This window comes from Papaver somniferum, chromosome 5 (genome assembly GCF_003573695.1).
Source record: "Papaver somniferum cultivar HN1 chromosome 5, ASM357369v1, whole genome shotgun sequence".
Lineage (NCBI taxonomy): Eukaryota > Viridiplantae > Streptophyta > Magnoliopsida > Ranunculales > Papaveraceae > Papaver > Papaver somniferum.
The window spans coordinates 124,548,713-124,620,801 of NC_039362.1; the positions used below are offsets into that span (position 1 = coordinate 124,548,713).

General features: G+C 35.5%; 1 protein-coding gene, 1 long non-coding RNA gene and 1 other non-coding gene across 7 annotated transcripts; 1 reads left to right on the plus strand and 2 right to left on the minus strand.

Moving 5' to 3' along the window:
• Positions 1–14,893: 14,893 nt before the first annotated feature.
• LOC113282599 lies at positions 14,894–19,034 on the plus strand. Of its 2 annotated transcripts, XR_003327041.1 has the most exons (4): positions 14,894–15,048; positions 15,533–15,616; positions 16,725–18,069; positions 18,137–19,034. It is a non-coding gene; the product is annotated as an uncharacterized LOC113282599 (long non-coding RNA). The 2 variants fall into 2 exon arrangements; XR_003327040.1 differs by lacking the exons at positions 15,533–15,616; positions 18,137–19,034 and having other exon boundaries at positions 16,725–17,097.
• Positions 19,035–27,135: 8,101 nt separating this feature from the next.
• On the minus strand, positions 27,136–27,208 carry TRNAA-UGC. The gene has a single exon. It is a non-coding gene; the product is annotated as a tRNA-Ala (tRNA).
• Positions 27,209–28,871: 1,663 nt separating this feature from the next.
• LOC113282601 (ENHANCER OF AG-4 protein 2-like) lies at positions 28,872–36,112 on the minus strand. Of its 4 annotated transcripts, none has more exons than XM_026531644.1 (12): positions 35,705–36,107; positions 35,290–35,366; positions 33,454–35,098; positions 33,127–33,235; positions 32,836–32,948; positions 32,568–32,755; positions 31,476–32,376; positions 30,927–31,395; positions 30,565–30,660; positions 30,388–30,473; positions 29,915–30,081; positions 28,872–29,096 (listed from the first exon to the last, which is right to left on the minus strand). In XM_026531644.1, the coding sequence occupies exons 1-10, from the start codon at positions 35,825–35,827 to the stop codon at positions 30,427–30,429; spliced, it is 3,768 nt and encodes a 1,255-aa protein (XP_026387429.1). In that variant the 5' UTR covers positions 35,828–36,107; the 3' UTR covers positions 28,872–29,096; positions 29,915–30,081; positions 30,388–30,426. The 4 variants fall into 4 exon arrangements, with proteins under 4 accessions (XP_026387429.1, XP_026387428.1, XP_026387430.1 ...); XM_026531643.1 differs by having other exon boundaries at positions 28,872–29,142; XM_026531645.1 differs by lacking the exon at positions 35,290–35,366 and having other exon boundaries at positions 28,872–29,142; positions 35,705–36,106.
• Positions 36,113–72,089: the final 35,977 nt, after the last annotated feature.

Sequence of the window (72,089 nt, forward strand, 5' to 3'; positions counted from 1 at the left end):
TTTTGATATGCCATGCTTAAGAAATACAAGTAATATTTTATAAAATCTACTTTGGCAAAGAATAGAGTTAATATTCATTTTGTTTTGAATTATAATTGCCTAGAATTAATTTCTGAACCATTTAAGAAATGAATTTGGCCGAATCCTAAGCCCCAGTTTCTCGCACCAGTTTTAATATTTTTTGTATATATTTTTATTTTTTAAATCTTTACAAGTCCGAGCAACGAACTTTTACTACCACTTTCAAAACTACAACACTATGTTTAAAGAGAGATTTATAGTTGTAGTTAAATATGTTGAATTATGCAGGCGTTTGAATCGTAAATCTAGTGATGCTAGAGTTTTTGCGCTTTGGAAATGGATCGAAATACATAAGTTAAGTGAGAAATCAAAATTTGCATATAACTTAAGAATGATCAAGTGCCCAGGTGAAATACATGTGTAATTGTCAGCTAGCTATTATTCAAGTGTAAGAATACCAATTTTATTTCTTTCCAATAGGCGGCCAAAAAATAAAATAAATTAGTGACCTAGTTACATTGAATATGTATTTAACAATCTTTAAAACTAGTTACCTGTAGATGAAAACACCATGTGAGACCTATTTGATTATGGTTATCTGATGTAACAAATTTTCTTGGAAACTATATGTAAGGTTCATCATGTGTAAGAATTAGGACATATTTTTTTATTTAATGCATTTGAAAATGATCTTCGGGTTTTTTAATTTAGTAAAATGGAAATGCAAAACAAATTTTGAGTCGTTATTTGTAAATAATGGATATTTATCATTCATAAGACTATATGCCCAACTGCAATGAACTGGATAAATGAGTAACACGAAAATAAAAATGTGCATGAAATGTAAATGATAAATTATCAAAAAATATGAGGATTGTGAACTTAAACTATAATATCTTCACCCTAATACACTCTCTAGTCAAGGTCAGAGTTTTCCCCTCTGGATTATCCCAAATATTGAACAGAAACTCTCTTATTCTTTTAGCAGCCTATCGAAAAAACACACCCACACACTCAGGAATCAATCACCCATTATAGATACTCACCAAACAAACGTTCCCAAATATCAAAATCATGAAATTATACCTATCCAAAAAAGTACTACCATTAGAGTGGAAAAGGAAACAAACCTCTTCAGCAAAATCGATTTATTGTTGGGTGTTTGACCGAAACTACTATTGATTTCAATAACTGGGTGAAAACTAGGTGTGGTTGGCGAAGTTGACCAAAAGTAAAATGTATTTTTGTATTTGGTCTTTTCTTCCCTTATCTTTGTATTTTATGACCTGTTTTGTCCTGTCCATACGGGACATTTGATTTTTTTTTATTATATATTTTTTTTTACAGTTACCAGTTATTATTTAACTGTGTCCTACGTGGATATTGGGATATAAGTATAATAGATTTCTTTCGTGTGTAGATATCCATTTATACACGATTTTTTGATGTCCCGACTTTGCGTAATTATACGTGATTATACAAATATTATACGTGATTATTAAAAAATTATACGACGATTAGTGAAATATTTATTACTAATCTCCTCGATGTCCAGATGATTTTCATTTTCTTGTAATAAAATAGAAGATTTCATCTTAATTTTTCTTTTACTTCCACAGAGCACACCACATCTTAATTTCATCTTAAAAAATAAGAAAAAAAATTCTATTCATGTTCGTCTTCTCGTTCTTCTTATTTCTCTCGTTTGTTTCCTTATTTTCTATTCCTCAAGAGAGGTACCGAGGGAGCTTTATTTTCAGGAGTGAAACAAGAGAGAAGCTCTTGCATTTTTTTTCTCTTTTTGTTGTTGTGTTAGCGGGGAAAGAAACATTGAAATCATCGTAGATCCAGGTTATTCAATTTTGTCCATGGTTTTTATTTCTCTGTCTTATTATCCAGGGTTTTGATTCTCTTACCCTATGGAATATAATCTATTTCCTTAAAATATTTTCTTCTTTTTTTTGTTTAAATATTCAATATGGTTGAGGTAACCAAATGTTGTTGAATCTATAAAACAAATATTGAGTAATTTGTTAAGGGATTGAAAACAAAAATTGAACTTAGGGGTTGAGTTTAATTGAGGATTTATTGTTGAAAAATTGGGTTTTATTTCTAAGGAGGTTGGTTTTAAATCTTAATGATACATTATTCAAATATACATAAAAATTCAAAACCAACTATTTGCTATGAACACAAAATTCATTCACCATCCTAAAAACTCAACTATTACCAATTTATCTAAATAAAAAATATGGTAAAGCTATCTTGGTAGAGCTTTAGATTACATAAACAAATTTTTTGATTCTATGTCCTTAACATTTTTTCCCTAAATAGGTTACATAAACAAAGTTTTTGATTCTATGGATTTAACATTTTTTTCCCTAAATTTTGAGGTGTCTGAAGGTCTTAATCTGACAAAACTTTGCCAATCAAGCTGTCAATTTATAACATTTCTGTTGTTAAGATATATCAAATCCCCACCTGCATAATTTAATATTACATAATAAGATTCATGTTCAGCCATGACATCAAATAAGAAAAACATTACATTTGAGGCAGAGTAATTGAGAATTCAAAAGCAGTGTGGAAATAGATAAATATATATATATATATATATATATATATATATATATGTATATGAAATAATAAAATAAAAAATATTATGGACTAAAAATATACAATATATGAATTTCATGATTATCTTCTACAAATGAGATCAAGCTGATATTTGTTAGATTCAACATTGTATCATGTTTGACCCAACATTTACATTGTATCCTATAAAAAGATACGGTCGATTAAATCAAAGAATCAAATCTAAAATATTTTTTAGATTAAACACAAAGCTGAATGAATACAATCAAAATTTTATATCTCTACAACATGAATGGTACAAATATCTGCCATAAATGGTACAAATATCTCCAAGAAATGTAGAGGCACTTTTTTGTGTATTTCTAAGTTTTTGAGTTATTGACGAGTAACACAATTTGACAGAATGTTCCAACACCGCTCTAAGTAGCATTCCTTGATTTTTTTTTCAATCAACACTTTCTTTTAAAAACAAAATCATTAGGTATACTATTTAAGATCACAATCAATCATAATTGTGCTGACTATGCTTACACTTGCGATCAAGATGTGTTATCTTGCGATATAGAATATCGCTCCATAAAATAAGCCTTTTGTAAAATGAGCAACAAAGTTAAGAAAATCAAAGAGAAATTATTTCAAGAGAATGTAAAAAGATGATATGAAACTCAAAAACACACCCATATTTCCATTTTGTTAAAAGTACATACATTGACCCGGTAACTTCTAACTTAGAGATACAAGATGGAAGAGTTGGAGATTCATGTTATTCTAAATACTTGATTAATAAAATTAAATGGATTAGACCAAAATAGGTCGAACCAAGTTAAGCCGAGTATCGTCTCAACCTGATTCGACCATCCCAAGTTGATGCGGCAACAGTCATTTTGCAACAGCCAAATAACGACCATATTTTCCTTTCCTATATAAATTCAACACTAATTCAATATTCTATACTCACAAAAACTTCATCCTTCGTTACATATTTTCAACACAAATTCAATCTTCTATACATATTTTCAACCCAAATTCAGTCTTCTCGACATATTTTAAACCTAATGCAACTCTCAATTACAATGTTTCAATCTCAAGATATTAGTCGAAAAATATATATAAAATCACCTAGAAGTAAACATAGTCAAACTCTACTGAGGAGTCGAGAAGATTTGGACGAAGAGAATAATTCCACTCTACTTTTCAATCGAGAATTAACATTAACTCAAGGTCATTTTCCTACAAAAATAGAGCAGGATATTTCTCATCAAAAATAAAAAGGTGGTGGGTACGAAGTGAGCAAAGTTTATGCAAAACTTCCTTGTGGTGCTAAAACTATTGTCTATTGATTTCCTTGGATTAGATTGTAATACATACGAGAACATATAAATTCTCCCAAATTGGAGGGTATATTAATGGAACGTTGGTGGTATAATACACACACGTTTCATTTCTAGGACTCTGAAATGGATATGTCATATATTCGGATTTATCACTTTTTATGTAATCAATACGAGCATTTACAAATTAAATTAACAATTTTAGTTTTTTACAGGTATAACACCATTATATTTTTATTTCCTACTTGGGATACCTTCTGGGGTGGGAGATGATGTTCTATTTAACGAAGAAGGTTGGTTGGAAGGTGGAATTGCTAATTCCAGTATAAAGATATTTATATTCAACGAATTGCATGATGGTATAATGATTCTGATTCGGCAATGTATGACCCTGCTAAAGATACAAGAATTTATTTTACGGATACTTGGTTCACGTTTTTCCCCAATTCAAGCGCAAGTACTCAAGTGGGATGTCTAGAGGTATTACAATATATGGAAAAGACTGTCGATTATGATTGAGGGTTCGCTATATTAGCCTAATTTTACATTTGTATCGACATGGGTCCGCTATGGGGCCTCGTTGAGGTAAATACGATAGTTTGTTGTTTTTTTGATGCAAAGAATTGATTTTATTTAAGAACTAAAACTTGTCACAGCCATTGTGTCAGTATATAATGCCTCAACAATGAAGTTTGGAGGATAGTTTATCCAAGACCTACTAGCTTGAAATACGAGAGTGTTTTGCTAGCTTATCTGCTGGTTTATTCAACTTTCTACTAATGAAAATGCAAGTCCAGGTTGGATGCTTGCTTAAAATTTCAATAATATCTAATATCAGGGCTTGAGATTCTCATCTGACTCTTTGATAATCGCCATTTGTTGTTGCTGCCACATTCTGTGCGTCAAGCTCGAATCTTACATGCTGTAAGTTAAGTTCTTCTGCGCGTTTTATGGCCTGCAAAAAACTTTATATCTCTGTCTTCTCCACGTCTAAAAGTGCACGCTCATAGATGCAGCTTCCTCGTTCAAATTCACCTGCAGAATTTCGGAGTATTAGTTCGGTACCACTATGAGTTTCAGATCTAATTTTTTTTTTAAATGAAGCATCACAGCAGATAGATTAAAAAGGTGCACTAGGAGGTAACCAAGTGACAGGTAAAGTGGTATTTAAACTATTGTTGTTGTTCAGGCCATTGTGTTTGGTTGTCCCCTTCCCTGTCATGTTGTTAAGGTGTTGTATTGTATGTATAACTTCTACCGGATTGGGTTTTTTTCCATCAAACACAACTCTACATCTTTCCTTATCCAATCACTGTCCAGTTTTGTGAAATCATTAGTGAACCAGCTTCTTATCCATTGAGCCACAGATTGATTTGCATCTGACATACTTCTTCTTGCACCTGGAACTGATGTCCAAACATCTTGAGAAAAAGTACACTCCCAGAGAATGTGTTTAGTTGTTTCCGTGCTTTGTTGACAGATGCTGCAAGTTTCTCCACTGTAATGCGCTACTCTTCCCATTATTTCACTTGAAGGAATAATGTCTTGTATGCACTTCCATAAGAAGGTTTTAATCCTTGGAAGTATATCTAATCTCCATAGTTTTTCCAGAAAAGTGTCATTTCAACATCACCATTTGCAGCTGCATTTGTTTTTATCTCCACCAGCTTTCTATATGCAGACTTGACTGTAAACTGTCCATTGCGAGTAAGTGTCCAGATTATTTTATCCTGAGAGTGAATAGGGATCTTCATGCGCAGAATTTTGAGTACATCTGCAGGTGAGAAGAGTTTATGTAGAACCATAGCTTTCCAAGTATTGGTTTCTGCATCAATAAGATCATTTACTGTGTTGTAGTTTACTGCTAAGTCGAAATATGCAATTGTGGTAGGTGGCATTTGTTCCCCTGGTATCCAATTATCCTTCCAAGTAGGGATCTCTTTTACATCTCCTAGCAACCAAAAATTTTATTTATGAACAAAGGTTGATTCTCCCTGAATGCTTTGCCATGTTCAGGTTGTGTTCTTCTTCTTAGAGTGTAAAACTGATGTGTGTGGAATTTTTTTCTCTTTTAACGCCTTTGCCCAGAGTTGGTGAGAACTATGACATAATCTCCATACAGACTTTGCTAACAGAGCTTTATTGAAGCATTCCAAGTTGCGAAAACCTAATCCACCATTTCCTTTGTTGGTATTAACTTTGTCCCATGATATAAAGTAGATCCCTTTTCTTTCTTGCTTCTTCCACCAGAATTTCTGTTGTACAACATCAATTTCCTTTATTGTCTTCTTTCAGATTTTAAAGATACCCATTTGATGAGATGGCATCGCATTAAGAACATGCTTTACCATTACCGATCTTCCTGATTGAGTCAAGAACTTGCCATTCCATCTCAATATTCTTGTCTTCATTCCTTCCACCAGTGACGAGAAAGATGTTGTTCTTCTTCTGTTAATAAATAACGGAATGCCCAAATACTTTTCTTCGAGTGACATTTTCTTCATCTTCAACCTCCTTAGTAAGATTCTGCAATGCCTTGAATGAAGGTGTTTTGAGAAAAACACTACTGATTTTTGAAGATTGATTTGTTGCCCTCAGGCTAAACCAAATTCTTTTATGATTTGAAGCGAGTTATCTGCATTATGAAGATCAGCCTTTACGAATAACTGACAATCTTTGTGATTTTGGTACCTTGTATCTTCTTATCAGCTTCTGTTTTGGCAAAGGATCTTGTGAACATCTCCATGGTAAGTAGAAACAAATACGGTGACAATGGGTCACCTAGCCTGATTCCGCGGCTTGGTTTGAAAGCTTTACATGGAGACCCATTGAGTAAAATTTGTATCTCCGATGTACTAATACATTCTTGTATTAAATTACAAAAATGATCAGCAAACCCAAAGCCTTCCATAATTCTGCACAAGAATGACCATTCTACTCGATCAAAAACTTTGGACATATCCAGTTTTAAAGAGATAAAACCTTTATTCGTCTTCTTCCTTCTCATGCAATGGATTAGTTCATGTGCAAGAGTAATATTATCTCCAATTTTTCTCCCTGGGACGTATGCTTCCTGCATAGGAGATATCAACTTTTCCATTAGAGGTTTTAACCTTGAAGCCATAATTTTTGTAATGAGCTTGTATGTGGTGTTACATAAGGCTATTGGCCTATAATCTCCTGGTGATTGAGGCAGCTTCACTTTTGGTATCAAGAAAAGGTTTGTTCTATTCATTTTCTGGAGCATTCTTCCGCTGACAAAGAAACTTTGAATCATTTGAATTACATCTTCCTTTGTTGTATTCCATTGTGATTGAAAGAATCCTGGTGGGAAGCCATCCGGGTCAGGTGATTTCCAAGGATGCATACTTCTTAAAGCTGCACAAATTTCCTCTTCTTGCGGTATACATGTCAGAGCAACATTTTCTACATCACTGATATATTTCGGTAGGAGGCTGAAGAGATCTTCATTATTTTCTGGATTAGTTGTACTCATAATGTTGGTGAAGTGTGTTGTAAGAATCTCTTTCAAGTTATCCCTTCCAGAGCACCAACTGCCATTTGGTTTCAGCAAGGATTCAATTCTGTTTCTAGCTTTTCTTCTATTTATTTGCTGGTGGAAGTACTTGGTGTTCTGATCTATCTCATGAAACATGAGATCTCTTGAATGTTGCCTATAAAACTCCTCCTCCCGTTCATGCCATTCATTAATGTTGTTTTTTACTTTCCTGATCGGAACATTAATGTCTTCACTTGTCGGTAATTGCTGCAATAAGGTTAATTCTTCTTGAAGAATTTTAATCTTATCATGTATATTACCAAAATTACCTTTATTCCACTGAGACAGATCAATTCTAGTTGTATCTAGTTTCTTATACAATCTAAAAGAAGCTGATCCATTCACAGTGTTAGACCAAGAAGCACTAATTTGGTCTTTACAAGTATTGTCCCTTAATCAACACTCAAAAAACTTCCAGTTTCTACTCTTGACAGTTTCATTAGGGTAGAAATTTAAGAAAATAGGAAAATGATTAGATCCCAGGATAGGTAGATGTTTTAAGACAGTGTCAAGAAAAGTTACTAACAAATCTGAGTTAATAATGGCTCTGTCTAATCTAGACTTAAACTTACCAGTTCCATTTTTACCACTAGTCCATGTGTATGGACTACCATGATAGCCCAAATCAGTTAAGCCAGTATCATGGATCATTTGGACTATTTTGGGTGTTCTCGATGAGGAGCCATAGTTATTAGCTCTTTCCTCAGGGTGCATGGTGATATTTAAATCACCCAGAAGAATCCATGGGGCATCAATATTGTATGTGTCACAAACAATTTTAATAAAACTCCATTCAGTCTTATTTTCTTATGGATATGGAGAACCATACACACAAGAGAGGAGCCACTGAGGCTTAGCAGGATCAGACTTAACAAGACAATGAAACATGTTTTTATCTTCATAAACAAAATATAGTTGGAATCCATCCTTCCACAAGAGGCAAATACCCCTAGCTCTACCTACTGAGGGTACGTAAGTGTAATTTGGAAATCCCAATGGCCTAACATGTCGAAGAATTTTATCGGAATCAATTTTGGTTTCTTGCAGGAAGACAATGTCAGGATGAAGTCTCTTATTTATATCAGCTAGGTAATTTTTGTGTCTTTGGCTGCATAGCCATTGCAATTCCAAGAAATAATACGCATTATGCAAGAGAAGTAACGACAGATTATAAAAACTGGGGAAAAACAAATATTCAAAGTAATATAACCGTAAGGAATAACTTGTTGAAAAAGTTTTGTGTTTACCTGCATGGTCTAATCCTGACTTTGATCTGTGATTTCAGTATTGTTAGTCTTTGGTTCGTTAGCTTCTATCATCGGATTATTGCGGTTTTCCAAAGTAGTGATATTAGCAGCGTCACTGGAATTAGGAGGTTGAACATGAATGTTATGAGGGTTCATGAAGGGTTCATTGTTGAGCTCAAAGTTCCTCATTCTTTTGGTTTGTCTGGAATCATCCTCTTGTGTAGTCTCTTCCATAATGAGTGCCATTTTATCTTTATCCATACTTTCTCCATCGTTTCCTTCATAGACATCAGCTTCGTTCCTTAGATATTCCTGGCATTCTTCATCATTCAAAGTATCCAAATACAGCAGATGAGAGGTGTACATGCATTTTCTATCATCATGATCAATAACAAAACACTTTGGGCATATCTTTTTTGGCTGCAGCTCCCAGTGATAACGAATCCAAACTTTTCCATTTGTGGTTGTGTTCCACCATCCTCCCCTATGTAACGGTTCTTTGAGACTTATTTCAACTCTAGCTTTGATTGTATTTCCATAGCGTGGTCTGCAGTTTGGAGGAGTTGTAGACACTTTCCTTCCCATAAAACTTATAGCTTCATCCACCACCACACTATTAAGATGTTCGAGACGCAACTACTTGAACTAGATAGTAAAAATTTGATGTGTGAATTTATATTTAGAAATCGGAATACCATTGGTGTATTTCTGGACAGAAAACAAAGCTTCTCCAACAATCGATGGTCCATTTATTATAATTTCATCTCTTTCTTCCTTCGAATTCAGTCGAACTAGCATAAGGTTATTTCCCATAACTCGGGTTTGTTTGTTTCTATAGTTCCTCATAGTGACTTGATTTCTTCCCTAATGATCCTCATGTCTATTTTTTCTTTGCACATTAGTTTTCCCAAAACTCCAAAAAGTCATTCTTCTGCAGTAGTATTGACTGTTTGTGAAGCACCAACAGTTCTTCTTGAAAAAGCGGGGATCTAACAACACCACCCGATATTTCGCTTAGCAATTTGTATGAACTAACTCCGAAATACTTTGCTAGAGAATCAACTAGACAGTCAGACTCAATCTAGATAAAAGTATCTCAAGGAGTTAATATCTCTCTCTTGATTTGATTTTTACTCAAGCTAAAAACAATAGCGAGTCTTTATCAAATACAAGGAATAACTTGGACGGTACCAAAGACCAATGTCCAAGTGTTAATCAATTAAATCAACAACCACAAGGTCGGATCTCCAATCGATTAACCTTTAACGCACAACCTGTATTATTTCAATTATAAAGATAAACAATATAATGCGGGAAATGAAATAATACAGACACCAGAAATTTTGTTAACGAGGAAACCGCAAATGCAGAAAAATACCTAGTCCAGATTGAATACACGCTGTATTAAGCCGCTACAGACACTAGCCTACTCCAAGCTAACTTCGGACTGGACTATAGTTGAACCCCAATCAGTCTCCCACTAATTCAAGGTAAAGTTGTACTCCTATGCCTCTGATCCCAGCAGGATACTGCGCACTTGATTCCCTTAGATAATCTCACCCACAACCAAGAGTTACTGCAACCCAAAATCGCAGACTTGATAATAAACAAATCTGTCTCACACAGAAAAGTCTATTAAAGGATAAATCTGTCTCCCACAGAAAAACCCCAGGTTTTTGTTCCGTCTTAAGATATGAAATCAAGGTGAACAGGAACCAATTGATAATCCGGTCTTATATTTCCGAAGAACGGCATAGATTAATCAATCACCTCTCAACAGTCTTACTTGAATACACAATAGGAAGTCGAGGAATCACAAACAGTGAGACGAAGATGTTCGTGACTTCTTTATCTTGCCTATCGGAGAACTCTCACGATCTCAAGCCAATCAATAAGATTGTACTCGTACGATAGAAAATGCAAGATCAGATCACACAACTACGATAAACGTAGTATCGGTCTGGCTTCACAATCCCAATGAAGTCTTTAAGTCGTTAACCTTGTTTTAGAGAAGAAAACCAAAGGTTAGAGGAGAATCAACTCTAGCGAGCGCACTAGTATCACACAGACGTGTGGGGATTAGTTTTTCCCAATGCTAGATGTCTCCTATATATAGTCTTCAAATCAGGGTTTTGCCTTAGTTACAAAGCAATCAATATTCACCGTTAGACGAAAACCTGATTTAGATTCAAACTAATATTTCTAAACCGTTAGATCGAAAACTTAGCTTGTCACACACACTTGAGATATACGTTTACTGGGTTTGTGAAAACCGTGCCCAAACGCGTACGTGTATGTTGGTTCAACATAGTAACCCAAAAGGTCAACCATATGAGCATTTCATATTAACCTTGTTCTTCTTCACCATAACTAGTTCAATTGACTCAAATTAACTAGTTAGAGAGTTGTTCAATTGCTATGAGATCTTATGTAACTACACAAGACACAATTGAAACAAAGGTGATTCGATTCGATTGAATCAGCTCATGAACTTTATAGCCACGGTTTGCATACTGCATTCCTTAGTAATTTAAGTTTCATGTTCAAAGCACATCTTTAGATTATAACCCACTCAAGTACGCAAACAAGTTCGCGGACTTAAGACAACCGACAGAGTTTTCCAAACTCAGCAGAAAATCTAGGAAATGAGACTTCCGCCAGTTTGCGGACTAGGTTCGCGGTCTGAGTTCACGGACTAAACACGCAAACGAGTTTTTGGAAAATCCAGCAGAAATTCTTGGCAAGAGAACTTCCGTCAGTTCGCGGGCTGAGTTCACAAACTGAGTTCGCGAACTTGGCAAAGCCAATTCCTACGGTTTCTCTCAGTCAACAAAGTTTGCAAACTTCGGATTAAGTAATATTACTTATGCACATATGTGTTTCCACACAATGCTTATATCCATCATTGGTTATATAGACCTAAATTCTCATTCCAACCATTGAAACATTCTTAGAGGACGTTATATAGTTGTTACACTATTTCTCGTCAAAGCGATTTTCAAAGTGATTGAAACATTATGACTTTCGTCATTAGGTGAAGATAAACCTGGTCAAAGCGAAACGCTTTACCAACACATGATTTCGAGATATAGATAGGCGAGATATACTCGGCTCGAGATATCAAATGTGTATGATCCAGTCTATATAGCATACGACTTTTGTCTCATAAGAAGTAGGAGATAGAAGAGATAGACTTTTGAGTGATAGATAAGTTCAAGTCTCCACATACCTTTTTGTTGATGAAGTTCCACGGTTCCTTGAGTAGATATTCGTCGTTGTATGATGAATCGTCATGAAGTCCTTGAACTCAACTACACTTTTCTATCCTAGTCCGATACTTAGCTATGTAGACTATAAATCAAGACTCATAGTTTTGATCACTAACATTGACAAACATGCTTGAGATAGCAACGCATGCGAGGCCGACCGAGGTATCCTCTAACAATCTCCCCATTTGTCAATTTTAGTGACAAAACTATTAATACATATGGAACACAAAAAAAATAAAATTTAGTGGCTCCTATACCATAGTCTAATCTTCAACGTTCCGTGAAATCTTCGTCCTTCCAAGTACTCCAATGATCCCAATGGTTGTAAGTTTAGCATCACCGTTGTTGAAGATACGTAGCTATAACAATGAGAGAAATCGAGATTCTCGATCATTATTATACAATGTCATAGTATTATTATGTAATATCAAAGTCCAATTGTATCACGACTTTAACAATAATACTACGGTGATATGTATCATTCCCCCTTAGTCAATACTCCATCTCGATCATGGAAACCACTCCCCCTTACACAATGATCCGAAAACCATATGTATTGTAGTGTGAACTACATTATTTCTCCCCCTTTTTGTCAATAAAATTGGCAAAGGTACAAGAACGGGATCATAATGAAATTTCCACAAGAGACATTTCATAGACTAAAAGAAAAATACATACCAGCTTAATTTAGATGCAATCATAAAGCCGAAGCTAAATGCATTCATCAAGGAGTTTTAAGATACAAGATAACCCCTATAAAATTCCACAGCCACACACCCCGCAAGATATTACCATTAAGCACAAGTTCAAAAGAACTCTCCTCCATTAGATGTCATTCCCGAAAGAACAACAAGAGCGACCTTAATTTCGAAAGAAAAGAAGGATTTTTTAATTGGACACCAAAAATCATAGGAATGATTTTCTATATCCAAAGCTCAACCAAATTAATAACAAGTAAACCCATGATTAATTTAATTGGAATACGAACTAAATCAAACCACAAAAGTGATCAATTTATTTGATTTTGCTCAACATAAGTAAACTTACGGAGCTACGACTAAGATAATCATACGGAGATGACTAACTTAATCGTTCACATACTCAACATAAGGAAAACCTTATGGAATATATGACTACATTAACCAATAGAACATAGTTAGTATAGTCGTTCATATACTCAACACAAGAACTTGTGGAATATATGAAAACTCAACTAGACTAATTACAAGAGAACCTATAATTAATCTAATTGGAATACAAACAACCAAACTAATCACGAAGGTAATCAATTTAATTGTCAAAAGTTTTGCTCGACAAAAGAAGACTTTCGGAGCAAATAACTAAATAACCAACCAAGATGATTAATTTAGTTCATAATGCTCAACATATAGCATCTTATGGAACAACCAACAAAGCCAATAAGAAAAATCGACTTAGTTGTATCGTGCTCAGCATAAGACACACAATGGAGCCTTCACGGTAATACAAAAAGAATGGATCAAATAAGATCAATACCGCGGAATACATACAAGGATTTATTCTATCTTTACATCACTATATGCATAATGACATAATAGACTTTATCCTTGTCACACAAAAGATTTTATCCTATTTTCCATCAAATAAATGACTGTATATGCTTAAGTTTTGTATTTGTCAAAAGTCCATTCATTCCTTTATCAATATAAGAATATCGACTTACGAAATACTTTACTTTTGACAATATATGGGACAATCATAGTTCACGTACGCAAACACCCATATCCCATAAAGCACCACTGGATCCCACAGAGAGTCAGGAGACCTGCAAAATTAGTTTCCCACTAGAAAATTTAAAAATAAAGGCAAATTAAACATGGAAGAGAATGAAAACACTACGAGGTCACTGACACAGATAAGATTAAGGATAGAAAACCATTATAATGGTACCACAACCATTAATGGATATAAAAGCAAGATATCATAAGAAGATATAAACGGGAAGAATGATATACTACCAAGAAACACTAGCACAAATGGATTTTGCAGATTGGAAAACGATTATAATGATACCACAATCATTAATGGATTTTAGAAACAAACATTCATGAGAGCAAAAAGATCAGAGAGACAAAGAATAAGAGAATGGAGAAGATCATCAAAACATGAATCAAAATCACATAAAACTCAAATCAAAAGTTAAGAAAATCGCATGAGAGAGAAACTCTCGTTTTTTGTCTAATCCTGGCTCGTCATATCTGTATTTGATTAAAAAAATATTAAAATAGAAGTAGTAATTATTAAAATAGAAGTAGTAGGAGAGCAGCAAGCTGTCTTGAGGTAAATAGATAGTACGTTCCTTTGGCTTTAAATCAGTTTACAAATATCTAACAAGTTAGACTAAATATTGTTTACTTTACTTTGTATTTTTTTTTACATCAGATTTGGTGGTATATATATTTCAACATTGGTGTACCAAGACTTTATAACCACACGAAGAAATATTTCCCAATCATAGTAAGATATGAAAGAAATAACTGATATCCAAAATAAAACAAAACAAGAATGAGCGAGATAACTTTCATTTGTGGAGATATCAATGGTTTATTAGGAATAAACATAATGTTATTTGGATGACGTATGTGGATTTTGAGGACTTGAACTGTAACAAGACAAACATTTTTCCTTGGGCTTTTAGCCCTAGCCTGACCATATGGGTGTTTTTAGCTAAGTGGTCATCCCTTAGCAGCATTAGTGGACATGATTAGTAAATGCTAGGAAGAAACTAGATATCTTCAGCATGTATTACACGTGCGTGTCATGAGCGGCAAGGAGGGGCAGAATTGCCTACTTATTTCTACCTTACCAACTCGTATTGGAGGGGGTGTTCTTTGCTCTATTAACCCCAGTCTTCTTCCCTCACTCTTCTATCATCATTTCCTCCTCTAAACAATCTCTAGAAATTAAAGGAAAAATTTTAGGACCTCAAATTCAAAAATTGAGTTCAACCCGTCGTCTATTTACGGCTGAATTGCTCTTCTGCAAAGGTAGGGGTTCTTTCTCTCTCAATTTTTGTTTACGCCTATTGCTTTTTGTGTTCACTGTTTCTCTTAATTTGCACATACTGCCATATTTCTAACTGATTCATGTGAATTAGCAAATGGGTATTTGAGATAAATTCCAACTTCATTTCATAAACCTCTCTCAAACTATTTTCAGTTAGAGTTTTGATGATTTTTGCACAATTGAATTTTGGTTTAAACCATATGCCTTTTGATGTTTAATCCTTGCATGTGAATAATGGATAATTATAATGTCATGAATTGTTTAATAACATTTTGAAGTCCACATAACCATTCAAGTTTTGATTTCCATCGATAACTAAGCTTCATACTGAATTTCCAAACTAGCCAGTCAACTGTTCGTTAAAATGACAAAATGAGATTTTGCATTTGGAACTAGCTGAACGTTTAACAAACACCTCATTCCTTAAACAGTAACTATGGTCTTAACTTCCTTTTATTTTGCTAGGCTAAAGCCGGACCCAGGCCCCTACCTAAATCCAGCCAGTTGGATCGAACCCCTGACTTCCTCCTTACTTTCTATTAAATTTTGGTAATACAAATCTTAATCTACTTTACTATATTAGGCTTGGAGAGTTCTTTCATATATTTCTCTCTATAATGGAAATGTAGTCTTAACTCTCTTATACTGTAGCTTTGTGTACTTGCTTGCTATCTTGAAATTTTTAGCACATGATTTTGCAAAAAGGAATGAATGGGTATTTCAAAAATTCCTTGATTTACTAATATTAACGTAAAGGTGCTTGCCATGTTAGTTCACGGAATATTTTTCCCCTGATTTGTAATATAGTTTGAAATGCAATTGTTGGCTGGTTTTTGATACAAACTTTATGAAACGGAAAGAATGGACTGCCAACTTTGAAGTCTCACTAGTCATGCTAACTGTTGTCCCATTGATTTGACCCTTTAATTTTATTACCTTTGCGAGAATGTTTGAATTTCTTCCACTCACCTTGGTAACCCATTTTGAAATGTGAACATCCATAAGAGTGAAATCATCTTCTTAAAGGGTTTGTCAATGATTTTAGTAATCATCTGCTTCTTACTAAGTGAAATGTTTCATTGAATTTCATGACAGTATTCACTTGTCTATAGCCACTTGAATGATTGTCTTTTATTGTGAAATGCACACTGGACTTCGGTGATCTTTGTGGATATTTTCCTTCAACTCAGTACCTGCTTTATTTCACTGTGGATGTTTTCCTTGGCAACTGACCATATGGAAATTATTAGAGTTTGGCAATTGGCCATGAAAGTTATTACAGTTTGGCAATTGGCCATGAAAACCTAGAAGTGTTTGGCAATTGGCCATTAAAACTAAAAGAGTTTGGCAATTGGCCATTAAACTACAAGTGTTTGGCAATTGGCCATCAAAAGTTGAAAGTGTTTGGCAATTGGCGATTAAAACTAGAATGAGATTGGTAATTGGCCAATAATCTTGGAATGGTATGGCAACTGGCCATAATAAACAATGAAAAGGTCTAGTGGAATTTGGCAACCGTCCATGAAAGGTTTACATTTCTCTACAAATGTTTTCGCTACTGCTCTTGTGTTTTATGTATGTTTTCCGCAGGCATTTTTCTTTCACCATTAACTCCTACTGGGCATTGCTCATCCCTTTTCTTTGTTTTCCTCCGCAGAGTACGAGAGGAGCTTGCAGCAGTAAACCGGGCAGAGCTTACGCCAGGCTTTTAGCATTATGAAAGTTAGTATTTTGTTAAGCTTATGATATCGTATATCACGGGGATGGATCTGGGTAGTCTTATGTTGATTAAGAACCATGCTTTTCTTATATTTTGTTGTACATAAAAATGTGGGTATCTTGCTCACTGGATAGTTTTAAATATCGGCGTTTGACTCATGTTTTATCGTATTTTGTTGTATATATATAAATAGAATGCTAAGCCCTGATCTTTTTTGGATTTTGTAGTGGACTACACAGTGTATTGGACTACACAGTGTATTTGGGTCTGAACATATATATTACTGGCTCTATGAACTCCTACTTACATATTCCTATGTGTTCTGTTATTTGGGTGGTAGGAGGTCCTGTTTGCATAATACTTTTTCTTAAGGAGTTAATTAAATTAGTTCCTTCTTAGATTTATCTAAATTATGTTGTCATCCACATTAACTTCAAAACTGTTCATGTACTTAAGTGTAGTGTATACACGCAGCTTTTTGTTTCATTTTGGAACTTGTCTAATTTAAGTTCAGATTTTTTTTAAAATCAACTGCTATGTGCACTAAATGATGTGCATAGTTGTTTTCTTACGAAATTCCTATTTGTATAATGTCTGTTATTTTTCTACTTTCATATTGCTCTTTAATTTACTTGCCTTTGTAGGTGTACCTATTTGAATACTTAGTGTTGTTTGTTAATGAATATCGGATCCAGGTCTTTCATTTATGCAGCCAATTTAATTTCCTGTCACTTGATATTTAAACTTGACAAGTCCTCTCAATGTTTTAATGAACTTCTGTTTATAAGTCTGCCTTATGTATCACCTTGGGCCACATTTAAACTAAGCTTTAGGTGTTCTTAAATTTCGCAATTCTTGCTTTTGTATGAGTTACTTGACCCTGCCAGTAACAAAAATAAGTGATTTTTCGTTATCTATTTTTATTTTGTTTCCAGCCTTGAACCATGGTAGCTGATTTTCATTTAAGTGAATGTATAGTTTTATTTTATTTTCCTTTCGAGTGGCGTACCGGGGTTTAGCCCTGTTGGATGGGTTGAAATCCGACCCATTCAAAGGGAGAATTCACTAGTCCGTTACATGAACCCGGATAGAGCCCAAAGGATCAAAGAATTTTCACTCTGGCGCATGGTGTTTTATAGTCCTGTCAGTGCGGTGTTTATTTTATGGGGGAAAGATATGCTATACAGTTAGTTGGTCGAGTTGGAGAGCCACATAAACCTCCACGTTTAGCTACCGTGGATGGCTCGAAATACGTATCACAGAAGAGAAAAAGATGGATAAGGTATGAGGCTAAATTCACCCCTTATGACGAAGACCCCATTATGACCAATGGTATGATAATGTTACAGAGCCAGTAATTGTTAGAGAGTATTAAACATCTACGCGCTGGATGTAAAGCATTACCCAAATTGGAGATTTCAACACAGCCACCACCAATGGTTCCAACTGGTTAAAAAAAAAATTCAACACAGCCACCACCAATGGTTCCAACTTTTACCAGTTATCCTTCGGCGGGAGCTTCTTCTTCATCAACTCCTTCAAGACGACAAACTAGATCTTCTTACTCATTGGCTGGGTCTGATTTATCAGTTTTGAGTTGGAAGCCAGAGACTTATAATCTTGATGAATGGCGTCAGATGGTTCCCACTGTCTCACAAGGTATCTATCGTCCTAATTCTTATACAGGCACATCGGCAAGTCAAGAATAATTAAGAAAACAATTGAATTAAATGGAGTTAAGAGATATTGAAACCAGACGTGTATATACGTCAATAAATACGTGTAATGGGGAAAACTATGAACTTCCGTCCATATTTTTCTCACCATTCAACAACTCCACATTCTCAGGAAATAGTGTATGACTCACAAGTACCTATTAGGCCACAATGTTTCAATTGTCCTAGTGCAACAATCTCCATATCTTCATGCCAGTCAACAACCTCCTCAAGATTATCAAGATTATATGAGATCATTAAACTTTTATGGCTCTCAAACTATAGGACATGTCCATGGATTGGATATCAAAGTGGAGGAATCCCTACTGGTGAAGCGTCTCAAGCTGCAGGATCATTATATCAAGGATTTAGGATTTTGATGCAGGTGGACACGTATGACAAAAGCTGGAATGAGACTGAGTAGTTATAATTATGTATTATTTAATATTTGTAACTGAAACCGAGATTAAGCCTATTTATATACAGTAGAACTAACTAATGAAATAAAAGGAAACTAGTATTAAATTTTAAATTACATTCAATTTAAATTTTAAATTACATTCAATTTAAATTTTAAATTTATATACAGTAGAACTAACTAATGAAATAAAAGGAAACTATTTAAAATTTATAAAAACTTTTTTCTTTAGTAGTGTTTCTTCTTTTTAATATCCCATATGTGTTATTAAAAACTTCTTTAAGATTGCATAATGAGCTTCATAAGGAAAAAATTTTCTTTCCATTTTCGTCATTCCTTTCGAGTTTGGGATACAACATGAGCATTTGTCTCACCTTTAAGTTGATAACGATTAACAAGCCGAACCAAAGCTATCAATTCTCCAACTTCCTCTTTTATATCATAAAATCGACAGAACAACTCAGCTACATTACGGTTATTGGGGCTACCGGATTGCAGAAGATTTCATATATTCTATGGATATAACTCACACGCACTAATCCATTTTGACGTCGTTCAGTACCCCTAGCCGGATAAAAATCCTACGTAGTGTCGACAAAGCGACAAATTTTCATCTATCATAAACTCCGCGGGATTAATATATGATTGAGTCATTACTCATAAAATTTGTGGGAGTAGAAGGTGTAATTTGTGGAGAAGATGTGTGATTTTGGAGTTGAAATCAGTTATATTTATAGGGAGAGGAATTATAACCGTTGGATGAGAGTATCCGTTAGCGGCTCAAACAAGACCGAGCGTCTCAGTGTGAGACGAGGCTCGTCTCATGTTGAGTCATGTCTCACCTCAAACGAGGGCGGTCGTCACAGTTTGATGTGCTCGGATCAGTTTAAGCCGACCGTCTCAAGCTGGATCGTATTTGAGGGTTTGTCCATCCATTTTACTTGTTTTCTAGTCCCACTATGGGTGTAAAATAGGCAAATGCGTGTGTTTTACTGAAAAAGCGGGGGTACAACAACCACACCCAATATTTTGATTAACAATCTGTATGGACTAACTCCAATATACTTTCAAGAGAATCAACTAGACTCAATCTTAATAAAGTATATCAAAGAGTTATAATATCTCGATCTCTCGATTTAATTCTTACTCAAGCAAATAGAAATCTACGAGTCTAATTAAATACAAGAGAGATAACTTGGATGGTACCAAAGACCAATATCCAAGTGTCAATCAATGTAAATCAATAACCAAATGTTGGATATTCTAATTGATTGAACTTAACGCACAACCTGTGATATTTCAATTATATAAAAAAATATAATGCGGAAAAGAAATAACACAGACACCAGAAGTTTTGTTAACGAGGAAACCGCAAATGCAGAAAAACCCCGGGACCTAGTCCAGATTGAACACACACTGTATTAATCCGCTACAGACATTAGCCTACTACAAACTAACTTCGGTCTGGACTGTAGTTGAACCCTAATCAATATCACACTGATCCAAGGTACGGTTATGCTCCTACGTCTCTGATCCCAGCAGGATACTACGCACTTGATTCCCTTAGCTGATTTCACCCACAACTAAGAGTTGCTACGACCCAAAGTCGAAGACTTTAATAAACAAATTTGTATCACACAGAAAAGTCTAAGGTAATAGATAAATCTGTCTCCCACAGAAATGCCTACGAGTTTTTTTCTGTCTTTTGATAAATCAAGGTGAACATGAACCAATTGATAACCCGGACTTATATTCCCGAAGAACAGCCTAGTATTATCAATCACCTCACAATAATCTTAATCGATGCGGCGAAACAAGATATTGTGGAATCACAAGCGATGAGACGGAGGTGTTTGTGATTACTTTTATATCTTGCCTATCAGAGATATCAATCTCAATCCAATTGTTATGATTGTACTCAATACGATAGAATCAGCAAGATCAGATCACACAACTACAAGAAAGTAGTATCGGTCTGGCTTCACAATCCCAATGAAGTCTTCAAGTCGTTAACCTACAGGGTCTCGGTAGAAACCTAAGGTTAAAGGAGAACTGACTCTAGTTTATACAACTAGTATCACACAGGAGGTGTGGGGATTAGGTTTCCCAGTTGCTAGAGTTCTCCCTTATATAGTCTTTCAAATCAGGGTTTGAAATCAATGTTAGTTTAGTAGAAAAGCATTCAATATTCACCGATAGATGAAAACCTGATTAGATTCAAGATAATATCTTTCAACCGTTAGATCGAAAACTTAGCTTGTTACACACAAATGAAATGCACGTTTCTGGGTTTGTGTAACCGTACCCAAACAACTACATTTGTTGGTTAAACAATAGTTAACCAAATGGTTAGCCATATGAGTACTTTCATATTAACCATATTCTCCTTCACCATAACTAGTTCAAATGACTCAAATGAACTAGTTAGAGAGTTGTTCAATTGCTTAGATCTTATAAAAGTATACAAGACACAATCGAAGCAAAAACGATTTGATTCACTCGAATCGATTCATGAAATTTATAGCCACGGTTTGCAAACTTGCATTCCTTAGTTAATATAAGTATAAGTATAAGTTCACGAATAATACCTAACTACGCGGACTTGGTACGCGGACTTAAGTACCCGGAATAAGCTTGTAACAAGTTTACAAACTCCAGCAGATTTTCTCGGGAAGAGAACCTCCGACAGTACGCGGACTCTTGTTCTGGTTTTCCTGAGCAGCAAAGTAAGCATAATTTGGTTCAAGGAATAAGGACTTATACATGTATGTGTTTCCACACAATGCTTATATCCAACAATGGTTATATAATCTAAACTCTCATTTCAATCATTGAAACATTCTTAGAGAACGTTATATAGTTGTTATTCACAAACCATTTTTCGTCAAAGCCATTTTCAATTGATTGAAACATAACATGACATTAGGTAAAGATGAACTTGGTCAAAGAGAAAGCTTACCAACACATATTTCGAGAAATAGATAAGCGAGATAGACTCGGCTCGAAATAGCAAATGTGTATAATCAAAGTCTATACAGCAAAACGACTTTTGTTTCAAGATAGGAGATAGAGTAGATAGACTTTTGATTGATAGATAAGTTCAAGTCTCCACATATCTTTTAGTCGATGAAGTTCCACCAGTTCCTTGAGTAGCTCTTCGTCTTGTATGATGATCGCCATGGAATTCTTGAGCTCAACTACACTTTCTATCCTAGTCCGAGACTTAGCTATAATAGACTATAAATCAAGACTTATAGTTTTGATCCCTAACATTGACAAACATGCTTGAGATAGCAACGCATGCGAGTTCGACCGAGCAGTGCTCTAACATTTACCATTCCATTGGAGTTGCTCTAACTGAGAAAAGATAGCATATTGAAGGAGCTGATCCAATCCCCCTCAAGATAATCGCAAACTAAAAGATATCACACATCTCTCATACTCATCAACAAACATCCCTTCCATTTCTTTAACTAGATCGTCTACACCATGCTCAGCTTGAGAGGGTCGTCTAAGACAAAATCCAGTTGTTGTATTGTCCATTGAAACTTGAGAAAATTAGTGTTTGTGTCCTAAGTTTCGGTACCTTTAGTGTTTGGGTCCTGAGTTTGTCCGTTGGTTACTAGTCGCTTGACTGTTATTTCACCAGTCAACTATATATTTATGAGAAATCCATTCCGTCCTTTAAATATAAACACCGTTTAATTGCCTGAAATTGTCTTTCATCATTTTTTTCTGTGCCTGATTTCAGTCCAACAGAAACAAAATTATAATCAAACTCAATATTATTCTTAATCAAAACCTAATATACAAAATCACCCAATAAATCTACTCAAGGTCCTTAAAAACTCTTTTCCTCTCTGTCTCACGTAGGAGTAGAGGTTTAAGATTGGTAATTTAGGTCAGGGGAAACCAAATGAACATATTAAAGTTGTTTTTTGTGAAAGAGATTGAAGTGCATGAATAAGCTGAATCTTGAATTCATTTTTGACTGATGTTCGCTGTTGTTCTAACTCGGTAAAAAATTAGATAAATATGGGATTGATTTTGATATTAAATTTTAATTTTGGGATGATGTTGATAAAAAAAATGTGAGGTTCTACTTTATTCTCGAATTAAAAAAGTTAATGGTGCAGATGATTAATTCCACCTGATCTATTTAAGCATTTTATCTTCTTTTTCAATGGATTTTTGATTTGTTCATCAACTAACGAATGGTTTATTTGATGGCTGATAATTTTGGAAGGGGAAAGTTCAAAGGATTTTTAGATGTTTACATAAGGATGGTGGGTGTTCTGTTGTTCGAACTCTTGATGGCCGCGATGGAGGAGGTGCTTGTGGTGAGAAATGAAGAACAAATGATAAACTGCAAATGTGTACGGTGGTCGCTGGTGGAAGATCTCTTTGAAAGAGACAATTTTTTAAAAAAAAATTAGTATCAAATTAGACTATGTATGTTAAACCTGGCGTTTTTAAGGGCGATCCAAAAAATAATTTGGGGCGACTAATAAAACAAAATAGGGTCACTAAGAAGTAACCGACCCCTTATACACACATTTTTCGTAATGGCTAGTCTACCCTTGATTAATTAGTGTTAATCGGTAGTTATACATTATATAGTCAGTGTTAGGAAACCATTTGAGTTATTGAGTTTAAGGTTTTAGAGAAGAAGAAGAAAAAGAAAAAAGTGGGAGAAAACTAGGTTTACCTAAAACCAATAACAAAAATGGATGAGTATGAAGAAGAAGGTGGGAAACATCATGATGAATATCATGTTGAAGGTTCAATAACGATTAAAAAGACGATTGAATGCATTCAGCGCCATTAATTTCCCAGGATCTGTAGATAATAGAATAATTTAGCTATTGATTGTACTCTTCTGCTCCAATAAAGAAGCACAATCGGTAATTTCGTGATGTTCATTATCTTCTGATTGTACAATTAGTAATTTTGTGATGTTTATTATCTACCGGTTGTGATAGTATCCCAAAATCTAACTTTTTTTTCAAAACTAATAAAACTTTGAACTTCTTTTTTTTTTAGAATTGGTAGCTTCGTGATGTTCATTATCTACCGATTGTGAATATCATGAAAACTTTTATCCAAAGAAAAAAAAATTATGATCATGAAAATAAAGGATATAGGATAGATTTAGTATACATGTGAAGGACAATATTAATAATTTCTACTTTTAAGACACCTCATACTACCTTCACTGGATCGGCATAAAATTAGCCATCCCAAATTCTTTTTCACATAATGGTTTTGTTGTAAATAAATAAATTACCAAACTGTTGACCGGTCAAATAACAGTGACCTAAAACCATTGATGGACAAGCTTAAAAGCCAAACCATAACTTATCCGAAAGAAGAAAAAGAAAAAAAGACTAATTAGATGAAACATCATCCATGTAGCGTCTGACAAGCTGCTCCGGAAGGACTTTCCGCTCAAGCCATACACGCAAAACCTGAGAACACCAAAATTAACACGTCACACCCTCTTTCATGTACTCCCTCCGTTCCTAATTAATAGGCTTGTTTTGTTTTTAGAGAAAATTAAGGAAATTAAGAGAACCAATCATTGAAAGTGGTCCTCGTGACACTTGTCATCAAAAGAAGTGAAGTGAAATGGTCCTCATGACACTTGTCATTAAAAGAAGTAAAATGAAATGGTACACATGATACTTGTTATCAAAAGAAGTTAAGAGAAAAGTGGTCCCAGAAAACTAAAGTAACATTTGACTTTCCCAATTAGGAAACCAGCCTATTTTTTTGAAACATGTATTTATAGAAACCAACCTGTTATTTAGGAACGGAGGGAGTAATACTTTAGGCCTTTATGGAAGTGAAAGTTGCTCGGAGTAGTATCAAAGAAACGGCCAGACTAACTAATAGTTTATAATTTTACATATTTCCCATCCCCACTTTCCTTATTTCCCATCCCAACCGGACAAATAAAAGTTTATAAAACTCCTTTTATATTGGGTAAACAAAACTTACTCTTTTATTTTTTCATGGTTAACCTAATACTCTTACCACTATCGCGACCGCCAAATTAATCAGATGGGATACTATTTGTCAAATCATAATCAAGTTTTAAGATTGATTAACCTAATTGAAATTCTCGGGAAAAGTACACAGTATAAGGTCACGTAATTGGCGTAATTAACCTAATTGGCGTCTCCATTTTAACTCATCTACACAGTATCACATCAATCCAGTGAAGAGAAAAAAAAAAGGTTAATGATTGATCCCGCGGTTAACTAATCATAGTTCTCACCCTTCTCGCTTTAAGTACGGAGGCATTATTAGATTAATAGGTCACGTCTGTTAACAATACAAGATGTGGTAACAGTCATCGTAAAGTATAAGGTCCAAAAGTGGTGCTGTCATATGTTTCACAGGATGGTAGCGGAGATTCAAGAAGGAGAGGGGAAGAACGAAGATGTTGGTGAGGGAGTTTTGTTCACCCAACCTTGAAGAGTTTAAATAAAAAATGATTTTTTAATTCGGATGGGATTTAGGAAAAGTGGGGATTGGAAATAGGTAAAACTTAATTTAGTCGAGCACGTTTATTACCTTTCTGAAAATGTGAACACAGCTGCATAATACAATCCACGAGAAAGAACAAATCACCTCTACGATGAAAACTTGGCGCATTCTCCATCTTTTGGATAAGAAGTTCCACAACCTGCATACAACAGAGAGCTTTAAACATCAGCATCCACAGAGTTAGAAACCATGAAATAAGAAGGGGCAGATATAAAGCTCGATCTTACCTCATTGGCAAGATCATACTTTGCGCAATCTATAGCAAGACGGGCCGCACGCCCAGTACTATCCTTTGTCCTTAAAAGCATCCCAGGCTTCGGACGGCCCCCTGGGTAGAAGATTGCAAGTTGGACGCTCTCCTTTTCGCCTGTGCTGCAGCAATAAGATGCTTCATAGACAAAATAGAATTTGGACCCACAGATTGCTCTATAGCGACGTCGACGGAACCATTCAACTGAGGATTAGGCGGCCTTGAGATATTCTTCAAGTTATCACTTAAATTGGTAGGCCTATTCGTCTCATCTGCCGATTGATTTTGATTCTTCGCTGCTTTGAGCTCTACAGAGAGTGACCCAACTAAATTTTTATCCGCAATCATGGTGTGTTTATTTTCCGATCCCGAGCAAGAGGCTGGTTTTTGAGAAATCAGTGATTCAAATTTTTTACCACCTAAAGAATTACTGGGACCTAAATGGATGGAAAAGTCTAAACATGGGTTGTTTCGATATATATTTTCTTAAAGAAAATCACGAAAATCTCTAAACATTGAATGTTTTTTCCGTAGAGTAATTTTTAGAAAAAGAAAATTCAGACTAATACTCCTGATTTTTCTCGGCCCGGCATCTCTATACCAAAAGCCAAAGCTCTTCACAAAACCCTAGTATAAAATCTTTGTTTTCTGCTTACATGTACTATCATGGTTTCTGAATATCTTTGCAACCTGCATTATTCCAGATCTGCGTTTCATATTGGTGTTTGCTTCGGCTTTTGCGTTTTACTAATGGTTCAAAGATTTGCAGCTTCAAGAACAGCTGAGTAGCTGTTGATTCATAGACAATATAAAGTGTTTATCATTTTTCTGCGTTTTGTTGGTTCTAATACAGATTCTCTATAATGCTCTTTCGGATAGTTTCAGACGTTCTCTATACCTCATCAAAAATATTAACACAACCGATTCAAACTTACACCGAACTAGCAACCAAGTGTTAGACGAACTTGGATTCCTTGGTTAGACGAACTTCTGAAAATATCAGAAAGAGCATTACATTCAATGAGGTACAGAGAATCTGTATTAGAACGAACAAAACAGAACATACGATAAAATATTGATAAAATGAAGTTTATCGAGCGCACCGAGGCCTCCAAAGCTCGAGTTTGATATGGGAGGTTATTATTATTATTGTTTTTAATCTGATTTAGTTTTTTTCTTCTCCCCACCGTAATGTTTTTCCCAAGAATGGATTTGAGAAGGCCCGAGTACTGGAAGTTTCAACTTTTGGGCAGATACCACATTAACAAATTTTAGCTTTGTTGAAATCATCAGCTCTAGGGTGTTTACACGATGTTAAATTTGTATGCTATTATTTATTATCGTAATTCTTTGAGCATAATGTATGTACAGAAAGACTAATAAGAAGCAGCTGGGTGGAAACTGAAAAACTAATGGAGATGCAGGGGATTGAACCCTGTACCTCTCGCATGCAAAGCGAGCGCTCTACCATTTGAGCTACATCCCCTGTGTTATGGTTTGATATCCCAGCCGCTTTCTCAAAAAACTAATTGTCAAAGTCTTGAAATTTGACAGATCAGCGCACTCACAATCAAGTTTTCCGATCAACCTCAGTTGTCCTGATCAAGCGTCAAACATTTCACCGGGGACTAATTGATGTTGGAGGAAGAATTATTGAATCTCACTGAGCTTTCTTGGTGCAATGGGTGGGGTATCTTTTTTGGATCTTTTTGATCTTGCTTTGTTATAAGGATTTGATCCAACGCTCATAATCTGGTCAACGGAAATAAAAATATATTAGGTGACATTTTCGGCTTTTAGAATGCGCCCCTCAGTTCTTTAACCTTTGTTCTACAGAAAAGGAAAGTGCAGCAATGGTCAAAGTACTGGCTAGACAAGTTGCTGAATCTCGAAAGCCCAAAAGCAAATTTTCCTTTCGGTTTGGGTTACAATTCACGCCTAGAGTTGTAATAAGAACTTAAGGAGGCACCTGCAAAATACCCAGAGAGTATTCGGGGTCTGGAGTTGAAAGATATATATGAACATTAATGCGAATTGAGATCAGTCACATAGCCTGACTGAAATTTATGATCAAAATTTTGAACTCACGCATTAGCTTGGATACCAGCAAACTCCATCCTGGACCCAAAACGACAAAAGAAGCTCTCTGGCCTCTCAGACCTACATCATCCTTGAGATATACCTAAACAATTTTTGAGTCCAATCTTGGGTATGATTACAAGCTGGAGTGCGAAGAGCTGCCTAAAGCTTGACAAGCTTAAACATTCTCCAGTATTCAAAGAGAAAAAGAACAAAAAAGAACTGGCAAAACTGGCACTTACCTTGAAAGGGAGGTTTAATGGGCAATCCCAAGGGTTCATATGTTGTACCCTTATTTTCGTTTGGATCGGATGAATCAGAAGCCATCTTTTTTTCACATTCTGGTGGATGATATTAGATTTGAGGGAACCCAAACAGCCTTGGGTCAGTTTGGAATGTACTGGATGGTTGAGATTTAAAAGATTATCCAGATCCACTTTGTTATCTGGACAATCCTCAATACGGTTTTAAGACTATTGACTAAATCAGTTGATTATTTAAATGTAGCTATTACGAAATGGAGATCAACGGCCATACTCTTGGACGCAATGTTTATTACCTCTCCCAGCTGGCTCCATGCAAAGAAAACCCCAATTGCTTAAATGGTTGACCTCCCAGAAAACCAGAATTAGTGTCATGCAAATGAAAGGAGCAATTCATGTTAAACCCAAGAGTCTTTGTAGGAAATGAAAAGCTCACAGTTGTTTCGGAACTTCATGTAGGTTTTTCTCATAGAAACCAGATTAAGAAAATCTAATAATTGACAAACAAATGTGAGATCAAGGTGGCCTATTAGCTGAATTTGCTCTAAATCTGACTTGGGCCTTAGTCAGGTTCCTGATGGTTCGTATTTTGTTTTCTCGGAATGTCTGACTCGAGAGTCGGTCTAACTCAACGAGATGACATAATCCCCATATCCGCGGCAAGCCAAATAAATAAGAAAGAAGATCGCAGTACCACCATACACACGAGTTCTCCTATCTTTTAATGAACTCAAACCCAGAGCACGTGGAATAAAGAAAATAACCTACTATGTTGCTATATATATTGCACTAACAGCACTAGAACTGTTGCCGGTTCAAAATTTGGTATGAACTAATTTGTTGAGAGTTTGAAATTTTTCTTTTGATGGAGTTATCAATGGTTGGTATAATAACTAATGTACTATCTTACATTAACTTAATAAATTCAGAATTTCTAAGGAATCCATGGCTTTCTAAAGTGTACCTCTACATTTGCAGCAATTTACATGGAGCTCCGCACGTTACTCCTTCAACAGCATCCGAAGCGAAAACCTATAGACGGTTGCAACTTAGAGAACATCAGTGTTGCTGACAATACCTGTTATTTAAAACCACGAGATTTCTATTTAAAGTAGAATAAGTTGATAGCTAATGAAATGCCACAAGATATAATATATTACTGCCATATTGGTTCATAGTTTATATGCAGCTAACTATGAACCTAAAAACCATTGAATGATTATCTGTGTTCAAACTACTGGTTAATTAATTATTGTACATCATATCCAACAACTCCGCTATTTGCAGCAACCTACATTGTGGCTGTTGTATTTTGTTACAAACAAATGATCAGAGTTCAGACGAAACTTAACCTGGGGCAATTGGTTTCTTTGAATTTCCAATTCAATAAATTCAGCTTCCTCCATCCAGAAGACTAATGCTTAAATATTTTATTGTTTTTTACCCAATGTTACACATACGTTTTTTGCTTATGCTTAGGGGGTGACACTGATTACTTGACCTGCACGAATCACATCCATTGTTCTTCTATTACTAAATACAGTTGGTGGGAGAACGAGAATACCTTTATTGCTCGCATCATTTAGGTTTTATACTAGACTGTTCAGGTTATTATAATAAGATCTTCTGCTATGAATAATTATAGTGCTCATAAAGGATATTTTATATGTTATCTTAGTAATCAACGATGGCCTTTTGTGTCTTACAAATACATGGTTTAAGTCAAATGTAACAGAAACCAACAGGTACCCGAACATGTATATGTGGCTTGAAAACTTTCTATAATAACTAAGCAATAGATCATTAAAGACAGATAAATATTTTGGTCGAAGTTAAAGATGGTGTCTTACACTAGCAATGAAGTTTGCCGAACGGAGTCACCAGGAATAAATATACAGTATTCATATACAGTCTAGGAGCGTTTGCCAGATCCCGCACCATCTTTTAGGTTTGTTCCTCCATCTGCTTACACCTTTTTTGAAGTGTTGCAGTACATGAACATCCTACTTCATGAAAACTGAAATGCAAAATACAAATACATTGGTCATCAGGAATAAAACTATAATGGATGGTAAACAACTGCCCTACTAGTCTATAGAACATAATGCTAAGCTCTGTAGATAATTTCATATGGCACTGTGCACCCATAGAGGAACCTCTCGTAATTATATAATTCAGCGGTCTTGCTGAACCAAAAAAACATTCTTGTAAAGAGAAACCAAACAAAATTAACTAGCAGATGCACATCATCATTTATTAATGATTAAAATTTGCAGCCAACTTCACACCTTAATTTAAAAGTACATGGGATAGGAGAACTAACCGCAAAGCTACAGGATAATTTTTTATGCTGTTTTAGTATTTACGAGTACAGATATCTGGATTGCGTCAGCTTGGATGGCACGTGACCTGGCGAATTATAAACATAGCTTATAGTGCAGGTTGCCTTTTAAAAGGAAATATTCCAGATTTATCTAAGAAGCGCTCAAGTTACACTGACCTGTTCTGCGAGTCCCAGATGTAGTAGGATTGTGGATCACAAGTTGGAATCCCTTGTTGTTACTGCACGGCCTTTCAGGAAGAGACCGCGAATAGCCTGCCACATAAAACCCATTAGAATTTTTCCTAACCTGTGCACTAAAGAATTCTCATGTGATGCCAAATATAATACAACAAAAAATCACAGGTATATTAAGTATTCCAAGAAACTAGGAAAAACAACAATGTTACCCAAAAAAACAGGATAGAATAATCACGTAAGACACCCAAAATTTCTCAAGTTCAGTTATACCTATAATCTGTGTCATACTCCATGCCAATTGTGCAAGACCGAAATAAGAAAATAAGACGAGAACAGCATACCTTCTTGAACCACATGTGCTGCAGTACGTGACAGAACTCTCCCTCCAGCAACTGAATTATTATGATTCTCTGGATTACGATCACTTAAAGGCATCTTACACCGTTCATCTGTAGCATGCTGCCTCCGACCATTCGAATAGGAGTCATATGAATATGGATGGGGGTAATGTTTCTGTGAATGGTGCTGCATTGTAGGCTTCGTGTATGAAGCACGATCAGATGAGACTTTTACAGGGGGTGCAGACTGATATGGTCTCCGAGGATAAGATATATTACTTGCATGAAACTGCTTGTTTGAATCAGATGCCTGGGCACTTCGATACATGTCCCCTTGCCGATACACGGAAGGCCTTAAAAGATGGCCCGATTGATTATCCCTAGTGACTATGCGAGGTGAATGCTGTGAAAACATCTCGTGCTTTAAACGAATGTGTGGAGCATTTCTAGATACTGGAAGAGTTTGGGTTCTCTGCAGAAAAAGGGAAAAATAGGTTAGCATCTGTACATTCAAGATCGAAATTATCAACAAATAGAAATCAAGAGGCATACACTTGGAGGCGTAAAGCATTCCTCATTTAGAGCTAGTTGCCTCGAATATGGTGGTGAAGACGATGCTAGTGACTGCTGAGATCTCAATGATGATGGTGGTGATTGTTGAGATTCATTTGGAGGCGTAAAACATTCTTCGGATAGAGCTAGTTGATCCAAAAATGAAGGTGAAGAAGATTTTATCAATGGCTGAGGTCTCAATGACAACGGCACCGCTGTTTGGTTCACACTTGGAGGAGTAAAACACTCTTCAGACAGAGTCAGTTGAGACAAAAATGGTGGTGAAGATGGTAATGATGGCTGAGGCCTCAATGATGATGGTAGTGATTGCTGGGATAGCAAGAAAGCTTCAGAAACTGGAGACGGCGATGGCTGTGTTGGTGGAGGAGGTGTAAGTGGAGGTGGCGATGATGGAGGCGGTGGTGGTATAGGTGGAGATGAAGATGGTGGTGGAGGGGGTGGTGGAGACAATGGTGCCGGTGGTGGTGGGGAAGGAGGTAAAGGTGGTGGGGGAGGTGGGGAATCTAGAGGTAATGGTGGAGAACCCGAAAAAAGAGGCGGAGGGTTGGTTGAGTTACTTGGAGGCATTTCAAAATTGCTACCTGAATGTTTTGCCTGGGATTCCACTACAAAAGAATTGCTGAAGACTATGGTCCCCTCAACATCTGGTTGACAGGAAACATCTTCCATTTCAAAATCACCATCAGCATCCTCCAATATGCAATGACGCCCGTCACTTGGAATGAGCTCACGCGTTTCCTGGTCTTCGTCCAAATTATGGTTGACTTCTTCTACTGGTGATGATGCATCTTCCTCACATGCAATGGTAGAGAGATATTCCTCATCTTCTTCCTCAAATATATGAGAAGAACAAAGCCCAGGCAACTGAAAGGAAGCATTGCTGAAATCGCCAAATAAATATATATTAGAGGGCAAGTAAAAACTACTTTTTTTATGTTCCTCATCATAAACTTTCAACTTTTCGAGTGCCTAGTGAGTAATAACGCAAGCAATAACTGGGAAAAGATAGCATATTGAAGGAGCTGATCCAATCCCCCTAAAGATAATCGCAAACCAAAAGAAATTACACACCTCCCATATTCATCAACAAACATCCCTTCCATTTCTCTAATTGGATCATCTACACCACGCTCAGCTCGAGAGGGCCGTCTAAGACAAAATCCAGCTGTTGTATTGCCCTTTGAAACTTCAATATCATCCATGTAGCGTCTAAGAAGCGGCTCAGGTAGGACTTTCCGCTCAAGCCATAAACGCATAACCTGAGATACACGAAAATTCACACTTCACAACCTCTTCCATGTAATATAATTCATGCTCGTATATCAACTGCTATATCTACCTTGAGACATTGGCGACGATTTTCTTGAGCACCAGATCCAAGTGGAGCAGCAGCGCTTAGAAGACGCGGCAACACTGCTTGTACGGTGGGAATGTAAGAAGCTCCAGCAATTCCTACAGAAAAATCAGAAAACTAAAGAATATTAATACTTTAGGCCATTATGGGAGTGAAAGTTGCTCGCAGAAGTATCAAAAAACGGCCAGACTAATTGTTTACTGTTCAAAAGCAACTCACAGAAAGGCACCAAAATCTATGTGACAATTTTAAAGCATAGTTGAGCACGTTTATTACCTTTCTGACCATGTGAACACTGTGTAATAGAATCCACGAGAAAGAACAAATCAACTCTACGATGAAAATTTGGCTCGTTCTCCAACTTTTGGATAAGAAGTTCCACAACCTGCATACAACAGAGAGCTTTAAACATCACCATCCACAGAGTTATAGTAATCCAGTAGCAGAGAATATATTTATTCATCGGTTTCTTCTTCTTCTTTTTTCAAGTACATGATATGTGAGTACTAGCTTCAGCATGCACTTTTCCACAATTTATCTTTAAAATTTAGACAACCAACTTAGAAAGCATCAAATAAGAAGGGGTAGACATAAAGCTCTTACCTCATTGGCAAGATCATACTTTGCGCAATCAATAGCAAGACGGGTCGCACGCCCAATACTTTCCTTTGTCCTTGTCAATGTCTCTACCATTCCTTCAAAAGCATCCCGGATGACGGATGCTTCAGTATTACCACTGGATGACCCCCTAAGTGACCGGGATCGGGAACCAACTTTACCCTCCTCAGGTTCAGGATCAGCTTGATGTTGTGGCGTGATGTGATGGTTATGAGGAGATGGGGATGTTGAAGTTCTGTTAGCAAATAAATCTTTTGTATGCATCACAGTGCTAGTGACTGACAGAGCCGAATGTGTTCCTTTCGCAGGGACTGGGCTCGACCCCTGAACTGTAGAAGCACTGAGAACAGTCGAGGGCAAAGCACCGTCATAGGTAGAAGATTGCAAGTTGGACGCTCTCCTTTTTGCCTGTGCTGCAGCAATAAGATGCTTCATAGGCGAAATAGAATTTGGACCCACAGATTGCTCTATAGCGACAATGGAACCATTCAACTGAGGATTAGGCCTTGAGATAATCTTCAAGTTATCACTTGAATTAGTAGGCCTGTTTGTCTTATCCGCCGACTGATTTTGATTCTTCTTGCCAGTCAGACCTGAACATTTACTTATCCCGCGCTGAAGTTTCCTGGGTGTAGAAGCGTCAGATGCTTTCTGCTGGCTCTTTGCTGCTTTGAGCTCTACAGATTTGGTTGTAGAGAGTGACCCAACTAAATTTTTATCCCCAATCATGGTGTGTTTATTTTCCGATCCCAAGGAAGAGGATGCTTCTTGGTATTCAATTTTCACGGGACCAGGGGAAAGACATGGCATAGCAGACCCATTTTGCGTCGGAGTCGGAATATTCTCCAATCCCCCTGACACCAATTTTTTTACTCTGCACTCTCCAGTATCCTCCTGAGTTTGGCTATTTTCAATAATATGAGCAGAATCCAATGCATTTGGAAGCACATCCTTCAATTCTTTAGAAGATCCGGTACACGGCTGAGTTGGGCACTCTTCTTCATCATCACTTTCATCGAATTGATGAACTAATCTCCTCCTTGAGTGGACTTGGGCAACAGGAGTATCACAGTCAGGCCTGGGCATGCCATTTTTCCGTATATTCGCCTTTCTATTGTTTGTATTTGGAGTAGCTTGAGCATTTGAATTGGGTGTCGCATCAAATTCCAGGCAATGGTGCTTCAGTGTAGAAACAATCTCATCACCAGCAGGTGTAGATACTAAATTACAAGTTTCAATTCTTGATACCACACAGCTTTTAGTTCTAACGGTTGGCGAGGATAGTTTATTTTTTATGTGTTTATCTCCTTTAACAACTGTCTTCACAACACTTTTATCACCCAAAGAAACATGTTTCAGCCTTTTCGCGCTGTATAAATCTTCAGCAGTACCCATTTTGTGCTTTCCATTTCTAAGTTGTGCTTGCTCTTCAGACAAGAATAATCTTTCCTGGGGATTTTCCATAATCCTCTTGTTTCCACTTAAATTTGCTTCTACCTCTTTAAAAGCCTCACAGATTTCCTTAACAGCAGCTTCGAAATATTGAACAGGATTTTCCTGGAGGCTAGATACAACTCTTTTCTTTGCTTCCTTATTAAATACTTGGATATCAGTTGGCGAAACAAAAGCACTGCGTAGAAAGGAAAAACAAATGGATTAGTATCAATCATCGATATAATTGGAATAACAATTGATATAACCAATACAAGGTAAGCATTCAAATATCTTTAGTTGTATCATACTATCCGTATTAAAAGGAAATCAAAAGCTATTATTCTGCCAACATATATTATGCTAAAAACATAAAGTAAAAACACTAACATTTCTGCACTTCCAAATAATCGAACAAAGTACTTCTTAGGATCAGGTTCTCGTTCCCAATCTTCAGGCCGGCAAATCTGCCAGTTCCAAAAACTCCACAAACATCAGTAAATATATATCTACATTCCTCAGAAGAACGTTAATAATCTCAGGGACCGGTACAAAAGTAGAAACATTAAACCATACTTCCAAAAGACAAATTGCCCCACCAATAACAATGAATAAGGAAAAAACATACAACAACCAAAAAATCAATCTTTGTCAAGGAAAACCCTAATAATTTGAAAATATACTCTAAAATTGGAATTTTTAATGATACAAACATCAATTCTCAAAAATCTACCTAACAAAGAAAAACAAAAATGAAGAATAAAACGATCAAGAAACCCTAAAAGCAAAAAAAGAATGAAATTACCTTAGCTGGCCAAGCTGGACATCCTGCTTTAACCTTAGCTAAAACCAGATCCCCCAGATTAAGTTTATTACTCTTCGTTTTCACACAATTTTCTCCGCCTCTTTCTTTCACCATGAATTCCATACAAATAATAATAATTATAAATAATTCTTAATGAAAACAAAAACTCAATTGAATCATCAAAACAGAACAAAAAAAAAAATTCCAAATTTCTAACTTTCTCCAGGAGATATAGAAATCCCGGGGAAACGATGATTAGCTATGCAGGTGAAATACGATTTTGATGATATGAATATGATTCGGAATTCTGCATTTGAGGGAGAGCACGAGAATTTTTCAGAGAGGGAAAAAGTTTGGTAATGGTATTGATGGAGAAAGAAAGTGAGAACAGAAAAATAAAAACAATGCGACAGCAAAATAGGTTTGGTAAATAGGTTTTTGGATATATCAACCCACTCGGTCACTCAGCCTTCTTCCTTATCTACCAGGACTAGGACCGGGAAGGCTTGATATTTTTTGGGAAGATGTCTCTAGGTTGATTTTTAGTGAGGACGCTCTATGTGTAAGCAGGTTTTTATCGGTGTCGATGTCTGTTTTGCACGAGCTAACTAAATAGGAAGTTAAAAATTACGATGCATGTTGACATTTACGTAGTTCTCTAATCTATCAGAATTAACCCTAGTTCAAATTTATGTCTTGTCTGAGAGCGATGACTTTTATCAGTCCGTCTAGTTTTGATTTAAAGGCTGATTCTTTTATGGAAGACATTGGTTTGAAAGATAAATGTCTATTAATAACTCAAGTAACAGTGAAAATTAGTTTCAAGCTCAGGTAGATATATTTTTCTTAGACATGTTGGATGATTTAATGTAAGTGATGAATGAGTTACATGCAAATAGATCCTCTGCTAGTCAATAGATATCTAAGAAAAGGTGTTCGATCACGTTAATCAAAATATGTTGTTGATGATTAAGCAGAATCTTTGACTTCGTTACATACGGCTAGATCATACGAGGTAAGGAGATCAGTTTCCTTATTTTCTTTTTCTAGTGGTGCTAGGGATTTTTTTTTCCGTTGTTTGTCTGAGGATTACAGACAAAAACGGGACAATAAATGGTTTTAGAATTGCAGATGACAAAGACCTAATATCTTATTTGCAATTTAAAGATGATACGCTAGAATTGATTAGTGCAAAATAAGAGTTTTACATGTCCAATTTAATGATTTTGAAATACTAAGAGGATTAATCATGATATTAGCGAAGAGTTTAACGGTAAGCATTATATGATATAGTCAAGGATTTAGCTCTTGGTTAGATATAATTTAGATTTCCAGCCTATCGGTGCAGCTCACAGATGTTCAACTGTGAAAGATGTGATGCCACAAAGATCGGAACAAAAGCTATCTCATTGGAAAATAAGATATTAATTTAAAGCTGGAAGAATATCATTGATCGAGAGTACAATAACAAACATACTCATTTACTATCTCAATTTGTTACAGTAATTGGCAGTATTGGAGATAAATATGTAAAAATCACAAAAGAAATTTAAATGAAGATATTACCTCGAGATGACTGAGTTAAAATAACTGAAAAATAACTCTTCTGTCTATGGGATAACATTTTATGAACTGTTTGGAAAGCAACTATGGAGGTATTTCAATACGAAAACGATAATAAACGATTTCCGTGAACTTGAAGATTTAGTAACGCCAAGCATATATATCAAATAATCGTTCGTTAATGTGGTCTGTTAATTAGTTTATTAGAAAAATATAAACATGTATGAACTTTTTCCTGTAATTATTATATTTCTTGAATCACGACGTATATGTGATGTTTAATATTTTCTGAATTGGTAAAAGAACAAACAGCCAAACATATTAAATGTCAGATGGAAAAGGTGGAAAAAAAATAAGTGGACATCCAAATAAAATTTCTGGAATTCCTATATGAATGGATAAACAGAGATATTATATGTAAAATTTGTTGTAATTATTAGTTGATTAAATGTCCACGATTATAATAGAACAAATTAGGGTGTGGAAAATTCACATACATGATAATCATGGGATCAAAATCTTTAAGTGTGAGGAAATAACCTTAGTATTCAAACCACGACACGAATCTGAATCCCAAGTTTTTTACGCAAAGGGAACTCTCAGAATGAGAACTTCCAAAAGATATATGAACCACTGATAAAGGGAAAATAGTCAGATTGTAGATGGTTAGAGATTTATGAAATTTTTTCCACTGCATTTGTTTATTTAAATATCTATGTATCTTTTTATGGACCCCACATATATCCAATTTATCTATTACAACATAGTTAGTTGTTAAAAAAATTAGTTTCATTAGAACCTGGGATTTTAGACGTATTATTAGACGAAATCCATCTCCAATGGTTAGATCCTAAAGATTAAGAGTGGTAATATAGAAGACAACAGGTTTAAGAGAAAGTCTTAGCCAGGATTTTGATTAGACATCCATGTCACTATTTTATTAAGTCATTATTCCAACTAATTACCTAAACTAATAGGGAAAAAGGAAATCGATTTACTTTCTTAGCCACATATAAAACTCTAGAAAATAAGAATGATACACCATTAGAGATGGTTTATGACTAAAAGTTCTTATTTTTGCCACATATCTAAACCTCCGTAAAATAAAAAAAACAAGTCTAAATAAGACCTCCGAATAGGATGTTTAACACCCACACTATTGAAGATACTCTTGAAGTAAGAAATAAACAATTGTAGATCCTTTGTCATATTTTAACCAGTATGCCCCTGTCACCTCCAATAGTGTATTGACACATGGCCAATTTCATTTGTCAAAATGGATTTAAGATTCAATATATATATCAATTAGTCAAACCAAATAGGTAGTTATTAAAGATAATACCAACGTCCGGAAAAACCAGTGTTCTCTTTATGACTACTCTTCTGACTCTCTGCACTATTTCAAACATCAAACTTTTTATATTTTTATTTTCATCATTATATTTTATTTTGGTACAAAAAAATTCAAAAAAGAAAAGAAAGATACACAATTCAACTTACAACCCACATTATAAGCCCAAATAACTGTCCATGTTAGTTATTTTTGTTAACCACCTCCCAATTTGTGATGAGATTCCTAAAATTGATAAGTCTAAACCAGTAAAAGATTGATCCATGTAGTAAATGAGCCTCCTAATCTCAATAAAATCATAGCCCTGGTCTTTCCTCTTTTTCCAGTCATCACCAGCTTGTTTCTCTCTAACCAAATTGCCCAGATAATTGCAAAAGAAAGAGTCAACCATATCTTCTTAGCAATTCTTCCTCAAAGTTACCTTATATTCTTCAAACTACAGTCTGACATTATCCATGTGAGTCCATCCTGGATCCATTAATTGATGGTGTTAAAATAATACTAGATTATTTTCGAGAAGGGACATATGATCAACAATTTTATCCTGACTATTAATCGTAGAAACAACACAAAGAGTTGTCAACCTCACAACCTCTTTTTAGCATAGTATCCATTGTATGAATTGCATTGTGAACTGCAAACTGTACAAAGTATTGAGCCTTATAAGGAACATGCTTTCTCCATATAAATTTCAGAGAAATATTGTTGATAGCATACTGGTATTACATTTGCCATTTATATCCCTCTTTGGTGGTATAATCCGAAGCTGTAAGAATCTTATAAAGTCTTCTCTGTCATTTGAAGATGACAGAGGTCCTAGTTGACTTATTAAATCATTTAATTCAACAGTAACCTCTTAATTAAGACTCTACCTCAGTTGTGTACTCTATCTTACTTGTTGCATCAGGTCTGCTACCTTAACTTGTTTATGTGAAGTAGATTTATATGCTGTTTTGTAGGTCTCTCTAAAAGGAATATCTCATTTCTAAGCATCCTGCTAGAACTTTGTTACCTTCCCACTGGAAATTTTAAAACTTGAATTTCATTGTACAACTCCACTTTCTTTTTGTATACTTTTCCAAAAACTTCCACCATGAATAGTTTTATACTCTCTAAGCTAAATATTCTCCCAGTCATATTTTGTCTTCAATTGAATCACTTTTCTCCATAATTTCCCTTTTCTTGAGTGTACCTCCAACTCTACTTTGCCAACATGGATTTATTTGTTGCTCTTAAACTCCTGATATCCAAACCATCCATCTCCTTAGGTTTGCAGCATCTTTCCCAAAAAACATATTTTATTTTTCTCCCTTGGAGTCCCTCATAGAAAATCACTCATGATCTTTTTCACACTCTTTTCTACACTTACTGAAATTTGTATGAGAGACACGAAGTAAACAAAGAGACTAGCTAGAGCATTATTTATGAGAATGATTTTTCTTGCTCTAGAGAGAAATTTTCTTCACCATACAACTAGATTTTTTTGAAATTTTTCAACAATGCATTCCCAAATGCTTATCTACTTCACTATTGCACCTAAAGGCATTCCTAAATGTTTGATAGGTAGAGACTCTACTTTATAGTTAAGACTTTTTGCAATGTATTGAATCTTATGATTTGTTCAGCTGCAATGCTTGTGACAGCGGTCTTTTCCGAATTGAATTTCAAACCTCTAATAGCTTCATATGCATGTAGAATAATCACTAAATTCTCAATCATCTCTCCCTTGGTATCCAAGAATATTGGTATGTCATCCGCTCATTGTTAATGAGACCCACTATTCTCGGAGTTAATATTGAAATCTGAGATCATGTTTAAAGACTCAGCTTTCTTGAGAAGTTTAGTGAGTACTTTAATTATTAGTATGAATAAACTTGAGAGAGAGCATCTTCGTGTCTTACATCTTTTTAGGGTTTAAATTTATCTGTGGAGTTTCCATTTACAAAAAATGCAGCATGTGTTGATAAGACATACCAATGAATCCAATTTTTCCATTTTATCCGTAAACCAGATCCTTCCGATAACTTTTCAAGGCAAAACATATTCGCATTATCAACTGCCTTTTTTATGTCTAGTTGCACTCCCAAAAGTATATGCTCTAAATCTTGCATCAATTAGCTCCCCAGCTATGAGGATGTCATCTTGAATCTGCTTACCTTGAGAGAATGCACCTTGTTGTTATGAGATGAGTCTTGGTAACACTTTCTTAAACCTTTCAGCCAAAATCTTTAAAACTATTTTGTACATGTTTCCCACCAAGCTAATTGGTCTAAAATGTTGTGGCTTATTGGATTTTTCTTTCTCGGGAATTAAGCTGATAAATGCACAATTCGTCCTCCGGAGATTCTCTCTTATTCTTGAAACTCTCTCATTACTGCCATCACATCATCTTTTATCACAGTCGTACCACTTTGTAGAACTCAAGTATATGTCCATCAGGTCCTACTAATATATGGTTACCACATCTCTTGATGTGCCCCACACTTTCTCCTCTTCAATGAATCTCTCCAACCTATTCTGTTCTTGACTAGTGATTTTGAGGAAGTCTGCAGTATCTAATGGAGGCCTCCATTCATGTTTTTCTTTGTATAAATTTGGAAATAATTTCTTTCCTAATATCTTTTTGATTGAATTTGTCTTGCCCATTTATTACTGGTTTAAGCATATTATTTATTTTTCTTCTTTCATTTGCTAATTGATGTAGAAATTTTGTGTTGTATTCCCATTCTTTAAAATTTCTAACTTTGGCCCTTGCAAGCCATTTCATATGCTCCTCAAATCTGATCATTTTCAATCGACCTTGAGTTGAGCCCTTTCTATATATTACACTTGTTGTAGTCTACCATAATCTTCATTCAGGTTCAAAACTTCAATTTTTGTGATCATCTCTTTAATCTGACTATCCAAGTTGCAATATTGTTCTTGAAAAAGCGGGGGTCTAACAACACCGCCCAATATTTCGCTTAGCAATCTGTATGGACTAACTCCGAAATACTTTCTAGAGAATCAACTAGACAGTCAGACTCAATCTAGGTAAAAGTATCTCAAGGAGTTAATATCTCTCTCTTGTTTTGATTTACTCAAGCTAATAGAAATCAGCGAGTCCTAATCAAACACAAGGAATAACTTGGACGGTACCAAAGACCAATGTCCAAGGATCAATCAATGACAATCAACAACCAAAGGTTGGATTATACTAATTGATGATCTAACGCACAACCTGTATTATTTCAATTATAAAGATAAACAATATAATGCGGAAACTGAAATAACACAGACACCAGAAATTTTGTTAACGAGGAAACCGCAAATGCAAAAAAAAACCCGGGACCTAGTCCAGATTGAATACACACTGTATTAAGCCGCTACAAACACTAGCCTACTCCAAGATAACTTCGGACTGGACTATAGTTGAACCCCGATCAGTCTCCCACTGATCCAAGGTACAGTTGTACTCCATACGCCTCTGATCCCAGCAGGATACTGCGCACTTGACTCCCTTAGCTGATCTCACCCACAACTAAGAATTGCTACGACCCAAAATCGCAGGCTTTAACAATAAACAAATCTGTCTCACACAGACAAGTCTATCAAAGGATCAATCTGTCTCCCACAGAAAAACCCTAAAGTTTTTGTTCCGTCTTTTGATAATAATCAAGGTGAACAAGAACCAATTGATAATCCGGTTTTATATTCCCGAAGAACAACCTAGATTAATCAATCACCTCACAACAATCTTAATCGTATGGTAGCGAAACAAGATATCGTGGAATCACAAACAATGAGACGAAGGTGTTTGTGATTACTTTTTATATCTTGCCTATCGGAGAAATCAAACAATCTCTAGCCAATCAATATGATTGTACTATTACGATAGAAGATCCAAGATCAGATCACACAACTACGATAAAAGTAATATCGGTCTGGCTTCACAATCCCAATGAAGTCTTCAAGTCGGTAACCTAGTTTTAGAAGAAGAAAACCAAAGGTTAAAGGAGAATCGACTCTAGCATGCAAACTAGTAGCACACATAAGGTGTGGGGATTAATTTTGCAGAGCTTTTAGATGTCCCTTTATATAGTCTTTCAAATCAGGGTTTTCCCTTAGTTACAAAGCAATCAATATCCACCGTTAAATGAAAACCTGATTTAGATTCAAGCTAATATTTCTCAACCGTTAGATCGAAAACTTAGCTTGTCATACACAAATGACTGTACGCTTCTAGGTTTGTTAACCGCACCCAAATGTGTACATTGTTGGTTCAACAATAGTCTAACCAAAAAGGTTAACCATAAGAGCATTTCATACCAACCATGTTTTTTTTCACCATAACTAGTTCAAATGACTCAAATGAACTAGTTAAGAGAGTTGTTCAATTGCAAGGAAATCTTATGTAACTACACAAGACACAATTGAAGCAAAGATGATGTGATTCACAAGAATCGGTTCATGAACTTTAATAGCCACGGTTTGCAAAAGCATTCCTTAGTCTTTTAAGATTAAGTTCAGAGATCATCTTTAGATATATAACCTTCTCAAGTTCGCAGACAAGGTTCGCGGACTTAAGACACTGGACCGAGTTTACAAACTCCAGCAGAAATTCTCGGGTTTGAGAACTTCGCCGGTTCGCGGACTGGGTTCGCGGAATTGGCTCACACAAGTAGTTTGTCAACTCCAGCAGAAATTCTCGGGTTTGAGAACTTCGGAAGTTCGCGGACTGAGTTCACGGACTTGTCCCTTGCCATACTTCCGGTTCTCTTGATCAACAAAGTTCAAGAACTTCGGTTCAAGGAATATATTGATTATATGATCTAAACTCTCATTCCGATCATTGAAACATTCTTAGAGGACGTTATATAGTTGTTACACCATTTCTCATCAAAGCAATTTTCAAAGTGATTGAAACATTCATGACTTTTGTCACTAGGTAAAGATAAACTTGGTCGAAGCGAAAATCTTACCAACACATATTTCAAGATATATATAGGCGAGGTATACTCGACTCGAAATACCAAATGTGTATAATCTAGTCTATATATATATATATAACATACGACTTTTGTCTCAAAGAGTAGGAGATAGAATAGATAGACTTTTGAGTGACAGATAAGTTCAAGTCTCCACATACCTTTTTGTCGAGAATTTCCACTGGTTCCTTGAGTAGTCCTTCTACTTGTATGATGAATCGCCATGAAGTCCTTGAGCTCAACTACACTTACTATCCTAGTCCGAGACTCAGCTATAAGAGACTAGAAATCAAGACTTATAGTTTTGATCACTAACATTGACAAACATGCTTGAGATAGCAACGCATGCGAGTTTGACCGAGCAGTGCTCTAACAATCTCCCCCTTTGTCAATTTTAGTGACAAAACTATCAATACATATGGAATACAAAAAAGACAATGAAACTTTAGTAGCTCCTATTCCACATGTCTAATCTTCAACATTCCTCGAAATCTTCGTCACTTCCAAGTACTCCAATGATCCCAAAGGTTGTAAGTTTAGCACCATCGTTGTTGAAGATCCGTAGCTATAACAATGAGAAAGCATCGGTCTCGATCATTGTTATACAGTGTCATAGTATTATTACACAGTGTCAAAGTTCAATTGTATCACAACTTCAACAATAATACTATGGTGATATGTATCACTCCCCCTTAGTCAATACTCCATCTCACATGAAAACCACTCCCCCTTACATAATGATCCGTAAACCATATGTATTTGTAGTGTGAACTACATATTAATTCTCCCCCTTTTTGTCAATAAAATTGGAAAAGGTACAGGAACGGGTTCATAATGAAATTTCCGTAAGAGACATTTCATGACCGAGAGAAAGAAACACACATCATCTTATTTAGATGCAATCATATAGCCGAAGCTAACAGCATTCATCAAGGAGTTTAAAGATACAAGATAACCCATCTAAAATTCCACAGCTGCACACCCCTCAAGATATGACCATTAAGCACAAGTTCAAAAGAACTCTCCCCCATTTGATGTCATTCCCGAAAGAACAACAACGAGCGACCTTAATTTCAAGAGAAAAGAAGGATTTTTATTGGACACCAAAACCATGAAAATGATTTTTATATCCAAAACTCAATCAAATTAATCATAAGTAAACCCATGATTAATTTAATCGGAATACATAATCAAATTAAACACAAAAGTTATCAATGCAACAACCCCATCTTCTCAAGTTAAGAATGGGGATGCGAACGTCTAGGATTAGTAGGAGACGTTGTGATCAAAAAGCTCCCCTTGTTTATCACATTGTGAAATTTCAAGGTTTGTTACGTGAGTAGAGATCCTCCCCTTTTTGATTCTGGAAATGCCATTTTCCAAGGGCTTATGATTCAACATCCGTTGAATTAGCACAGGACATTCTACAGGAACTAAATGTTCGTCACATACAAAAGCTTCAATTCGTGAGAGTCCTTGATCAACAATACTGGCTTTATCAGAACCAATACCATTGATAATGGACTGACAAGGTACAAGATCCCATATTCCTTGTCTATGAAATTGATTTAACTCTTCGTTCACTGCATTTACCCAATGAGAATTGTTCAGAGTTTCATCAGAATTTCCTGCTTCATTTGATGAAGAGTAACAACCAATTTTGCACATTCTTTGAAGCAGTCCTTTTGTTTTGACTGTGCATTCTTTTCCAACATCATAGTCAATAGATGGCACACTCCATGGAGAATCCCTTATCAATGGAGAATCCCTTATCAAATGTAGTGAATGACTACATCTACAGTCACAAAACAATTGAAGGTGAGATGTAGGACTTAAAGTAAAGATGCCCATACTATCAGTATTTTTCCGTTTAGAATTTCATGATAGTTTTGTATGCCTTTTTAGAGTAACAAGGAAACGTTTGGTTTTCTTACCTGGACCACTTGTAACATTTATACTTTCTCGAAAAAGCATACAAACTTGTTGAGGATGAAAGGATTGATCATAACAACAATATGGGATAAAACATTGAAGATTGTCTGAGTGGTTCCTAGTCACATAAGTTTTTACATCAACAGGTTGTTGATTACTATCTGATTTACGACTATTCTTTAAAGAGGAACAACAGGAGTTACTCAGATTCACCAAGGGACTAATACCAGATATCTAACTCTTTAAGAATTGCAATTTTTGCAACAAGACCGGAATTGATCCGCATTTGTTCATCCAACCCCTTTTGAAGAGTAACCAGTTTATCAGACCTTTTTCTACGGTTGTTTTTTAAACCTGGTGAAGCGTCAATTGAGACTTTATGGTCCATATAGTCAGATCGCCACAAACACAGACTTGTAAGGTCTTGAATGTGTTTGCCTGCTCTGATACCAATTGAAAAAGCGGAGGTCTAACAACACCACCCAATATTTCGCTTAGCAATCTGTATGGAATAACTCCGAAATACTTTCTAGAGAATCAACTAGAAAGTCAGACTCAATCTAGGTTAAAGTATCTCAAGGAGTTAATATCTCTCTCTTGTTTTGATTTACTCAAGCTAAAACAATAGCGAGTCTTTAATCAAACACAAGGAATAAACTTGGACGGTACCAAAGACCAATGTACAAGGATCAATCAATGACAATCAACAACTAAAGGTTGGATTATACTAATTGATGATCTAACACACAACCTGTATTATTTCAATTATAAAGATAAATAATATAATGCGGAAACTGAAATAACACAGACACCAGAAATTTTGTTAACGAGGAAACCGCAAATGCAGAAAAACCCCGGGACCTAGTCCAGATTGAATACACACTGTATTAAGCCGCTACAGGCACTAGCCTACTCCAAGCTAACTTCGGACTGGACTATAGTTGAACCCCAATCAGTCTCCAACTGATCCAAGGTACAGTTGTACTCCCTACGTCTCTGATCCCAGCAGGATACTGCGCACTTGATTCCCTTAGCTGATCTTACCCACAACTAAGAGTTGCTACGACCCAAAATCGCAGACTTTAACAATAAACAAATCTGTCTCACACAGACAAGTTTATCAAAGGATCAATCTGTTTCCCACAGAAAAACCCTAAATTTTTTGTTACGTCTTTTGATAATAATCAAGGTGAACAGGAACCAATTGATAATCCAGTCTTATATTCCCGAAGAAAAGCCTAGATTAATCAATCACCTCACAACAATCTTAATTGTATGGTAGCGAAACAAGATGTCGTGGAATCACAAACAATGAGACGAAGGTGTTTGTGATTACTTTTTATATCTTGCCTATCGGAGAAATCAAACAATCTCTAGACAATCAATATGATTGTACTATTACGATAGAAGATGCAAGATCAGATCACACAACTACGATAAAAGTAGTATCGGTCTGGCTTCACAATCCCAATGAAGTCTTCAAGTCGTTAACCTGGTTTTAGAAGAAGAAAACCAAAGGTTAAAGGACAATCGACTCTAGAATGCAAATTAGTAGCACACATAAGGTGTGGGAATTCATTTTGCAGAGTTGCTAGATGTCCCCTTATATAGTCTTTCAAATCAAGGTTTTGTCTTAGTTACAAAGAAATCAATATCCACCGTTAGATGAAAACCTGATTTAGATTCTAGCTAATATTCTCAACCGTTAGATCTAAAACTTAGCTTGTCATACACAAATGACTGTACACTTCTAGGTTTGTTAACCGCACCCAAACGTGTACATTGTTGGTTCAACAATAGTCTAATCAAAAAGGTTAACCATAAGAGCATTTCATACCAACCATGTTCTTCTTCACCATAACTAGTTCAAATGACTCAAATGAACTAGTTAAGAGAGTTGTTCAATTGCAAGGAAATCTTATGTAACTACACAAGAGACAATTGAAGCAAAGATGATTTGATTCACAAGAATCGGTTCATGAACTTTAATAGCCACAGTTTGCAAAAGCATTCCTTAGTCTTTTAAGATTAAGTTCAGAGATCATCTTTAGATATATAACCTTCTCAAGTTCGCAGACTAGGTTCGCGGACTTAAGACACCGGAAAGAGTTTACAAACTCCAGCAGAAATTCTCGGGTTTGAGAACTTCACCGGTTCGCGGACTGGGTTCGCGGACTTGGCTCACGCAAGTAGTTTGTCAACTCCAGCAGAAATTTTCGGGTTTGAGAACTTCGGCAGTTCGCGGACTTGGCACTTTCCATACTTCCGGTTCTCTTGATCAACAAAGTTCGAGAACTTCGGTTCAAGGAATACATTGGTTATGTAATCTAAACTCTAATTCCAATCATTGAAATATTCTTAGAGGACGTTATATAGTTGTTACACCATTTCTCGTCAAAGCAATTTTCAAAGTGATTGAAACATTCATGACTTTCGTCACTAGGTAAAGATAAACTTGGTCGAAGCGAAAATATTACCAACACATATTTCTAGATGTAGATAGGCGAGGTATACTCGTCTCGAAATACCAAATGTGTATAATCTAGTCTATATATATAGCGTACGACTTTTGTCTCAAAGAGTAGGAGATAGAATAGATAGACTTTTGAGTGACAGATAAGTTCAAGTCTCCACATACATTTTTGTCGAGAAGTTCCACCGGTTCCTTGAGTAGTCCTTATACTTGTATGATGAATCGTCATGAAGTCCTTGAGCTCAACTACACTTATTATCCTAGTCCTAGACTTAGCTATAAGAGACTAGAAATCAAGACTTATAGTTTTGATCACTAACATTGACAAACATGCTTGAGATAGCAACGCATGCGAGTTTGACCGAGCAGTGCTCTAACAGTTCTCCACTCCAATTTTCTCAAAAACAATTTTAGATTTTGTAATTTTTTGGCTTGTACAACATTATAAACCACCAAACCTCCAAACTTCTCAAAAATGTTCGGTTGTAAAGCTAGAATATTTGAAGTGAGCTTTATGTCTGACAATGTTACCTATGACTATGGTTAAGAGAATAAAAATTACCAGAGGAGTATTATCTTCATTATTTGCGGAAAGGATCATGGATCTTATTTTTCGATACAAATTAACAGATTATGGCTTTACAATCATAAAATTCGATTGAATTTTCATCAGAGTGTTTAACTGATAAAGTTGAGTAATATTTAAGAAGCCTAAACTATCCATACTATAGGTGTCATGCAGATCAGGTGGTATTTCCTTATTATGGAAAAGTGGCTTCCAATTAGATATTGTCCATAACACGGATAAAATAATTAATGTTATTATCTCCTATGACCCTAGCAAACCTGAATTCCTCGCCACCTTTCTTTATATCTCAACACACTATAATGAAAGAATGGAACAATGAAATTATATTAAGGATATTGGTATGAGAATCAATCATCCCTGGATTTTAACAGGGGACTTGAACATTACCATGTTCAACCATGAAAGATCAACTAATACCAACCCTACTACCACTGAAATCCCAGAAATCCAAAACATTATTGATTCTTCTGACCTTAATGATTTGGGTTATGTGGGTAAAAAATTTACTTGGTCGAATATACAAAGTGGTAGGAACTTGATCAAACCTAGGCTTGACAGAGTCATGGGAAATAGTTCGTGGCTTGACCATTATGAAGCTTCCAAGGTTTATCACATAGATGTTATTGGCTCAGGTCATATACCAATAGTGTTTACAACAAACCTAAATAGTAATCATGGTCGTAAGCCTTATAGATACTTTAGGTGTTGGAGTAATGATCCCACTTCTGAAGATGTCATTAAAAATACATACTCAAAACATGTTACAGGTTTGCATGCATTTCAATTTACAAATAATCTCAGAAATGTCAAACATGATTTGAGAAAGTGGAACATTCACCATTTTGGGAATGTAGATCAAAGAGTCAAGTCTCTCATTGAACAACTTCAGCATTTAAATACCCAACCTCTATCTATTCATAATGCTAAGGAAATCAAGAGAGTAGAATTAGATATTGAACATTGGCAAAAGGTTCAAGAAGAATTTTATGCCGAAAAGTCAAGACATGACTATATTAAAAGTGCTGATAGAAATACATACTTCTATCAATAGAAGGAAACACTTTAATCACATTGAGACTCTTAATCTCCCCAATGGTGAATGGTCTAAAGATAGGAATAACCTTGAAGGCCTATTGATTGACCACTTTAAAAGCATCAACACTACTTGTCAACCATTGTGTAATATTGAATTTCTGAATTGCATTGAACCCGATATCACAGTTGATGACAACACTTATTTGCTGAGGCCATTACTATTGAGGAAATAAGGTAAACTATCAAACAAATGTCCTCTTGGACATCCCCCAGGCCTGATGGTTTCCCTTCGGGATTCTACAAACAAAATCTAGAGTTGCTGGAAATTGATGTCTTTAATACTGCCAAATACTTTTTTGAGTCTAAGCATCTTCTTAAGTCTATGAATCATACATTTCTAACGCTTAATCCTAAAGTCGGCAATCCTTCATCTCCATCTGACTTTAGACCTATTTCCTTATGTAATACTATTTACAAGATTATTTCAAAACTTCTTGTAAATAGGATGAAACCTTTACTTAGTAAACTCATCTCTCTGTACCAAGTGGCGTATGTGCCTAAGAGACACATTTCTGATAATGTTGTCATAGCGCAAGAGATAGTTCATATTATGAAAAGGAAAAGTAAAAAAGATAGAAATGGTGTCATGGGCCTTAAACTCGACATGTCTAAGGCCTTTGACAGAGTTGAGTGGTCATTCATGATTGACATTCTCAAATGCTTTGGCTTTTCAAATGTTTGGTGTGAGCTGATATACCAATGCATTAGCACCACTAACATTTCAATTTTGCTTAATGGATCCCCTTGTCCTTCTTTTAAACCAACTAGAGATTTGCGGCAAGGGGACCCATTGTCCCCATATATCTTTATCTTGTGCATGGAATCATTTAGTAGATATCTTTTACATGCTAAAAAAACGGTATAATTCAAGGGGTAAGTATCAGCAAAGAGATTCCAAGTGTTTCACACTTACTTTTTGTTGATGACTGCCTCATATTTGTCAAGGTTTCCCATGAACAAGCCAATAATTTGATGGCTTTGATAAAAGATTTTAGCAATATCTTTGGTCAAGTAATCAATTTTGACAAATATGGATGTTTTTTTAGTAAAAATGTCCATCCAGATATCGTTGTCTCGCTTATTAATGATCTAGCGGTTAGAAAAATTGATCTAAAAGAGAAATATTTAGGAATCCCTTTGTTCATTGATATGAACAAGTCTGAATCTTTCAGTTATTTGCTTGATCATTTTGGTAAAAGATATGCACAGTGGAAAAGAAAGCAACTTACTCAAGCTGGTAGATCCATAATGGTGCAAAATGTTATAAAATCTTCTCCCACTTACCACATGAGTACTTTTCTCATCCCATACACCATTACTCAAGAAAATGGAGCAATCCCAAAGATATTTCTGGTTGGGAAAAAGTAACCCATGTGGTATTTACATAAAGAAATGGGAGAATCTGTGTACTCATAAACTTCAGGGTGGTCTTGGCTTCAAAGATCTAAATTTTTTTAATAGAGCCATGTTGGCCAAACTATCTTGAGCCATGATTCATTCCTCATCTGATTTGTGGGTTAAAATCTTGAAATGTAAATATTTCAAGAACTGTCATCCTCTGCATGCTAGGAAACCTTTAGACTCATCTTGGTTATGGAAAGATATTGTTGTTGGTTTAGAATTATTAGGGAAAACTCTATTTGGGAAGTCATGAATGGGTCTAGCATTTACGCTTTTATTGATAATTGGATCCCTGAATTTTCTTACTCTCTTTGCCATTGTTATCCTAATCCTAATATGTTGATGTCTGATTTCATCGACTCTAATACTAGGACTTGAAACATAGATTTGATTAATAATTTTTTCTCTACTGAAAATGCCAAAAAAATAACCAAGATTAAAATTCCTCTCACTAGTGATGACAGATTGGTATGGTTGCATACCAAAAATGGTGAGTTTTCAGTTAAAACTGCCTAAAAAGCTCTCAGTGGTGAGTTGATTTTCTTGCAGAACCCTCTACCTAGTCATCCCATTTATAAATCCCTTTGGAGATTTCTCACTCTTCCGAAAATTCCTCTTTTCATTTGGAAGTGTATTGAAAATGTCTTACCTACAGGAGTTAGACTCTCTCAGTATAGAAACCATTATGATCTTTGTTGCTTATGTAATAACAATACAGATGAATCAGCTGAACATCTCTTCTTTCACTGTGAGTATGCGAAATCTGTTTGGGCAAACACCCCTTTTGGTCATTATGTTACTTCAGGGGATCATTTGAGCACTACCATTAGAGACTGGTTTGATAAATGGTTGAAAAGCAACAATAGTCTTGTTATCAAGCAATCTATATTTTTCACAGCATGGAGTATATGGAGAGACAGGTGTTTTAAGATTTTCCAAAACAAATCAGTCATGCCGATAAATACAGCCAACCATGCAAAAAAATTGATAGCAGAAATAGATCGATGTATGCCTGCAGAAAATCTTTTCCAGTTAGATCAACTGCACCTATCCAGATTCCAGACAATATTGGCATGTCTGATACATGTCATATACTTTAATGTGATGCAAGCTTTGACAAAAATACTAATGAAACAGGATCTGGACTTGTTTTAACTGATTTGACAGGGACATTCGAAAGGATGTAAACTTATCAAAGAAGGAATAACAAGAACAACAGAAGAAACAGAGTGCATTGCCATACTAGAAGGAATCAACTGGATGAAAGACAAAGGTATTAGCATCCTCTGCATTCGCAGTGATGCAAAGAATGCATTCAATATCTAAATAATAATAACAACCAACTGTATCGATTTAGTCAAACTAATTTAGACGATTGTCAATTTCTTTTGAATAATTTATCTTTTTCAAGATTAGATTATGTTAATCGAATTTTTACATCTTTAGTTGATAAGGTAGCAAAACATTGTAGAAGAAACAATGTAATGAGTGAATAGTTAGGTGATAAGCATGACTTTCTCCTCAACATGTAATCTTTCTCTTGTAATTACGTTTATTATCTTATCAAAAAAAATGGTTAATTATTGTTGATATTGCTAACAACATACCTTGTCCGTTAAGGACTCAATGACAAATAAAAAAAGATAATAATATATATTTGACCATCGAACAATTAGTTGGACTAATCCACGAGAACCTCCTCAAATTGGAAAATAAAATTCTCCAAACCTCTGGTGAAATGTGAATGAGTTATCAACGTTGTTAATATGGCGGATCATATGGGATTCAGTACCCTCCTTATGAGTCGGTTCCCTGTTAGCAATGTTGCCATTGTTGACTACAAGTGTTTTGCACATGCAAACGCACGTGCTCAGATCATCACTAAAATTTAACAACGCGCGAGTTGTGAAACATACCACGTGTAAGTCTAGCCAAAATTTATGAGACACGGAGCACTGTAACATTTACGGATGGTGCAGAATTCAAACCACTAAATATTTTATCCAATTTCATCCGTTAGATTGGGCTTATTTTACTCCGCTTCTGAAGGCTAGTAGGGTGGTTGAAATCCCATTATTCCCCTCTCTCTCATCTTTACCTTTCTTCCCCAATTTTTCTTCTAAAACGAAGAGATCCATCATTTTGGTAAAGATCTTTTCGTTTTAGCAGAAAAATTGGGGAAGAAAGGTAAAGATGAGAGATAGGGGAATAATGGGATTTTCCCCCCCAAGTCTATCGCTGAAGAGACTACTAGCCTTCAGAAGAGGAGTAAACTAGGCCAAATCTAACGAATGAAATTGGATAAAATATTTAGTGGTTTGAATCTGCACCAACCGTAAATGTTACAGTGCTCCGTGTCTCATAAATTTTGGCTAGACTTATACGTGGTATGTTTCACAACTCACGCGTTGTTAAATTTTAGTGATGATTCGAGCACGTGCATCTGCACGTGCAGAACACTTGTGGGGGAAACAATTAGAATTTTCAATCAAATAAATAAAAAAAAGACTAGAAGTTGACCTCCCTAGTTTATTATATCAGTCTCCCCCTAGATAGTTCCCCGTTATTACCGCGTTTACTCGTTTTGTGTTTTTTTTTGTCACTTTATTGCCTACAAGGCTACAACTGTACACTGTTCTTCCAATCTTTTGAAGTCTAAAGTCAAAAACCTTCTGGGCGTTAAAGATTGTCTTTACGACCGGGGAGCATGTACATCACAATTTCCTCCGGTGTTGTTTTGATTTTCACATTTGAACTTTCTTCGTAACTACTGGTACAAAATTTCATCCAATGTTTTTCCTTTTCTTTTTTGCTGGAGATTACATGGGATTCTTTACTTCCGTTAATGAAAACATAGACAGTCCTATTGTGAAAACATATGCTTTCCCTTGGATAAACCTTCTTAAAAGTACTTAATTGATCGTATGCTACTATGATTGCTGAGTATAACGCCAATAAAACATGTTTTGCTAGTTAAAATAGAAGTCTATTATAGGGGTTCTAAACTTCTGGTTTTTAGGGCTCACAAGATGACAAAAGAGAGAGTCATGAAATAGTAATCAACAAAACCCCTTAATTTGTTAGTTTTGTTAATGGTAATATCCTCCATTAGTTAGTGCTAATAATTAGATTAACTAAATTAAGTATGATTAGTGATTAAGTTAGACTAATTTATAGTTAGGGTTTGAAACTCAAAATTAAAATCAATTTTCGTTTTAATTTAACATACGGTTGGGAGTCTCCAATTTTCTCAACCGTAACTACCATATACTCCCAACCGTAAAAAAACCAGGTTAAAATACAATTGGGAGTTTATATTTTCCCAACCATAACTACCATATATGGTTGGAACTCCCAACCGTAGAAAAACTCAGGTTCAAATACGGTTGGGAAAACCAATATTTCCCAACCGTATATAATTCTGAAATAATTTCAAAATCCATAATTTGATCAAATCCAACCTATTTATGCGATTAAAATCAACAAAAAATGGTGGGTTTTCGATTCTTACCTAATTGAAGTAATTAGGTTCGGAGAATCGATGATTAATTGTCGTTGAAGAAGAAAAAAAAAGAAAAAGAAGAAGAGACGATGGACAAAAAGAAGAGAAGAAGAGAAAATATTGATTAGTTTTTGGTTTTAGATTAATTATTTAAGGAATATAATTAAAGAATATTTTTGTATTTTTATTATGGATGAAATATCGCTTTATCCACATTTGGGGCACTTGAATCCATAAAAGCCCTCAAAATCAAAAGCTTGGAGCCCCTATAATAGGCTTCTTAAAATATGTTGAAAAATGCGTTCGGGCTTGTTTTTATGAACGCAAAACATAAGAGAAAGTTAGGATTTTTTTAAAAAGTTTTAATTGAATCATAAGCGATGTATTCAAGTTTATACATAATTTCTCTCTCTCTCTTCTCTCTCTTTTTCCTCCTTCTCTCAAAAGAAAAAAAAAAGACTTCTCTTAAATATAGCTCATGGTTTTATTAACTATAACTCATATAGAATAAGTCATTAATTTAACCAAACGGATTTTTATAATTATTAACGTAACCCATAAAATTATACACGATTTTTATATATAGCCCACAATAAATTATCAAATCCCTAAAATACAATCATGATGGAGAAAATAGAACATCTTAGAATTTTTCTATAGAATAATAATGCTTATGGAATTTCAGAAAATTAGTTTTAAGAAAAAAAAATAATTGATTTGATTTCGATTTTAGATTGATATTGTTGTAGAGAATTATTAAGGTAATATTTAAAATATATAACCTCAATCGGTATTACTATAATCATGATTTAGGAAAATAACTTCATTATAGAGAAAAGGTGAAAACTTGGGTTTAGTTTGTTTTGGAAAAATAAATATTAGGGTTTATAGTAGGGAAATTTATAAGAATAATGAGAGACCAATTAGAATTAGATTGAAGTATAATTTAAAGTGGGAATGTTATTTAATTTGGATCTTAAAAAAAGATATGGTTTATATATTGATTTTGGGGAAGAAATAGGATTATTAGTTAAAAAAATTACGACTTGTTTGATAATTTTGATTTTTCATTTTAACTTAAACTTTTTGGGATATAGTTAATAAAAGTGTGGGCTATGTTTAAGAGAAGCCAAAAAAAAAAAAACCTTTGAGCTGCCTTGTTCAGATTTGGTTCTTTTGGACCAGATCCGAGCAAGAATTCTTTTTTTCTTTCAAAGTTTTTGGTAGTAGGTAGTGAATAAGATGTCTTTACATCGTTTCTGGTGTCTTTTGACATATTTCTTCGCCGTTTTGGGGCAATTTTCTTCGTTGTTGTGGGGCGAGTTCTTCAAATTTGAATGGCTGGTTCGTGGCTTGCTTATCTCGATTCAAAAACATTGACGGTCATCACTACATCGCTTTCAATGTTTGTGTGGATCGACAAATTCATGGGCAAATTACTCACTTGTTTTAGGAGCATCTCTTATCGAAGAAGACTACAATCTGATTAAATGGTCGGAAATCATTTCCGGATATACCATCATCTCTCCCTTATACATAAAAAGAAATTGAATATCTTTGCAGTTTATTGCTCTTTCTCTTCGCGATCTACTTGTAATTGATGTCCTTATTTGTATTAGGGTCTTGATTATCTTGTATATTGATGTTTTTGTTATTTTTGTAAGCGAACATGTAATCATTGTTTTGATTTGAATGGATTGAAATATGTTGAATCGAAAGTATTCATTCAAAACATCCGGATCATTTGGATTTGTCTCTGTATTAAAATTCGAGGCACATTAAGGATATTTGGGGTACAAAACCGTACTTATATATTAATTCTTCTCTCTTAAATCGGCAGTGCTATTCCGCTCCCCACTCTCCTCCCTATTCTCCTCCCTGATTACATGTCCTTCACTTGGCGTCGAAGCTGTCAAAAAGAAAAAACACGTCACACTTAACTGATCATCTTCATTTTGTCTTTTTCTGTCTTATCTTGTTTGTTCTTTACTTTTTCCAGAAAAGAGGGAAAATTGGGAAAATGCCCCAATATGGAGTGTAATGTTGAAAATCTTCCCCAACATTTAAAAATTTGGAAAAATGCCCCATTCCGTCAAAAACCCAATTAAGTCACATGTGTGAGCCCCACACATGCGGAAAAAAAAGATATGTACACCCTTCAGAATTCATGGTTCAGGGTTCAAAATTCGAGATTCGGGGTTTAAGGTTCGGAGTTTCAGGTTCAGGTAGTGGTGGTGGTGGTTTTGGTGGTGGTTTTGGTAGAGATGATGCGTTACACATGTCACTTAACTGGATTGGATAACAAAGTTAACGAAATCGGACATTTTTCCAAATATTTTTAATGTTGGGGCAGATTTCCAACATCGCACCCCGTATTTGGACATTTTCCCAATTTTCCCAAAAAAAAGAAAACCATGAGAAGTTTAGAAGTTGTTAACCGAAAAACCTTCACTTATCTTGGTGTAAATTGAAGAACTTAAAAATGATACGGATTTTTGAGGTTGTCTTTGAGATTGATCCAGACAACGTAAAAATCTGAAACAAGCATGATACAAATTTAGATTATGTTGAAGATTTAGAATCAAGAACCCATTTTGGATCATCAATTCATGTTAATATTGCTTCTTAAACAATGGATCTTGGTTGATTTAATTAATAATTTGATTTTCATGCTAGATCTAACGGTAGGACAATTCAAGTAGGTCTAAGAAATATTTGATTTTGATTTTATTTTTTCTAGAATGTAGATAAATAAATAAATATGGTGGAGGTGATGATAATGGAAGTGAGATTTGAGATGCAGAATTGCAAAAATAATGTCAATTCAAGATCTTAAATTAATTTTTCTTGTTGTTTGAATGTTGAAATTATAGGTTATATAAAAAATAGAACAAATTCAAGATCTTCACTTTTTATTTTGATCAGTAGACAATAAATCCTTGATTTAGTTAACGGCTGAATTTCGTCGCCATTGTTCACCACCATTAGAAACGGAAACGAAGAAAAAAGAGAAGGATAAATTAAAATAGATAATCAAAAATAAAGCAATAAAATATTGTAATTTTTTTCACCTAGGTCAATCTGACGTGTTTTAAGATTTGGTTGATGTCATTGCCACATGTGAGACCACGTCATTAAGGAGGAGAGTGGACATTACATTAATCAACAATCTCCTTCTTAATGTAATATTCTACTACTCCTAGAAGGTCACATAAATGTTAAAACTTTTTCTTTGGGAAGTGCTTGAGGGGAATACGTTCGCCAATTGGTTTTCCGTCTTGCAATACTTGAGTTGAATCTCATCTTATTCGACCAGTTCTCAAATGATGTGATACTTGAGCTGAATGTGTCTTGCTCTACAATATTCAACTGAATTTTTGGACATTGTTGTTGCTGATTTATTCTCATAAAATATTTTAGTTTTTCCTTCTTGCTTCTCTTGGATATCTTCCAAGATTCTTCTTAGCCATACAACATGAGATGTAACTATTAAAAGTTAAATTATACTTTGATTCTACCATGGAATGAGCCACGGTTTGTTGCTTCTTCAATGCCCACGATAATATACCTGAACCAAGATAAAAATCATACCCCGATGTACTCTTCATGTCATCAATACAACCTCCAAATCGACCACAATAGACAATCAATTTGACATCCGTATTTCTAGAATACTTGGTTCAAAGATTCATTGTTCCTTGTATGTACCTTATTAACCTCTTTGTCGCACCAAGATATAGATGACTAGGTGAGAACATGAAACTAGAAAGCATACTTGAAGCAAACATGATTTCCGATCTTGTATGTGTAAGATACAACAAATTTCCAATAAGACCTCTATAGTAAGTCTCATCAACTTTTCTTCCTCCATCATCTTTTTTTAGTTTTTCATTTACACTAAGTGATGATGATGTAGGATTACAACCAAGCATACCAAATTTTTTTAACACTTGTTCGGATTACTTGCTTTTAGAGATGAATATTCCATCTTCACTTTGATATACCTCGATACCAAGGAAGTACTTAAGCAATTCCATGTCACTTATTTCATATTTCATCATCATTTCCCTCTTGAATTGTTTAATCATATGAACATCATTTCCCGTAAAAATTAGTTCATAAACATATAACTTAAAGGCGAACTTCTCACATGCTTACATGAATTCCTAATAATAATTTCATTAAACTGAGAAAACGTTTGCTTGCGTCTCAAGTTATCCTAGCTTGAATTCAAAGTTACCTAGAGCCTTGAAAATCTATAAACAGATAGACTATTACAATATGATTTCTTAATCCATGGCACTTACATGTCCTAGTTGCCAAGCTAGAGTCGTTCTCTATAACCCAGGTTCTCCGTGAACGATTTTCTAAGTTACTACTTAAAGACTTCACTAAGGAATTCGTAAAGTCTGGTTAAGCTATCTTTTACATGATTGTCCGTGTATTCAGATCTTGTTCTTATTGATCTTCGAGGTTAAAATTATCTAAGACCAGGAATAAGATAAATAAAAAGTTCTCTTTGTCTCAGACTTTCTGATTCCTTAAGATAGACATTTAAACCCTTCTTTGATTTGTTTGGATTTTTATTGATAAGTGGTTAGTAATCCAGGCACTCAGCTAACTGAGTGTAACTGTTCAGGATTCGTGAAGTTTTCTGGACTTTGTCTATTTCATACATATTTCCAAATCTAGATTGAGAAAAATCGAAAGGGAAATCAAATAGGCTTATATGTTAGAGTCAGACTAAAATTAAAAGTCTTCACTTAGGTTGAAGTAACTCTTAGCTATGTCAACTAAGTGAATCAATTGCATAGAGCCTTGCGAGGTTCAAGATACATAAGGAGCACGATTGCAGTTGAATTACTTGGAGGGTAAATTTGGTCTCAACTACATTTTAGTATGAAGTCCAATAGTTGACTAGTGACTGTAGCGGCTTAACACATTTTGTTGTTCAACGCTAGACGAGGTCCCAGGGTATTATTGCAAGTGCAGTTTTCCTCGTTCAAAATTTGTGGTGCCTTGTGTTAATCCTTTTTCGCATTATATTGTTTTATCTTTATAATAAGAATAACACAAGTAGTACACAATCGATCTAGATAGTTTAAGTCCTATTAATTGAGATCAATAACAAGACTTGTTCTTGTTGAATTCATATCTTGAAAGATAGATTGCAAGTTTTCTACTTGTTAGAATGCAGATCTTAATAATTTGGATACAACTAGATTGATCTTGGAAATTGATTTTTGAAATCGTCTAAGAACTCTTCTACACAATCAGATTCACGGACTTTAAGTCTAGACATATTGATTGTGGAAGAATAGAAGAAAAACTTTACATACATATTGTTCAAAAATCTTTGTTTAGATCCACTTGCAACTGTATTGAGTTTTGTCCATATAGGTTGTTCAAAGAAAAAGTTGGTGATGTACTTGGTACCATCTCCTTTTCACTAAGAATGTTGAACGAGTATCTAGAATTATGAATAAGGAAGCTCGTCATCGTTTGCGGGCCATATCCTTCTTTTAGTCCAATAGAAAGATCAATGAATGCTTACGTGCATAATTTTGCATGATATGGTCATTTAAGAAACTCGAGGTGATCCTACCTGGAAAAAATTAAAAAGATAAAGACTTGAAGGTTAATGTTCTACCATGGCATGAATGAGCGCAAAACAATATTCAAAACCACTGATAACATATCAACGCTTAGTTTAGTTTTCGTGCTCACGTGCTGATTAAGGTAATGTATATCAAATGATCGTTGTATTTTCTCTATTTCAACTGCCACTTTCTTATATTTTTTTCATGTCGAATTCATTAACTGAAATGATGATGGTTCAGTTTGGCTTGCAGTTTAGGTTGCCATTTTTTTTGTTTTGTTCTTTTGGTTTTTGCAGTTTGTTGACTTGGACCAACATATTTGCATTGATTACCATGAACATCAAGATTAAAATTACCGTGAAAAGGTACGCCAGTGGGAATTAGAGGGAATGAGCTTATTTCCCGTGAGGAATATGATATTTTTGTTGAATGCTTAAAAAACAAGTATACCTGGTATGATGATATATGTGGTCTAAACTAACCCTCCAAGGATTCATGGTTATATGGGTTTAAATTTTAAAAAATTTGAAAATAGTCTTCGTACTAAACCACTATTTTTCCCGCCTTTGCTACTCTTTTCGAGTTTTACATTATAACAATTTACAAATTAAATAGTTTTAAAGATGAAACAAGTTAACAATATTATTATGAACTCAATCAGATTTGATAAGATCATCCCCTTACAATGTTCATTACCAATCGGATCCCGACGTACCAGAGGAGATCGTTGTAATCGTCACTATATCCGTAACGAAAAGATGAGCCTCATACCACATCAACCTCAGTTTTTTTTTTTTTTTGAGTCGATTTATTTGCATCATCATACCTACCTAAGAGTTCATTTCTATTTACATTAAAATGACCCTACTACATGGTAACATCACGACTTTTGATATTGCCGATATCCTGAACGAAATAGTCATAAATGTTGTATCAAGTATTTGATGTTGTTATTGTACACCATTAGGATCCAGCTTAAATATTAAATAAATTTATGCAAATTACAACATTTTTTTTAATAAAATAGTTTAGATCATAAACTCTTGATGGATTTTATGATGATCCTGACAGTTTTTTCTTTTCAGGAAAATGGAAAATATTGAAAGAAGAAAATTTTGGTAATAAATTAAGAAAGTCAGTGAAAATTTGTTTGAGACAAAAGTGTAAAAAAAATATGTGATTTTACATGATATAGTTCATGAACATGCATATGAGATCATAATAAAATCATTAGATCAACTAACAATTGAAAGCCTAGGTACGACCGAGATACCAAAGAATGGTTGCCAACCCAAAAATCAACCGAACAACCCAAGCTTAGCCTCTCGGTTCTAGTTTGACCGTGATCTTCAAACTCATAAATTTGATAGTTTGTCAATCCTGTGTTCCACAGTGAGCCAATGAATGACAAATTACCTATATGCTAATAAGGTGTTTGGATGTGAACTCAGAAGTTATTTCTCGATTTATGGAAGTCGAGAAGTTAGAAACCAGTCTGGAAATATTACTTCAGTACGACTTTTAAAAGCACAAAAATCTACTTTTTGTAAAACAAGATACTTCTGCTTTTGGTATCGAAACGTGCAATAACAATCTCATTGGAATCACCCAAACTTAAAATATGAAACTAGGTTGATTATTTAGGAGTATAATGTTCTCTCTCATCTATAAGACTCCCTCTCTCTCCTCCTCACCTGAAATTTCTCTCCACCCAACCTGAGCTCTCTCTTTCCGATCTCTTCTAGCCGTTATTTCTGTCATCTTGTGACTTAACGACTATTTTTCATCGTTGAAACCCACCGGAATTTCACCGGATCTTCTGTCTCTTCTTCTGTTCTGGTAAAACAGTACCTGGTACATCTCCGGTAGGATCGGCCGTTGGCTGGTTCGGATCGGGGACTGGATCAGCGGCAGGATGAACAATTCCGACAAAAATACGTCGTCCTATCTGAAAAGTCGCAGGGTAAAGAGCATCCATCATAGGAAAACACATTTTCTCATCATGACGCCATGGCCTTGCTGAAAAAGTGAGGGTACAACAACCACACCCAATATTTCTCTTAGCATCTATATGGGCAAACTCCAATATACTTTCTAGAGAATCAACTAGACAGTCAGACTCAATCTAGATAAAAAGTATATCAAAGAGTTTATATCTCAATCTCTCGATTTGATATATACTCAAGCAAATAGAAATCTGCGAGTCTTTATCAAATACAAGAGAGATAACTTGGATGGTACCAAAGACCAATATCCAAGTGTCAATCAATTTAAATCAACAACCAAAGGGTCGGATATTCTAATTGATTGAACAACGCACAACCTGTGATATTTCAATTATATAACAAAATATAATGCAGAAAAGAAATAACACAGACACCAGAATTTTGTTAATGAGGAAACCGCAAATGCAGAAAAACCCCGGGACCTAGTCCAGATTGAACACACACTGTATTAAGCCGCTATAGACACTAGCCTACTCCAAACTAACTTCGGTCTGGATTGTAGTTAAACCCCAATGAATATCACACTGATACAAGGTACAGTTATGCTCCTACGTCTCTGATCCCAGCAGGATGCTACGTACTTGATTCCCTTAGCTGATCTCACCCACAACTAAGAGTTGCTATGACCCAAAGTCGAAGACTTTAATAAACAAATTTGTATCACACAGAAAAGTCTACGATAATAGATAAATCCGTCTCCCACGAATATACCTACGAGTTTTGTTCAGTCTTTTGATAAATCAAGGTGAACATGAACCAATTGATAAACCGGACTTATATTCCCAAAGAACAAACTAGTATTATCAATCACCTCACAATAATCCTAATCGACGCAGCGAAAAAAGATATTGTGGAATCACAAACGATGAGACGAAGTGTTTGTGATTACTTTTCTATCTTGCCTATCAGAGATATAAATCTCGAGCCAATTATTACAATTGTACTCGTATCAACAGAAGATGCAAGATCATATCACACAACAACAAGAAAAGTAGTATCGGTCTGGCTTCATAATCCCAATGAAGTCTTTAAGTCGTTAACCTGGTTTTAGAAGAAGAAACCAAAGGTTAAAGGAGAATCAACTCTAGTTATGCAACTAGTATCACACGTAAGGTGTGGGGATTATGTTTCCCAGTTGTTAGAATTCTTCTTTATATAGTCTTTCAAATCAGGTTTTCAATTAATGTTAGATTAGTAACAAAGCATTCAATATTCATCGTCAGATGAAAACCTGATTAGATTCAAGCTAATATTTCTCAACCGTTGGATCGAAAACTTAGCTTGTTACACACAAATGAAATGTCCAATTTTGGGTTTATGTAACCGTTCCCAAACATTAACATTTGTTAGTTCAACATTAGTTAACCAAATGGTTAGCCATATGATTACTTTCATATCCACCATATTCTTCTTCACCATAACTAGTTCAAATAACTCAAATGAACTAGTTAGAGAGTTGTTCAATTGCTTAGATCTTATGTAACTACACAAGACACAATCGAAGCAAAAACCGTTTGATTCACTCGAATCGGTTCATGAACTTTATAGCCACGGTTTGCAAAAGCATTCCTTAGTTTATATAAACATGAGTTCAAGAACAACCGAATTTAGATATAACCTGTTCAAGTTTGCGGACTGGGTTCGCGGACTTAAGCTCACGGAAGGAGTTCACAAACTCAAGCAAAAATTCTCGGGTCGAGAACTTCCGCCAGTTCGCGGACTTGGTTCATGCCACATTCCGTTTCTCTTGATCAACAAAGTTCTCAAACTATGGTTCAAGGAATAAGGACTTATACATATATGTGTTTCCACAACAATGCTTATATCCTACCAATGGTTATGCAATCTAAACTCATTTCAGTCATTGAAACATTCTCAGAGGACGTTATATAGCCGTTATTCACATACCATTTTTCGTCAGAGCAATTTCCAAAGTGATTGAAACATAACATGACATTCGTCACTAGGTAAAGATGAATTTAGCTAAAGCGAAAGCTTACCAACACATATTTCGAGAAATAGATAGGCGAGTTACACTGAACTACACTTTCTATCCTAGTCCGAGACCTTTAGCTATATATGCTATAAATCAAGACTTGCAACTTTGATCACTAACATTGACAAACATGCTTGAGATAGCAACGCATGCGAGTTCGACCGAGCAATGCTCTAACATCTCCCCCTTTGTCAATTTTTGTGAAAAACTATTAATACATATGGAATAAAAAAAATAAATAAATTAACTCTTGTATCTCCTATTCCACATGCCTAATATTCAACATTACTCAAAATCTTGGTCACTTCCAAGTACTCCAATGATCCCAAAGGTTGTAAGTTTAGTATCATCGTTGCTGAAAATCCGTAGCTATAACAACAAGAAAAAAATAGTCCTCAATCATTGTTATACAGTGTCAAAGTATCATTACACAACGTCAAAGTCCAATTGTATCACAACTTCAACAATAATACTATGGTGATATGTATCACTCCTCCTTAGTCAATACTCCATCTCACATGGAAACCACTCCCCCTTACATAATGATTCGAAAACCATATGTATTTGTAGTGTGAACTGCATATTAATTCTCCCCCTTTTGGTCAATAAATTGGCAAAGGTACAAGAATGGGATCATAATGAAATTTCCGAAAGAGACATTTCTTGGTCAAAAGAAAGCAAAAGTATATCATCTTATTTAGATGTGAAAAAGAGGGGGTACAACAACCACACCCAATATTTCGCTTAGAAATCTGTATGGAAAAACTCCAATATACCTTCTAGAGAATCAACTAGACAGTCAGACTCAATCTATAAAAAAAAGTATATCAAAGAGTTTATATCTCAATCTCTCGATTTGATATATACTCAAGCAAATAGAAATATGCGAGTCTTTATCAAATACTAGAGAGATAACTTGGATGGTACCAAAGACCAATATCCAAGTGTCAATCAATTTAAATCAACAACCAAAAGGTCGGATATTCTAATTCATTGAACAACGCACAACCTGTGATATTTCAATTATATAACAAAATATAATGCGGAAAAGAAATAACACAGACACCATAATTTTGTTAACGAGGAAACCGCAAATGCAGAAAAACCCCGGGACCTAGTACAGATTGAACACACACTGTATTAAGCCGCTACAGACACTAGACTACTCCAAACTAACTTCGGTCTGGACTGTAGTTGAACCCCAATCAATCTCACACTGATCCAAGGTACAATTATGCTCCTACGCCTCTGATCCCACCAAGATACTGCGCACTTGATTTCCTTAGCTGATCTCACCCACAACTTAGAGTTGCTACGACCCAAAGTCGAAGACTTTAATAAACAAATCTGTATCACATAGAAAAGTCTACGATAATAGATAAATCCGTCTCCCACGAATATACCTACGAGTTTTGTTCTGTCTTTTGATAAATCAAGGTGAACAAGAACCAATCAATAATACCAGACTTATATTCCCGAAGAACAACTTAGTATTATCAATCACCTCACAATAATCTTAATCGACGCAGCGAAAAAATATATTGCGGAATCACAAACGATGAACGAAGTTTGTTTGTGATTACTTTTATATCTTGCCTATCGGAAATATCAATCTCAAGCCAATTATTACAATTGTACTCGTACGATAGAAGATGCAAGATCAGATCACACAATTACAAGAAAAGTAGTATCGGTATGGCTTCACAATCCCAATGAAGTCTTTAAGTAGTTAACCTGGTTTAGAAGAAGAAACCAAAGGTTAAAGGAGAATCGGCTCTAGTTTAGCACAACTAGTATCACACATAATGTGCGGGGATTAGGTTTCCCAGTTCCTAGAGTTCTCCCTTATATACACTTTCAAATCAGGGTTTGCAATCAATGTTAGCTTAGTAAAAAATCATTCAATATTCACCGTTAGATGAAAACCAGATTAGATTCAAGCTAATATTTCTCAACCGTTAGATCGAAAACTTAGCTTGTCACACACAAATGAAATGTCCAATTTTGGGTTTATGAACCGTACCCAAACATTAACATTTGTTGGTTCAACAAGTCAACCAAATGGTTAGCCATATGATTACTCTCATACCAACCTTATTCTTCTTTACCATAATTAGTTCAAATGACTCAAATGAACTAGTTAGGGAGTTGTTCAATTGCAAGGAAATCTTATGTAACTACACAAGACACAATTGAAGCAAAATCGGTTGGATTCACTCGAATCGGTTCATGAACTTTATAGCCACGGTTTGCAAAAGCATTCCTTAGTTTATTTAAACATTAGTTCAAGAACAACCGACTTTAGATATAACCTTCTCAAGTTCGCGTACTGGGTTCGCGGACTTTGTAGGATCAGAATCTCGCAGCAATAATGCCTCAGCGAAATTATTAACAACACAACACGACAGTGTCGCAGAACAACTTCAGAAACGACATAGTAAACGACATCAACCAAATCATGAGAAAATTGTGACGGTTCTGCGAAAATAAGGAAGTTTTGCGAGATTGATATTTATAAGGTTGCGATAATGTCGCAAGTCATATCCGAAAATAAAGGACAGATTAGCTGTCATCCACTATATAATTCCCTATAAATAGCCGTTCAGTTGTAAAGGAAGGAGAGAGATCTTTTTTGAGTGAGAAGCAAGTAAATAGGAGAGAGAGAATTTAGAGCAGTGGTTATTCTTGATTCCTTTATCTTTTCTTGTAAGATTGTTCAAAGATTCATCAATAAAATTAGGATTGTTAATCCAAAAATGAGTTGAATGTTAATGAAATCTTGTGAGGGGTGTAGTGTAGGATTTCCTGCAACTACATAATGGCGCTAGAAACAGGGACTGAAGGTTGAAAGTTGAAGATTGTTGTTGAGATTGTTCAAATCAAGAAAGTGATTAAACAAATCAGTGAACCAGTTAAAAGAAAAATGATTAGAGTCAATGAAGATGACAAAAGATTGGAGTGTAATATGATAACAAAAACAATGGTTAATGAATTCCAGGAAAACATCAAAGGAAGGATACATAAACGAGATTTTGAATGAAGGAAGGTTATGGCGGTAGAAAAGACATCACCCTTGAAAGATTGGGAAAAGCAAAAAATCACATTCATGGCAGCAGAAATACCAAAAGAAAATTTGAGCCACACATCTCCATTGGTTATTACAGTACCTATTACACGAAAAGATAAGGGGACAACAACAAAATCCAAGTAAGAATGGATATTGAACAGAACTTTAGTCGATATAGGAAGTTCAGTGGATATAATATTCTATCATGCGTTCAAAGGAATGGGATTCAAAGATGAAGAAATGTCTTGTTCAACATATCTTGTTCATGGCTTTGGAAAATCCACAACAAAACCTATAGGAGAAATAGTGGTGCGAATTCCACTAGGAGAGATCGAAACACAAGTGACACTATGCGTAGTGGATATGGAATCACCATATAACATGTTGTTGGGGAGGCCATGGATAGACACAATTAAAGCTGTAGCATCAACGTTGCATCAATGCATCAGGTTCCCCATGCCAAATGGAGTAGGTGAAATTAGAGGAGATATTGACAATGCGAAATTATGTTATCAAATTGAAGTAAAGCATTATGAAGGATGAGCAAAAAAACGACAATTTCGCAGAAAAATAGCAAAGTAGGCAAAGAAAGAAGAAGAATTTAGAGTGTACATGATAAGAGCAAAAGAAGGTAAAGGAATACCCAGCGAAATTTCGGAGGAAGGAGATGGACCTGCGAAGATGACAAAAGAGACAACACCAATGGGAGAACCCAAGGCCAGTTACACTGCGGCAGAACCAACAAAAGAAGTAAATGTTGGGACTATGGAAGAACCCCTAATACTGAGGATTGGGACCAAGATGGATGCAGAGGAGGAAGAAAGAACTGTCAATCTTTTGCGGGAATATAAAGATATTTTTGCGGGGAGCATGGATGAGATACCTGGAATAGATCCATCAATTGCATGTCATAAGTTGGAGATTAACAATAATGTGAGACCATTTAAACAGAGAATAAGAAAAATCGCGACGACCTACCATCCTCAAATAGAAGAAGAATTACAGAAAATGCTTGAGGCGGGAATTATAAGAGAAGCTAAATACCCAGAGTGGATAGCAAACATGGTTGTTGTTCCAAAGAAAAATAAAGGGATAAGAATTTGCATAGATTTCACTGATTTAAACAAGGCTTGCCCTAAAGATAGTTTTCCATTGCCGGATATTCCTCAAATGGTTGAATCAGCAGCGGGAAATGATAGAGTGTCTTCTTTAGATGGGTACAAAGGTTATAACCAAATCTCGCTGAAGAAGATCAAGAGCATACTGCTTTTTTCGCTCCAAGAGGTTTATACTGTTATACAAAAATGTCGTTTGGTTTGCGAAATGCAGGAGCAACGTATCAAAGAATGGTAGAGAAGGTGTTCGCGAAATGGATACACAAAACATTAGAGGTGTACGTGGATGACATGTTGGTGAAGAGTAAAGAAGCCAAAGATCATGTACAAGATTTGAGGGAGATTTTTGAACAGATGCGGCATCATAACATTAAACTGAACCCTGAAAAATGCATTTTTGGGGTTGCATCGGGAAAATTTAGGCTACATTGTATCAAAAGAAGGAATACAAGTTGATCCAGAAAAGGTACAAGCAGTTCGTGACATGCCAACACCAGCAACGATAAAGGATGTACAAAAATTGAACGGACTTTTAGCTTCGCTAGGAAGATTCATTTCGCGATCATCAGACAAATGTAAACATTTTTTCAATATACTCAAGAAGGGTGCGAAATTCAAATGGACTGATGAATGTGAAAAAGCTTTTCAAGGGATCAAAGAACACCTTATGAATACATCTATTTTACAAAAGGCAGAACCAGGAGAAGAACTATTGATCTATCTTGCGACAACATCACATGCTTTAAGCGTTGTGTTATTGCGAACGGACGCAGGAGTGGAAAAGCCCATTTATTACATCAGCAAAACATTTAATGCTGCAGAGAGGAATTATTCAAAGATTGAGAAGCTAATTTTAGCATTAGTATACGCCGCATTTAAACTTCGCATATATTTTCAAGCACAAAATAAGGGTGCTAACAAAAGTACCAATTGAATCAGTGATGAAGAATTCAAAAAGATCAGGTAGGGTGGAGAGATGGAATGCACAAGTAGGACATTTCGAAATCAAGTATGAAATATTATCTTCACCAAAATCACAAGTTGTCGCATTTCTTAGCAGAATTTCCTTTAGAAGATGATGAAGCGGTGGAGGAGATGATGGATATAGAAGAAGAACATGGAGATCCAAAAGACTTATTAACAGAACCAAATAGATGGGAGATATTGGTAGATGGATCATCAAATGGGGAAGGCAATGGGTTGGAATTGTTTTAATTTCACCAGAAGGAGCGAAGATGGCTTTTTCATTCAGATTGGAATTCGCATCCACTAATAACGAAACGGAATATGAAGCTGTGGTACATGCCTTAAAGTTCGCAATAGAAATGAAACTAGAAAATGCCAGGATCACTAGTGATTCGCAGCTAGTTATTCGCCAAATAAAGGGAGAGTACACTACAAATGAACCATCCTTGAAGAAATACAAGAAGCTCGTTGAAGAATTGTCAGCGAAAATCCCAAAGATAAAATGGAGGCACATTTCAAGGAAGGATAACAGACTCGCAGACGCTTTTGCTTTCATCTCAAGCATGATGACAGATCCAACTGCGAGATGCATAAAAATACAGACACTTCTGTCACCATCAATCAATAAAGAAGAAGAAGTGAACGTAATGATGATAGAAGGTGGAGAAGAAGAACAAACGAACAATATCGCAGATTGGAGAACAAACTTCATGCATATTTGGCGAAAGAGAGAAACACCAAGAAACAGATTGGAAGCACACAAGTTAAAAAGCGCGCAACAAATTATGAATTAAGAGATGGGCTGCTATACCGAAAATCCTTTAATGGACCATCACTCAGATGTTTGACACGAGAAGAAGGAGAAAAGGTGCTAAAAATGTTACATAGTGGGGATGCTGGCAATCATAGCGGGGGAAGATCTTTGGCACATAGAGCAAAAATGCAAGGCTATTACTGGCCATACATGCACGAAGATGCAAAACAAATATCAAGACGTTGCGAAGATTGTCAGCGGCACGGAAAGAAAATACATGCACCTGGAGCACCATTGTCATCTTCAACCAGTGTATGGCCTTTTGGAAAGTGGGGCTTAGATATTGTGGGGCCATTTTTACCAGGATCTGGACAAAGAAGATACTTAATAGTCGCAACAGATTATTTCACAAAATGGACAGAAGTAAAGGCAGTACACATATTCGCGACAAAGATATCTTTACATTCATATTCGAAAATATCATTTGCAGATTCGGAATTCCCGCGCAGTTGGTATCTGATAATGGGAAACAGTTTGAAGGACAGAACATAGAAATGTTACTTAATGCATTTAAGATAAAATGTGGAAAGTCTACTCCTCTGTATCCACAAGCTAATGGACAGGCAGAGGCAACAAACAAAACAATTGCAGATATATTAAAGAAAAAATTAGAAGGACATCATAGAGCATGGTGCGAACAAGTACATAATGCAGTATGGGCTTATAACACAACTAGGAGAGAAGCTACTGGAATGTCACCTTTTTGTTTAACATACGGAGTTGAAGCGGTGTTACCAACAGAAGTTGTTATTCCGACGACAAAAGAGAAGCTTGGGAGAAAAATCTTAGTGCGGGTTTGATCTTAAGCAAACTTGATGAGTTAGAAGAAAAAAGAGAAAGAGCTTTACACATATGGAGAATTATCAGCGAAGATTAGCCCGAGAATATAATAAACGTGTCAAAGTACGCGAATTTCAACCAGGAGATTTAGTTCTGCGAGAGACACCAATATATCAGCGAGAAAATGGTGGAAAGTTAGCGAAAAAATGGGATGGACCTTACATCATTAAGGAGATAGTTGGGACAGGAGCTTATAAATTAATGGATCCAGAAGGTAGAGATGTTGGTCATAGACTTTACAGACCATGGAACAGATTGTACTTAAAGAGATATTATCCATAAGAAGCTTTGAGAAGTTACGTATGACGCAACAAAACGATTGCGAATAAACATTCAATGAAAGAATAGTTGCGAGATTATTCATATCAAAACAAGATCATAATATGTGAAACTTTCGCAGAGATAATCAGAGAACAATGACAAAAGAGAAAGGGGAGAACCTTTATGGCGTACACCCTAGTTCGTGAATAAAATTTCGCAAGAGGAAAATGTAAGACCTAAAGTATGTCATATAAGGGGGTACCTGTTGCATGGCTCAGGGAAAGGCTACACCGCCATCGGAACCTGAGTCATGGAGATTTAGGGTCAATAAAGCCCATCCGGGAGAGGCACCTTGGATTCTCAGCTTAAGCATATGACTTAGGTTGGGCGACTAAGGTAATAAGGACTCTCCCAAGGAGTGCAGAATCTGACCAAGGCGCCGATGTACACGGTTGAGTCAAGAGTGCCAGGGGCGTCTGGAGCGTACCTTGCCATTCTTGACAAGTCTTGGCTAATACTGCACTCGGCCCGAAGAAAACCCACTTAGGGTGCAGTCTCGTAACCATAAACCCTATAGGTAAAAGGGATAAGAGGCTGCGAAAACAACTGGTTGTTGTTAAGACCGGATGGGAGGATCCAACCTTGTATGGTAGAGGTACGCCTCCTTGATGGGGCAACCAGGGGGGAGATAAGGGCGGCACCCTCCATTAGGGAGATGATAAGTGTCTTAAGACGCAAATGTCATGAGGATTTTTATTCGCAAGGGTATTAAGGCTTATCATATTTGTGCGACAATCCTAAAGAGGCAATAATACTGAAGAGAAAGATAAGACGAGATAAATGGGTT

Coding starts and splice junctions, on each gene's coding strand:
- LOC113282601 (XM_026531644.1), bottom strand. CDS start 35,827: ATGGAATTCATGGTGAAAGAAAGAGGCGGAGAAAATTGTGTGAAAACG. Junction 35,367..35,704: donor GTCCAGCTTGGCCAGCTAAG/GTAATTTCATTC, acceptor TGGAACTGGCAG/ATTTGCCGGCCTGAAGATTG. Junction 33,236..33,453: donor AGTATGATCTTGCCAATGAG/GTAAGAGCTTTA, acceptor TGTTGTATGCAG/GTTGTGGAACTTCTTATCCA.